The sequence below is a fragment of the Acomys russatus genome, chromosome 32, assembly GCF_903995435.1.
Source record: "Acomys russatus chromosome 32, mAcoRus1.1, whole genome shotgun sequence".
Lineage (NCBI taxonomy): Eukaryota > Metazoa > Chordata > Mammalia > Rodentia > Muridae > Acomys > Acomys russatus.
The window spans coordinates 45,379,298-45,447,458 of record NC_067168.1 but is presented as its reverse complement, the minus strand read 5'-3'; the positions used below and the strand labels follow the sequence as shown (position 1 = coordinate 45,447,458).

The 68,161-nt window shown below is 53.1% G+C and overlaps 4 protein-coding genes across 4 annotated transcripts in view; 2 read left to right on the top strand and 2 right to left on the bottom strand.

Annotated features, from left to right (window-relative positions):
- Positions 1-1,932: 1,932 nt before the first annotated feature.
- On the top strand, positions 1,933-15,156 carry Csrnp1 (cysteine and serine rich nuclear protein 1). The gene is made up of 5 exons (XM_051140284.1): positions 1,933-2,071; positions 9,367-9,602; positions 12,121-12,380; positions 12,847-13,161; positions 13,615-15,156. The coding sequence occupies exons 2-5, from the start codon at positions 9,407-9,409 to the stop codon at positions 14,605-14,607; spliced, it is 1,764 nt and encodes a 587-aa protein (XP_050996241.1). The 5' UTR covers positions 1,933-2,071; positions 9,367-9,406; the 3' UTR covers positions 14,608-15,156.
- Positions 15,157-20,307: 5,151 nt separating this feature from the next.
- Ttc21a (tetratricopeptide repeat domain 21A) lies at positions 20,308-53,148 on the bottom strand. The gene is made up of 29 exons (XM_051140599.1): positions 53,039-53,148; positions 51,746-51,875; positions 50,111-50,221; positions 49,363-49,529; positions 46,632-46,754; positions 45,412-45,569; positions 43,377-43,461; positions 41,965-42,063; positions 40,691-40,883; positions 36,021-36,118; positions 35,691-35,891; positions 34,831-34,960; positions 33,165-33,322; positions 32,743-32,958; positions 31,490-31,728; positions 30,560-30,632; positions 30,352-30,462; positions 29,917-30,055; positions 29,714-29,820; positions 27,066-27,254; positions 24,378-24,488; positions 23,785-23,866; positions 22,224-22,374; positions 21,880-22,041; positions 21,571-21,763; positions 21,257-21,481; positions 20,706-20,826; positions 20,518-20,585; positions 20,308-20,436 (listed from the first exon to the last, which is right to left on the bottom strand). Exons 1-29 carry the CDS (start codon positions 53,063-53,065, stop codon positions 20,359-20,361), a joined length of 3,945 nt encoding a protein of 1,314 aa, XP_050996556.1. The 5' UTR covers positions 53,066-53,148; the 3' UTR covers positions 20,308-20,358.
- A 77-nt stretch (positions 53,149-53,225) lies between these two features.
- Gorasp1 (golgi reassembly stacking protein 1) lies at positions 53,226-64,636 on the top strand. Its single transcript, XM_051140557.1, has 9 exons — positions 53,226-53,330; positions 58,618-58,698; positions 59,108-59,311; positions 62,129-62,215; positions 62,306-62,436; positions 62,647-62,860; positions 63,398-63,548; positions 63,861-64,013; positions 64,179-64,636. The coding sequence occupies exons 1-9, from the start codon at positions 53,271-53,273 to the stop codon at positions 64,403-64,405; spliced, it is 1,308 nt and encodes a 435-aa protein (XP_050996514.1). The 5' UTR covers positions 53,226-53,270; the 3' UTR covers positions 64,406-64,636.
- Positions 64,637-67,267: 2,631 nt separating this feature from the next.
- The window catches only part of Wdr48 (WD repeat domain 48), a 21,506-nt gene continuing 20,612 nt past the window's right edge, over positions 67,268-68,161 (bottom strand). Inside the window, exons 16-17 of the mRNA XM_051140165.1 lie at positions 67,974-68,161; positions 67,268-67,483 (exon numbers count right to left, since the gene is read on the bottom strand). The exon at positions 67,974-68,161 is cut by the window's right edge and continues 2 nt beyond it. Coding sequence (XP_050996122.1) covers positions 67,388-67,483; positions 67,974-68,161 — 284 coding nt within the window. The 3' untranslated portion in view covers positions 67,268-67,387. The remainder of the gene's footprint in view (positions 67,484-67,973) is intronic.

Below are 68,161 nucleotides of genomic sequence, written 5' to 3'. Positions count from 1 at the left end.
TCATCCTCAACTTCATAGTGAGCTTAAGGTCAGCCTGGGATACATGAGAGACCCAGTCTCCAAAACAAACAATAAACCCATCTGCTGCTGATCACAAGTAGGAAGACCGATAGTGCAAATGAGTGCTTGGGCCACTGCAAACCTGCAGGCACAGGGAGAGACCAGCTGAGTGTCTGATGGGAGGGGATGTGTGGGGCCTGGAGCAACAGTCCTGAAACCTAAATCACCTCTAGACTGATATGCAACTCTGTAGTGGAAGTCCTGGCTGGCCTCTAACACAGATCCCCCTCCCTCTGCCTCTTGAGTGCTGGAATTAAAGGTGTGCAATATCACGACAGGCCACTGTTTGGTTTGGAGACAAGAGTTTCTTAGTGTAGCCCTGGCTGTCCTGGAACTTGCTATGTAGACCAGGCTGGCCTCGAACTCACTGCAATTTGCCTGCCTCTGTCTCCCGAGTGTTGGGATTACAGTCGAGAGCCACCACGCCCGGCTCCATGTTTTGTTCTTAAAATGAGGGTTGAACATACGGCTTTCCACGTGCCAGGCAAGTGCCCTACCACTGAGCTACATCTTCCGCTAGCCTGGTAGACTATTTCCGGGGCAGCCTCAGCCACGCTCGCTGCTTCCATGTACCAAAGCTGTGTGTTGCGTTGGGGAGCTCATCTAGCCCCCAGACCCCAGATTACCACCAGATGAAGGGCAAGGTGACACCGCCCCCCTCCCCCCTTGTCCTCGGTACATGTACACCCCGGACTGAAGACTGAGGATGGAATCCTGCTACCCTCACCACCCTAGATGCCATTTAGGCGGGACAGAAGGTCACCTCCCCTCAGTACCGGGGGTGGGGTGGGGGCGGGAGGGGAGAATGGAATCCTGAGGGTTGGGCTAGCCACTGACAGCATTCATCTAGGACAGGCAGAAGAACCCAGAATGCAGCGGGAGCAGGGCTGAGAGGGGGAGGGTCGAGCGTCCACGAAGGCTTCCAGGAGGAGGCGGTACAGTGTGATTCCCTCCCTGGCGAAGTTGAGATTGCTTCAGGTGAGCAGAGGCACTCCGTGCGGTGCAGGCAAAATGGGGGTGCGTGGTGGGGGTGGGGTGAAAACGCTCTAGATACCGGGGCGGACTGGACCTGCCGTGGGCCGACAAGGGCTGGGGTGAGCTCCTGAGAGAGTTGCCTGCTAGAACATACTTTCTTCTGCCTAGTAGTACAGACAGTTGGCCACGAGCCTAGGGGAGGTCTTGGCGGGAGCAGAGAAGACTGCAGGCCGCTTTAAGTGGCCAGGGTCCGGCGTAGGAGAAACCCGATTCTCTTTTTTTGTTGTTTTATTTTAAAGGAGCGGGGAAGCCGGTTCCAGCAATCTCTACTTTAAATACTGTTTGGGAGTAGGGGCTTTGGCCTGAGGGCAGAGGTGAAGGCCAGGCCCTGGGATGACCTTTTCCGCCTTCCCTCCTCTTCCCTGGCTCATCTCCACTCTCGGTGAACTTTCTGCGAGACCTGGGATTGAGAGGTGGGCTGGGAACCCGGGAAGGGTCTTCAGATTGGATTGATAGTAAATTGCCCAGGGCGGGCGGAGACAGGCGGGGAGGAGCTCCCACCGCTCGCAGCCTCAGTCTACCTAGTCTGCTGCTCGGGACTGCTCGGCGTGGAGAGGCGGGCATCTCTCTAGGACCCGGCTCCGCACGAAGCAGAGGATCGCAGGAGCCGAGCGCGGAGCAGCGGCGCCGAGGCCGGGTCAGAGTCCGCGGGGAGGCTCGGGGCGGGGGAGGGGGCGGCGCCTCCGGGGCGGGGCCGCGGGCTGCGGGCTGCGGGGCGGCCTGGCGGGAGGCCCGGCGTGCGTCAGCGCCGTGAGCCCCGGAGTTTTCCACTGACGAGGAGGGCGGAGCTGCGGGCGGGGCCGGGGCTCAGCCAGTCTCTCCCGCCGCCACCGCCGCCGGACGCGCAGACCTGGGCTGGCTGCACCGACGGCCGCCCGGGCCGAGCGTACTGCGGGTCGCTCGCTGCGCGCGCGCTGCGACCCTGGGGCTGGGACAGGAGTGGCCGCGGCGTCCTTGGCGAGCCTTGCTAGCTTAGGTGAGTGCCCCAGACCCTGAACGCGGCCGGAAGGGAATTGGGGCAGGGGGCGTCTCGCGTGACTGGCGCTGTCACTACAGTCCCTTTGCTTCTCTCTCTCTTCTCTCTCTCTCTCTCCTCTCTCTCTCTCTCTCTCTCTCTCTCTCTCTCTCTCTCTCTCGGGTCCCCTGGAGGGGACTCTGGGATCCCGCCGCCCAGCCTGGCTGGAGATGGCGCGCCCGGGGTGGGAGCCCACGGCTGCGATGTGGGGGAGACCAGGCTTCCCCTCCCCCGCTTCGCTGTGGTTACCCCGAGATGCCCAGGTTTCCCCGAAGCCGGGCGCAGGTGGCAGAGTGACGGGGTGCGCGTGCCCGCGGGTGAGTTTCCTTTTGACCTAGTTGCCTGAGAACTTTTCAGAAGTTACTCGCGTGGCCGGGGCAGGTGACATTGGTCGTCTTCCTCCTCGGGCTCCCAGGGGGGAGGGTGCTGGAGCTGCGGCGTGTGCCGGGCGCCCCCGGCAGGCTGGGGTCAGGGAGGGTGTGGAGGGATGAGTGAGGAATGAGTGAGGCTTGGTGAGTCACGGACCCCGGGAGGAAGGGAGGGAGGAGGGGGAGGCGGAGGATTGTGTCGTAGTTCACCTGTCACCGTCACACGCAGAGGCCACTGCCGTGAGTCACGGGGCGCAGCTACACCGGCCACCCGCGGCCACACGTAGGCTCCCTCCCACGCACTTCTACTCCCACTTCTGCACGCCTTTCCTCTCCTTCCTCAGTTTCCCCTCCCCGGGGGCCCTTTCGCCTTCACGTACTGTAGAAATGCCCACACTACAGCAACAGCCACACACTTAGTCACTCGGATTGCCGGTACAGTCACTCCCGGACGTTGCCCACGTCCCTGACACCAGAGACTCCCTCTCTGCGCTGTAACTGCCCACCCAATACCTCTGGCCCAGTCTCAGCCCTCAACAGAGTAAGTCAACTCTCCCTGCCCCCAAAGCTTTAGCAGCCCCGCCCACATTTCTCCCGCTGTCATCAAATCCAACCCCCTTTCTCCTCTGCCCTTGTCCTGTCAGTTCACCTGGCCCTGCCCTGTGTGTCTTACGGGTCACACCCTCTCTGGTTGAGGCGCTGAGCCATCTTTTAACTATGCAAATTTAGAATTGTCCGTCCCTACTTACACCCTGAGTGGCTTCCTGTGCCCTCGGGCTAAGTAACATTGGCCCTCTAAGTGCATCTCCACCAGCAGGCGCACTGGCTGGCCTCGCTCCAGCTCCTGGACCGTGCTGTGTCCCCGGTCTGGAGCTTTGCCTCTTGGGAGGCACCTGCCTTGGCCCCCAATTGTAGCCTTCTTGAGCCGCTCCCCTCCCCCCGCCCCCAAGCTCTAACTTGAGAGATGTTGTTTTGTGGGTCCTTTCCCTGTATGCAGTGTCTGCCATAGTGCTTGGAGTCTTTTTGGAAGCTTAGCAAGAATTTGATTGATGAATGAATGAATGAAAGAAAGAAAGAAAGTCAAGAGCTAGCCTAAGGCCGAGGAAGGGGTTACACCTTCAGGTGCAGTTTTTCCAGGGTGGAAGACCCAAGTATTTCATATAGTCAGCAAACATTTGGCGTTAACCCGGTGCAGGGCCCCGGAGGCTGCATGGAAAGAACTGTCCCCTCCCCCCCTGATCACTTTCTGAGGCACGGGTGGGGGAGGGGTGTGTCAGTGTTTCCTGTCTGCTGTCTCTTGAGCTGCCCAGCACTTTGTTTCCGTGAGATCCAGAACTGCTTGGAGGTGATTTTCCCGTACCCCAGGAAGCCCCCGAGGAGGTTCTGGGGTCCTTTGACCCTAGGTGCTGGGGGTGGGGGCGTGACTGATCAAGACCTGGGGTTCTGAGGTCAAAGGACACATTCTTCAGATTCCTGGACAGGGGGGCTGGGGACTGGGGCCTGGGGCACACTGGTGCGCTGAGACGTCCCAATGGCTGCTGCCGTCTCTTGCTGCTTGGGTGGAACAGCCTTGCCTGGATTCAGAGTACTAGATAGCTGTGGTCACTAGACTGGGGTGACATTCCGTTCTCGGGGCTGTCAGCGCGCCCGTGTGTGTGGTGGCAGGAAGGGGGCGGGTCCAGATTCTCAAACTGCTACCATCCGGGAAGGAGCCTGGTTCTCTGATTCTGGGCCCTGCCTCTGGGGTTCCTCAAGGGGGTGTGGCATTTGTGTCCCAGCCAGCTCCTGGAACTGGCGTTTCCTTCCTCCAGGACCCTAGGCCTGGGACTGCTCACTCACCCAGGGAACGGGAGCTTGATTCCTGAGTAGCTACAGCAGCCCCTCCCCCACCCCTGACTCACTGTCTGGCACTTTTCTTGGACTCTTCCGCTATCTTTCATTCCCTTTTTTGACTTGGCCTGCTCTTGTCTTCCTGTCTCTGCCTTTCTTTCAGTCGCTGGGTCCCAGGTGGCACCCTTTCCTCCCTCCCTCTCCTCAGACCCAAGTCAGCCTTTCCGCAACTCTGGCGTGGCCTGCATCTTTGGATGTTCTTATCTTGGGTACACTTGACTGTGGGTCTCTGTCCGGTCCGCACTTGCCCCCCTGACATTTGTCTGTTTACTCTTGGGGACCCGGAGCCTCTGAGGTGCATCATCTTCAGTGTTCTTCCTGTCCTCAAAGCCACCTTTGGACAGACCCTGGTTGGGGGATGGGCGTGTGTGTCTCCTCCTTAAATTAGCTCTCAGGGGACAGGAAAAAGCCACACAAGACCCCTGGGCAAACGGACGGTCTGTGTGGCTGTCCTGCTCACTTGTCTGGGGCTTCTCTGCCAGGCTGTGGTCATGCAGAGGTGGCCTAGCCTTGTAGGAGGGAGACCGTTATGCTGTGGTTAGGTAAGAATGTGGTGAGGGCAATCCAGGGTCTGAGAGAGCCATGTTAGCCAGTCTGGGCCACTATAACAACACCATAGACTGGATAGCTTAAACAAAAGGCAGTTTTCTTGTTTCAGGTTGTTGGGCATCTGAAATCAAGTCCCCAGCCTCCTGAAGGCCTTCTTCCTGGCTTGTAGGTGGGCACTGTCTTGTTTCCTTATGACAGAGGGATAGATCCTCTCCTCCCTCCCTCCCCCCACCTACCCCGTCTCTCTTGAGACAGGGGTTCTCTGTGTAGCCCTGGCTGTCCTGAATTCACTTTGTAGACCAAGTTGGCCTCGAACTCACAGAGATCTGCCTGCTTCTGAGTCCTGGGATTAAGGGTGTGCACCACCAAGCCCGGCTTGAGACAGGATTTCTCTGTGTAACAGCTCTGGCTGTCCTGTTTTTGTTTTTTTGCTTTTTGTTTTTTTTTTGAGACAGGGTTTCCCCGTATAGCCTTGACTATCCTGGACTTGCTTTGTAGACCAGGCTGGCCTCGAACTCACAGCGATCCGCCTGCCTCTGCCTCCCAAGTGCTGGGATTAAAGGTGTGCGCCACCACGGCCTGGCAGCTTTGACTGTCCTGAACTCGCTTTGTAGACCAGGCTGGCCTCGAACTCACATCAGTCCGCCTCTGAGTGCTGGGTTTAAAGGTGTGAGCCACCACACACAGCTAAAAAATGTCTTATTTTTAATTTATGTGTATGAATGTTTTGCATGTAGGTCTGTGTGCTATGTATCTGCCTAGTGCCTTCGAAAGCCAGAAGAGAGTGTCAGACCCCCTGACACTGGAGTTACAGATGGTTACTGGGAATTGGACTCCTCGGGACTTCTGGAAGAGCAGCCAGCCACTCATTATCTGTTGCTTTAGGGATCGAGCCCAAAGCCAGGCGTAGTGGTGCGCACCTTTAATCCTAGCATAGGAAGGTGGATCTCTGAGGCCAGCCTGGTCTACAGAGAAGTTACAGGACAGCCAGGGCTGTTAAACAGACAACTGAGCTATGTCTCTTGCCTTCAGAGGCACAGGCATGGTGGTGTATGTCTGTCATCCCAGCACTTGGGAGGTAGACATAGGAGGAGCAGGAATTGAGGCAGTTTTGGGGGGGGGGGCAGGAGACCCTTTCTCAGCCATGATGCCATAATTTCCCAGAGCTCTTGCTCCCGAGGTTGTTGTGTTGGAGATGAAGCTTTGCTTCAGGAGTATTTTTGTCGGGAAGTGTTCTGTCCACAGCAGCGTCCCCGAAGGCAGAAGTGGGGAGCTGTCTGGGTCTTTTGGATATGCCTTTTCGGGGGAGGGGGTTGTACTCTGTAAATCAAGGTTGCTCTGAAACTCCAGGCAATCCTCCTGCCTCATCTAGGATTGTATAAATGTGAGCTGTGATACTACTCAGCTAAGGAATGCCTTCTGGAAGGATGTAAGGCTGGGCTGTTCCAATCTGTGCAGAAGCCAGAGAGGGTAGCAGGAACGTGGTCATGCAGGGAACTGCGGAGTGCTGCTGTGCATAAGGACTGCGAGGTGGTGTTTGCTTTTTGTCACTCTGGCTGTGGGGTGTAGAGTGGCCCTGAACAGACATGGGAGGTAGCAGGTCGGGGCAGAGGCATGGACCCAGCGGATAAATGAGCTCAGCACGTGTGCTGAGAAGTCACCTCAGGGCTTTGCACAAGCACTCCACCAGGGAGCTACACACCATCAGGTGACCTACATAGAACACATACAGTACAGGAATGTCACACGTGCAGCTAGAGGAATTTTTAAGCATTTTACACCCCCTGCAAACTACCCCCCAGACTAACCTTGAACCGCTGTCATATAGCTCCCCCAGGAAGCCCCGCACACCTGGCCCCAGTACACACCCGTCCTCTGGAAGACTGCTCTGCCCTCTCTAGCCCGGCTGTGGAAAGGACGGGACGGTTTTGTCCCCGCTGGTTGGTTCTGCCTTTTGTCAATCTTGGTCAGTATTTCCTGGTGCTTTCACTGGGCTGTGTCTCCTGAGTCCTAGAGCTTATTTTTTGTACATGCACAAATCACTGACGGAGAACTTGACATGTATTGACTCCTGTAAACCTCCCAGCCCTGTGAGGTTCTAATATATATTTTTTTATTTCCTTTATTTTGAGACACTGTCTTTTTTTTTTTTTTTTTTTTTTTTTGGGCTTTTCGAGACAGGGTCTCTCTGTGTTAGCCATGGCTGTTCCTGGACTCACTTTGTAGACCAGGCTGGCCTCGAACTCACAGCGATCCGCCTGCCTCTGCCTCCCGAGTGCTGGGATTAAAGGCGTGCGCCACCATGCCCGGCCTGATTTCGAACTCTTGATCCTCCTGCTTCCGCCTCCAAGCGTTAGGATATCAAGCTTGCGCCACCCTGCCTGGCCTTCTGAGGTGCTTCGGAACATTGGAGACCTTACCCAGGATCACCCAGCCAGTAGCCAAGCGGAGGTCCAAATACAGGCGGATACTGGTTAGCCGCCAAGATGCACCTCCCAAGCCTGTGCCTGGCCTGGAGGTGAACTTCTAGGACTGAGCACTGCCTGGATGTGGGTGCAGGAAGAGGAGAGGAGGGAGGAGTTGAAGGTGGCTGCAGGTTTCTGGCTTGAGCAGCTGGGTGGGTGGCAGTGCCTGTTACTAAAAGAACACAGGAAGAGGAACAGATGGCATGAAGAGGGGGGGGGGTGGGCAACAGAGACAGAGGTTCAATTCGGGGCCTGTGGAATTGTGTCTTTCCCGGGGAAGTGGGTCCTTGGTCCTGGGTTCTCAGAGTTGTGTCTTTTGTCTTATGGGCAGCAGTGGAATTAGAGAGAAAAGGGTGGTGGTGTTCCCTACCCCCACCCCCACCCATTCTCTCATGCATTAGGCTGTGGTGGTGACAAGATGTCAGCTTGTGTGTGTCTGTGGTCACCGGTGCATGTGCATGTGTGTGGTGCCTGGCTCACAAACAAGAGCCCTCATCTCCTGGGAGAGCCTACAGGTCACCTGGGCTGTCTGTGGTTTGACTCTGGAGGGAGGAGGGGGTTGGGTAACCAAGCCTGAGAAACTGCCCCGGAAACACCTGTGCCATCCTCCTTCCCCCAGGCCTGGGGTGGGGGGCTTGCTCGGCCTGCTCGCAAGATTTCTTGAGCCTTTCCCAAGCCTGCCTGGAGGAGATGGCCGTCACTTCCTAAGAGCTTTCACTGGGGGCATTCAGGGAGTTGGCTTGGGACAGGAGAAGGGACCTTGGGAGGGGACTTCAGTGGAGGGAGACCCACACAGGTTTCTGGTTGGTTTTCCTGTCCCTCTGACTTCCTGTGATGGTGATGGGGAAGGGGTCCCCAGCTGTGGGGTGTTCACCCTGAACGAGTGAGTACCACAGGACTCAAGCCAGCCACACAGCTGAGGGTCCCCAAGTCCTAAAGGGATTGTTATTTGTCCAAGCACTGGGGTTAGGGAAGGAGCTTTCACCCCTGTGGCCTCACTGGTGAGTGATGGCGCCCTATGGGGGTCCAGAGAAGCTACACATGAGCAAGGGAAACACAGGCAGCTGCCTTCTGGGTCAGTTTCACTATTGTGGAGGTTTTTGTTTTGCTTTAAGGAGAATTAACATGAGGGTTAAACAGGTGACTTTTAAGACCAAAGTCAAGTCTCCTGCCACAGTCCAGCACGGGGACTTTTCTGCTGTGGCTTTTCTGCTGTGGCGCGGGGGTTTCTGTGGGAAAGTCTAAGCTCCATCCCAGGGAGGGGCGGGCCTTGGGGAAGTCCTTTTGCTGGGAATGGAGCCAATGTCAATCAAAACCAGCGCCTTCCCCCCCCCCCCCCCCAGCAAGCGAGTGAGCACGGTCAGCCTGGCCCAGGGAGGACCCGAAGCTGTCAGTGGGTAGGATGGTGGACCTGTGTGCTCATGGGGGAGTGCTGCCCTTAGAGAGAGGCCCTGGAGTCTGCAGACGCCCGGCTCGCTCGCTTGGGCAAGCGCACAAAGACCCAAGTGCCTGTGAGTCATCTGCCAGGATTCCTGTGAGGATGAGCCAGGCTAGGCTGGGTTCTGTCAGTCCATCTGTTGGTCTGTCTGCCTTCTGGCCTGTTGGTGTGTAGGTATGGATTTGTGTAGAGTGTGGGTGGTGTGTGTGTGTGTGTGTGTGTGTGTCAGTGGGGATACATCTGTCTATTTTCCTTTGGCTTGTTATGGGGTTGGGGGCAGGTCTTGAGAGGTCAAAGGCTCCGTGATTTGGATTTGCATGTTAGACTCATTTGAGGCGGGGTGGTGCTGTGCTCTTTGGGACTAGGCACCCTCCTGGGGATGCTACCATGAACCTGCACTTCTGGCAGGGCTGCAGGGCTGGAGGGCCCAGGACAGCGCCTGGGAGATATGGGGGGGCGGGAAGGGAGGACGAGCTGGGGGTGGGGAAAGCGTGGCTAGTTTGGGAGCCTACCATTTAAGAGTTCTTTTCTTTTCTTTGGTTCCAGGCTGTCTGTCCTCAGCTTTTAGAGCTCCTACATACCCACCATGGCTGGACTGCTGAAGAGGAAATTTGACCAGCTGGAGGAGGACAATCTCAGCTCCTCGTCCTCCTGCAGTCTGTCTCTCTCTTCCTCCCCTGGTTCTTCTGTCTACCCTGCCTGGAACTCAGATGAGGAGGGACCCTGTGGTCTGGTGACCCAGCCTGATCAGGACTCCTGTGGCACCCGGAGTTTCACTTCTCGTGAGTCTTCTGTCCTTGGGACCCCCTCCCCCCAACCTCCACACACACCCCTTCTTCCTGCCCTAAAGGCGAAGTTGGCCTCTTCAGCCCCGGCGGCCCCCTTGGGCTATATTCTTCTAATGACCACTCCACGGCCCAGAGACACCTTGAGGGTCAAGCTGTCAGGGATGCTGTCGCTCTTCTAGGCTTGCCTGTTTCCTCAGTGCACCCTCTCCCTTCCAGGAACCCAGCTGGAGTTCATCCCACAGATCCCACAGCCCAGACACAGCACGGGGCCTGCTAAGCCACTTCCCTCTGTTTCGTTGCTTTTTAGCTCTTTTAGAATGTCCCCAGAAGGGTTTTTCCTGATTTGCTTTCTCCTCCTCTTCCTCTCATATGCCCCAGGTTGTCGTCCAACCACGTGGCATCTGCCTCCCGAGTTACAGGGATGACTTCCTGGTTATCTTTCTTTCTTCTTTTTTTTAAAGGTTTATTTCTTTATTAGTTGTACGGTATTCTGCCTGCATGTGTGTCTGCACGTCAGAAGAGGGCACCGGATCTTATTATGGATGGTTGTGAGCCACCAGGTGGTTGCTGGGAATTGAATTCAGGACCTTTGGAGGAACAGGCAGTGTTGTGGGTTTTTGTTGTTGTTGTTGTTGTTTGTTTTGTTTTTAAATGTATATATTGCTCTGCCTGCATGTACACCTGCAGGCCAGAAGAGGGCACCAGATCTCACTATAGATGGTTGTGAACCACTATGTGGTTGCTGCGATTTGAACTCGTGACCTTTGGAAGAGCAGTTAGTGCTCTTAACCGCTGAGCCATCTCTCCAGCCCTTCTGGTTATCTTTCAAGCTTCTATAATTTCGATACCAAACTGAAAGATGGTTGGTCCTATAAAAAGATTATTTCTTTTAATTTTTGAGATTATAATTATATCATTTCCCCTATTCTTTCTTCCTCCAAATCTTCCTGGACACTACTCCTTGCCCTCTTTCAAATTCGTGGGCTCTTCTTTATTAATTATTATTACATTACATTATCATTTCTACTCCAAGAACCTTTGTAGACAGTTTTCCTCAACAAAGGGACTTTACAAAAAAATACTTATTATTTATTTATTTATTTACTTTTATGTACGTGAGTGCTCTATCTGCATGTACACCAGAAGAGGGCAGTCCAGACGGTTGTGAGCCACAGTGTGATTGTTGGGAATTGAATTCAGGACCTCTGGAAGAGCGGTGCTCTTAACCTCCGAGCCATCTCTCCAGCCCCTCAAAGGGACTATTTTTAACACTGTATTATGCCTCCCTATGAAGTTTTAACACCATGGCTATTCTGTTTACCCTCCATGTCTCATAGACATGCCTGTGTGTTACACATTAAAGAAAGTATCCTTTTTAAAGCCTAGAATCTATTAGAACTTTTCTTCAGGTAGTTGAGTGCAGAACTAGTGTATTAACTTGAAGTCACCAGGCACAGTGGCAAACACCTGTAATCTCAGGATTGGGGGAGTAGGGCTGGGAGGGTTAGGGACTCGGGGTCTCCTGCTGTAGAACCAGTCTAGGCTAGCTTGTGGTACATGATGATGTTTCCTTTAATCCCAGTTCTTGAGAGACAGAGCCGGGTAGATCATCCCGTTCGAGGCCAGTCAGTGCTACATAGTGAAACCCTATCTCAGGAAAACATAAACAAGGGCTGGAAGGGTAACACAGTAGTTAGGAACACCTTGTTCTTGCAGAAGACCCAGGTTCAGTCCTTCGCGCCCACCAAAGGCAGCTTACAGTTGCCTGTAACTCCTAGTACAAGGCGTCTGAAACCTGAACTCTGGGCACCCACATCTCAGGTGGCATACACTCTACACACACACACACTTGTTACAAAGACAGTACCAGTGAGGTGGCTCAGCAGGTGTGCTAAGCCTGCTGACCTGAGTTCAGTCCCTGTGACCCATGAGGTGGGAGGACCAACCTCCCCCTACAACTCGTTCTCAATGTATAAGCAGTTATTTATAAAGAGAAAAACTGCCTGTTGAAGACCACTTAAACTATAAAGGAAAATGGCAATAACATGTATTTAAATGTATGCGTATGAGTGTTTTGCCTGTGTGTATGTCTACGAACCACATGCATATTATGCCTGACAAGGCCAGAAGAGGGCGTTGGAGACCCTGGAGCTGGAGATAGATTGGTTGTGGGCGCCAGTGTGGGTGCCAGTGCTCTTAATTGCTGAGCCATCTCCCCAGTTCTTTGATATATATTTAAACACAGGATGATACTGCTTTTTATTACATGGCAAGATCTCTTAGCAAATGAGTAAGAATTACAGAAAACTATACAAAGGATCTATAAATACATGGGAACGCTGGCAGGATGCTCTGATAGCTGACAACAAGCCAGTTCTGAGTTGGGTGTAGTCTTGGGTTTCTGCCTTTACATTCAAACCCAGGATGGGTGGATAGGGTGAGAGGGTACGAGTCTCCCTAGGGACTACACTGAATCACAGGACTCACTCTGCCCGTTTCTTGTCCCTTTCAGCCCCATCCATCCTGAAGCGGGCTCCTCGGGAGCGTCCGGGTCGCGTGGCCTTTGATGGCATCACTGTCTACTATTTTCCACGGTGCCAGGGATTCACCAGTGTGCCCAGCCGCGGTGGCTGTACCTTGGGCATGGCTTCTCGCCACAGCGCCTGCCGCCTTTTCTCCTTAGCCGAGTTCACACAGGAGCAGGTCCAGGCTCGGCGTGAGAAGCTCCGTCAACGCATGAAGGAGGAGAAACTAGAGGCGCTGAGATGGAAGGTATGGAGACCTGCGGTGCTGGTTTGCACACTCACAGGGAGACAGGCCTGTGTTGGTGTCAGGGGACGCATGATGCAGAGAGGCCTCCGTGGCTGGGGCTACAGCTTAGGCAGGTAGAGTGCTTGCTAGTGTGTAGGAGGTCTTTCACCGGCACCACAGAATCCGGCCACCTTAGTGCACGCCTGTCCCCGAGCTTAGGTGGGGAAAGCACAGGAAGTTTAAAATCCTCAGTTCCATATCGAGTCTGAAGCCAAGGCCCTTTCTCAAAAGAAAAGTAGGCAGCTTCAGATGAGGGTAAGGCCTGGGACATAGTGCTTGAATCTTTTAGCCATGGGAGTTGGTGGGTCTGACATAAGAGATGTTTGTAGGTGCTCTGGGTAGGGTTCCCCGCCTCCACATACGGTGTCCCACATTCTGGGGGAGCTAAAGATCTGTTCTCTCACACACTCCTCTCCTGTCCCTGTAGCTTTCGGTGGCTGGAGTTCCGGAGACGGCGGCAGGCCTGCCCCTCACCGCGGACGCCATCGACGATGCCTCTGTAGAGGAGGACTTGGCAGCGGCTGTGGCAGGTGGCCGCCTGGAGGAAGTGAATTTCCTACAGCCTCACCTGCCTCGGCAACGGCGGGCCCTGCTTCGGGCTTCTGGTGTACGAAGGATCGATCGAGAGGAAAAACGGGAGCTGCAGGCGCTGCGCCAGTCCCGGGAGGATTGCGGCTGTCGCTGTGATGGAGTCTGTGACCCTGAGACCTGCAGCTGCAGCCTAGCTGGCATCAAGTGCCAGGTGCGTGGCTGGGTTGGGTGGGATCAGGGAATATGTCTATTGAAGGCTCAGGGTCGCTGGGTTAAGTCACCAGCCTGGGTACTAAGACAAAACCGTGTAGTAGCACATGCTTTTAATCCCAGCACTCTGCGAGACAGAGGCAGGCCTGTCTCTAAGACCAGCCAAGGGTACATATGTCTCTAGAAAACAAAACAAACTAGGTGGCAGCTGCGACGGTGGCACACACCTTTATATCAGAAGGCACAGGCTGGTGGGTCTCTGAGTTCCAAGCCAGCCTGGGTCTACAGAGTGAGTTCCAGGACAGCCAGGGTACACAGAGGAACCCTTTCTCAAAAAAACCAATACCAAAATAAAAAGCAAAGCCTGCCGGATTTGGTGGGGTGTGGAGCTGAGCCTGCCCGCTCCTTGCACTCACAAAGCCCTCACTCACTTGTGCATTGTCTTTCTCGGCAGATGGATCACACATCGTTCCCCTGTGGCTGCTGTAGCGAGGGCTGTGAGAACCCCAATGGCCGAGTGGAGTTCAATCAGGCAAGAGTTCAGACACACTTCATCCATACGCTCACCCGCCTGCAGATGGAACAGGGTGCCGAGAGCTTGGGGAACCTGGAGTCCCCTGTCCAGGACAGTCCTGTTGAACAAACGTTGCCTTCCCCTTTTCCACTGGCTAAGTCCCCTGTGAGCAGTGAGCTAGGAGAAAACAGCTGTAGCAGCGACATGACAGACTCTTCCTCATCCTCATCCTCGTCTTCGTCCTCCTCCGCTGCCAGTAGTGAGTCTCCAGACCACCTCGCCCACCCTAGCCTGCCAGGTCCCAGCGTCCAGTCTGGTGTGGATGAAGACAGCCTTGTACAGATCCTGAATTTCAGTGACTCGGACCTCGGTGTCGAGGAGGAAGAGGAGGAGCCGGGAAGGGGTGTGGGCAACTTGGATAACCTCAGCTGCTTCCATCTGTCTGACATCTTCGGTACCGGTGACCCCAGTAGCCTGGCCAGCTGGACTCACAGCCAGTCTGGCTCAAGCCTTGCACCTGGCATCCTGGATGAGAATGCCAACCTGGACGCCAGCTGCTTCCTAAACAGCGGACTTGGAGGATTGAGAGAAGGCAGCCTCCCTGGCAGTTCCGGGTCCCCTGAGGTGGAGGCCGTCCAGAGTGGCTCCTTGGACCTCAGTTCATCCTCCTGTGACTCCTTTGAGCTGCTCCAGGCTCTGCCAGATTACAGTCTGGGACCTCACTATACATCCCGAAGGGTATCCGGCAGCCTGGACAGCCTTGAGGCCTTCCACCCTTTGCCCAGCTTCTCTCCACCAAGGGATGCCAGCACTTGCTTCTTGGAGTCCCTCGTGGGCCTGTCGGAGCCCGTTACTGATGTCCTGGCTCCCCTCCTGGAGAGCCAATTTGAGGACACTGCCCTGGCATCTTTGATGGAGCCTGTCCCAGTGTAAGGACTGGGGTAACTTTTTCCTGCCTCCCTCAGACCCTGTAGCTCCTTTTGGTGTGATTCTGGGGGTCCCCAAGGTCTATTATGTAACAGTCTCCCATGGCCTAGTCTTGGCTGCGGGTGCTCTATTTTTACATTAACACTCTGAATTTATTTATTTAAAAAAAAATTTCCCCCCTGTACTGAAGAAAGGGTGGGAAAGGGTATTGCTCTCTTAAGATCTGGTCTCTTTATATCCAGAGGTCTTCCACCTCTCACTGTGTGCCCAGGGGAGGAAGGGAGGGGCTGTCCTGGAGCCCCTCATACACTTTCTGTACTGTAGAATGCTCCTTGGTCCAGAGACAGCGGCAGAGCTGAGCAGGGCCTTATGGCCTCCTGCGAACCATGGGAGCTAGATCTTCTGGACTGTGAAGATGTAATTTATTTCAGTAATTTATTTGGGGACTGAGACAGCAGTGGTTGAGCCGCTCTGACAGGTGGGCAGTGTTGGGGCCAAGTCCCTTCTGTGTACGCTGCCATTCTGGGCTTTGCAGGGGAGTGGGTTTGAACCTGTGATCTCTGTCAGCGGCCCAGCTCCCGAGCTGAGCAGGCAGAGGGTGTGCTTGCCCAGCCGTGACCAAAACCCTCTCTGCCCAGCCGCCGCCCTACGTGCCCTCTGTCGGGTTCCCTTTCCTCAAGGCCATGGGTTATAAAGCCCCTCCTGTAGGGTGGGGAGCCAGAGGCCCCAAGAGGAGCAGCAGGTTTGCCTCAGGACATGAAGTGCACCCCAGGTCACTTGTCTCAGGGCCTTCTGGGCACTGGATCCATCCTGGCCTACCACATGCCCCCCAGGCTGGTTGGCAAGGGGCTGGCTCTTGGGGGCTTTTATGCCTTCCATTAGCTGGTGTTGGATTTTTGTATGCATTTTTATATTGTCTCTAAGTGTCAGAACTATAATTTATTCATTTCTGTGTGTGTGTGTGTGTGTGTGTGTGTGTGTGTGTGTGTGTGCGCGCGCACGCGCGCGCGTGTGCGTGCCAAGAATCGCAGGCTCTGGGGCCTGCCTCCTTGCCCAGGAGGCCTTGCCAGCTGTGTGCTTGTGGGAACACATTGTACCTGAACTGACAGGTACCAATAAAGACACTCTGTTTTTAAGTGTGGTCTCCTTGGTGGGGTGTGGAGCATTGGTACACCCCGAGGAAGCGGCGGGGTGGGACACTGCAGTGTAGCGTGGACAGAAGCTGTGATGAGGCAGGAGGGACAGCACATTGGGCTTCCTTCCAGGCAGGCCAGTCAGCCTGTAGGCAGAGAGCCAGCTGAGAGCTTGGCTGGGCAAACGGAACAGTTTTCCCTCTGGATTAACCCTTTCCTCATCCACGTTACCACCTGGGAGGCTGGAGCTGCCTGCTTGGGCTGGGGGAGCGCCACCCTCCTTTGCATACAGACTGGGTCCAGGAAGGGCAGGGCCCTAAGATGTGGCTAGTGGAGGCCTGGCCTGGTGACAGGGCTGCTCAGCAGCTGTAGTCCCTGGGGACTTGAGCTCCCTCAGGAAGTGGTGTCTCTACCAGCCAGACCTGTCAGACCTGTCCCAAGGCAGCCAGAGTGGGCCTTGGGTCAGAGATGCTGCAGCAGCGCTGTCTCTTGCTCTCTGCCCACCCTCCACCCCCACCCCCGTTCTGGTGAGCCCCAGTCCAGAGCCTAAATGACTGGTTTGCACAAGCCCTCCAGGGAACGGCTGCAGGAGAGACCCTGTGCTCTACCCAGAGGGGTGAAGTCAATCCCAGCTCCCACTACCTAGTGAGGCCATGTGCAGGTCACCCATCTAGAGCCTGGCTTTCTCCAATCCTGTGCAGACGATTGCTGCTCCTCTCAAACCTGCTTGGTTCATAGGTGTGCAGCACCTTGAATCCTGGGTCATGTGTGTCTAAGCCAGTGTACATACTTTGACATCCATTCTGCTTTCACATTTGTCCGTGTCCTTTGCTTTTGACAGTCCTGGACGTGACCTCAAGGCAACATCAGTGACCTGAGGGGCTGAGGGCTCAGAGCACTGCCTGCAGTAGCACCACATACACCTGTGACTGCCTTAGTTTATTGTGATTTTTCAGGGTTGAATGCCCAGATTGCTCCAGCTTGCAACATCTGTGTGTCTTTCAAAGGGTTCTGAGAGTCTTCTCTAGTAATCCAGGGCACCTGGTGGCAGCCTCAGCACCACTACAGGCTCCCTCACAGACCCAGTCCCTGATCAGATGGAGGCTTTGTTAACTCCCATTTGGGCCATAGAGTCAGTCCTGGCCAGCTTTGCTGAAATAAGTGAAGACAGACAAAACATGAACAACACACAGTCTCTTTACAGCAAAGCTCTCCCAAAACACGGACCTACCTCCTACACCTGTCCCAGCAAAAGTAAGATGTAATAGGAAAAGGAACTTGATGTCCCCATAGGAAAGAGTAGGAGCCTGGGGGAAGCATTCTAGACCTGTGCATTTGAGATGAGATCAGTAGTGTGTTATAGAAGGGACTGGCTGGGGCTGGAGCTACGTAGGAGTACCAGCTGGACATCTGTAAGGCCCTGGGTTCTAGCCTCAGCCCTGGAAGGTAGGAAGCAAGACTTTTGGTTTGGTTTGGTTTTTTGAGACAGGATTTCTCTGTGTAGCCTAGCCTTGGTTGGTCTGGATTCTTTGTAGACCAGGCTGGCCTTGGCCTCGAACTCACAGAGATCCGTCTACCTCTGCCTTCCAAGTGCTGGGATTAAAAGTGTGCGCCACCATGCCTGGTACAGCTCAAGTTCTTTCAACAACTTTCTTGTTGGGTAGCTGAGCGTGACCTCCTGCCTCTACCTTCCAAGTGTTGGGATTATAGGAAGTTACAGACATACACACACACAGGCCCCCTTTGGGGGATTATTATGTATATAGTATTCTGTCTGCATGGGTGCCAGCACATCAGAATAGGGCATCAGATCTCGTAGATGGTTGTGAGCTACTGTGTGGTTGCTAGGAATTGAACTCGGGACCTCTGGAAGAACAGCCAGTGCTCTTAAACTCTGAGCCATCTCTCCAGCCCACACACACCCATCTGGAGACAAAGTCTCATGCAGCCCAAGCTGTACTTGCTTTGTTGTGGAGGATGACCTAACACTCCCAATCCTCCTGCCTCCACTTCCCAAGGGATAGTAAGCAATTGCCACTATGGTGGCTTCTTGAAAACTACATCTATAGTCTACTCATACTAGGTTGCTCATTTTGCTGGGCGGTGGTGGCGCACGCCTTTAATCCCAGCACTTGGGAGGCAGAGGCAGGCAGATTGCTGTGAGAGCCTGGTCTACAAAGTTGAGTCCAGGACATCCAGGGCTACACAGAGAAACCCTGTCTTGATAAACCAAACCAAACTGAACCAACAACAACAAAAAACACAAAAGAAAAAAAAAAAAAGAAAAGGAAAGTTGCTTATTTTGAGACTGCTTTCTTTATTCATTAATTTAGCCATTATTACATTTTTATTCTGTGTATACACATGAGTTTACACATGCCACCGTTCATGTGTGGCAGCCAGAGGAGTTGATTCTTCCACCAATGTGGGACCCGGGGATCCAGCTCAGGCCACCAAGAGTTGGGAGAGGAACCTTCGCCTGCTGCGCTGTTTCGTTTTGAGACCACGTCTGGCTGTGTGGCCCTGGCTGGCCTGCAATTCACTAGGTAAGCCAGGCTTTGCAACCGCCTTTCCTCTGCCCCGCATGCACTCAAACTGTAGGTGTGTAGGATTATATCACGCCTGCCTGTAGTTTTCTTTAAATAGAATATGTCAATGCGCTTAAAGGTGAGACCCATCCTTTTCAACAGCGCCCAGGAATTCCTAAATGGGTCGTGCTATCATATGAACGTGAATAAGGGGGGAAAGGTGTGCTTCAGGGGTACAGTATGTACCCCTCATTTCAATCCTAGAGCCATAAATAAAATATTTTCTAGATACTAGTGTCAAAGCAGGACAATGATTTGGGAAATGAAGTCCTTTTCCCTTTTGAGACATGGTCTCATGTAGCCCAAGACAGCCTGAGTGAGACACTGTTAAAATGACCTTGACCTGATGATCTTACTGCCTACCCTCCAAAGTGCTGGGATTCCAGGTGTGCACCACCAAAGCTGGTTTATGCGGTGCCAGGCGTCAAGCCCAGGGCTTCATGCATGGTAGGCAGGTCGGTGCTCCACCAACTGAGTCAACACCCTTTTCCCAGCCTAGTCTAGTGTCTTGCTGAAGTGCGGGGCACTGAGACATAGAAAGGGCAAGCGCTTTGGGAAGGGCGCATGGTAAGAACTTAGGCCTCCAGATACCCAGTGCAGAGTCCATCCCTTGAGGCTGGACTGACCCACAGTTCCATCCTGAGAAACAGAAAGAGTTGGGTTGGGAATTCAGCAAAGGTGAGCTCTCCTTATCAGTTTAAAATGATCACTAGCCACCTGAATAGGGAGGGACCACTCTGTCTGCCCCTTAGGCATCAGATGAGACCCTGGGAGGTGAGCTGGTTAGCCAATGTATTTTATGAATGCCAAAGTGTGGTGCTTGCAGGGCATCAGGCTCAGTGCTAATCTGGCTTGTCCCAAGTGGGTGAGGTCCTTAGTCGGGCGGTGGTGGCACACGCCTTTAATCTCAGCACTCGGGAGGCAGAGGCAGGTGGATCACTGTGAGTTCGAGGCCAGCCTGGTCTACAGAGTGAGTCCAGGACAGTCAAGGCTACACAGAGAAACCCTGTCTCAAAAAACAAAAAACAAAACAAAACAAAACAAAAAACCCAAAAAAGTAAACCAAGTGGGTGAGGGCCAGCTTGGGGGAGGTGCATAGGGACAGAATGTGTGAACAGAGAAGGACACTGGGCCTTAGAAATCTGTTGTGTGGGCTGGAGAGATGGTTCAGAGGTTAAGAGCACTGACTGCTCTTCGAAAGGTCCTGAGTTCAATTCCCAGCAACCACATGGTGGCTCACAGCCATCTGTAATGTGATCTGATGCCCTCTCCTGATCTGCAGGTGTACATGTGAGCAGAGCACTATATACATAATAAATAAATAAATTTTTAAAAAGCAATCTGTTGTGTTCTTGCATAGCGCCTTAGCTTGCGCCCTTCTGCAGCTGGTCCTCCTGAGCTCACTGCCAGGGCAGACTCAGCAGGGCATCGTGGCAGGGAGGGGCAGTTGCTTTTCTACTTCCAAGATGCAGTGGACAAGATTAGGGTAGGGGAGATTTTGAAATAGCTATAGGTGCTTTCCCAGACCTTACTGTACTAAGAAATCTCAGCAGGGCATGGTGGCACACGCCCTTAATCCCAGCACTGGGGAGGCAGAGGTGGGCGGATTACCAGCCTGGTCTACAAAGCGAGTCTGAGACAGCCAAGGCTACACAGAGAAACCTTGTCTCGGGAAAAAACAAACAAACAAACAAAAAGAAACAAACAAAATAAAACAAAAAAACAAAACCCAAACCACCTCTTTGGTTTCTTCAAGAGTCTAGAACAAATGTGGGGTTCAGGAGAAAGGGCCCAGGAAGCCCCGGCACCAACTAAGCCAGCTGTCTTCCTTCCCTAGGCAAAACTACTTCTTAGGTCTTAAGAACACAAAGCTTCCAGGCACCCTCAGGCCTGAATCCAAATAACAACAGACAATACAGAAATGGAGAGAAATCGTCATTTTCCCAATTCTTTCTCCACTGAATACCGTTCTGCTCTCCCCATGAAGTGTCTCTAGATTGATGGCTTCTACCGGACTGAGCCCTCTCCAGCCATAGCTAGGGCCTCAAGGACCCTTGGGCTTTCTCCAAAATCTCCTCTCTGATCTTGGGGTAGTTGGGGTGCTCCGCCAGGACCTGGTACAGAGGTAGATGAGATGCGTGAAACCAGCCAGGATGCCCGGCCACTGTGCCTCCCAACCCGTGTTGGTGACTTACCCTGTGACAGACTTCAATGGCGTCTACAAATTTCTTGTCTTTCAGGTAGTTGAAAGCCAGTTTGAAACCTGTCGAGGGGTAAGGAGGACACTTTGGTGACTGGGGAGCCCTCCGACTCCCTCAGGATGCAGGAGCTGGCTTCTAGGATCGGGGACAGGAACCCCTGTGTACACCGGCCTGTTCCTTACCGATGGCAGGGTTGGCCTGGTGACTGTACTTCCAGGCCAGCTCATAGTTGGTCGCTGCATCCTTGTAGGACTGCTCCCTCTCCATGACGAAGCCCATGTACTCATAGGCCCTGCAGCACGACTGCAGAGAAAGCCAGGCAAGGCCTGTGCTCAGCAACAGCCACCACGGCCCTCAGGGTGGGGCCGGGAGGGTTGACAGGGTGGCAGTGAGCGGCATTAGGCCCAAGCACATAGGGACCGCCAAGAGTACCCTCAACTTCTTGAGGGTTTACTGTGTAGCCAACTCCTTACTCAAGAGCTGGCATAACCCTTCATATAAAGCTCCTCTACCAACACTCTGCATGTTCCCTGAGCCCATCCGCCCCTCTCACTTCTCTCATGCGTTCTGTGCCCGTCGCGCCCTGGCTAAGCCTGACCCCACAAGCTTGCTTCTTCCTTGGCCTGTGGCTCCTGGTTCCAGTCCTGCTTTGTCACCTACTTGTCCCTCTGGGGTACACCTCTTCCTACCCTGGTTGCATGTCCCGTATTCTTCCCAGGCCAGCAACCCTTGCCTTGTTGTACTGCAGACAGCGGCGCAGCAGCTCCAAGGCCAAGTCAAATTTGCCGCCTTGGCAGTAGATGTCGGCCAGGAGAAGCCAGCTCTTTTCCAGGTCTTCGGCCTCATCCAGCACCCACGGGACTTTGGCCAGGCGCTTCAGCTGTGTGCGGGCCTTGGGGACTTGTTTCAGCAGCATGTATGCTTGCGCCATGGCCAGAAGTGCAGGAGTGCTCTCCTTCTGCACGGTGGGATGCAGACATTGGGGCACTGTGGCAGGCACCCTCGTCTTGACCCTTGCCCACCAGGACCCATCCCTAGCCCTTGCACCTCAGCCTGGGCCATTTCAATGAAGGCGCCCAGAGCCACCTCGACGTTCGCCTTCTCCCTGGTGGCCAGCAGGCAGAGGTTCTGCAGCAGCCGCAGCTGGGTCTGCGCCGACTCCGAGTGCGGGTGAAATTCCCGTAGCAGCTTCTCCGCAGTGCGTACCCCGTGCTGCTGGGATTCTTTCCGGCTGGCAGAGCTGTGGATATAGGACTTGTGCTGACAGCCCGCTAGAGTGGCACTCATCTGGCCTCTGCCCCCAAGCTGAAGCCTCCCCCCCGCAACTCCCCCACCCCTGCCCCTTAGCCCTCTTACTTGCTGTCACCCGCCAGGCTCTCAAAAGCTTCTCCACCTACAATCTCGTTGTCAGGGTTCAGACATATCTGTACCATGAGGAAGGTGGCATTCTGGCCCCAAGTGCTGTCCTTTCGGGCTTTGTTCAGCAACCTCAAGGCTTCATTGGGTTGTCCAATGTGCCTGCAATAAGTGAAAGGAACACCAGGAGCCGGCGAGAGGAACTGTCAGGCCATGGAACACTGTTGGCTCAAGGCTGCCCTGCTGGATATCTGGTTTGAGGGCTCCTGGTCCTGGAGGCTGCTCTCCATCTCCCTTCTCCTGAGCAAGAGCCTAGCTATCTGGTAGGGAGGCCTCTTACTCACCAGCAATAAACGCCTTGGCAGTAGTTAAACCCTGGCTCCAAAGGCACCCGGCTAGACACCTTCTTGGCCAGCTCCAGGAAAGCAGGAGCCTCTTCAAGCTTGCCGCTTCGGCGTAGCAGGTCAATCAATTTATTCAAGACCAGAAAATTGTCTAAAATAAGAGTAGAAGTCTCCAGCACACAGTGGCCAATAATTGCATAAGGCTGGTATGATAGGGTCTGATAGGGGAGGAGGAAGCACTGGAGCTTGAGGAGGCCCCACGAGACACTAGCTGTTTAGGCTGAGCAGAGACATTCTATATGCAAGAGAGAGTAAATTAGCCGGGCGTGGTGGCACACGCCTTTAATCCCAGCACTCGGGAGGCAGAGGCAGGCGGATCGCTGTGAGTTCGAGGCCAGCCTGGTCTACAAAGTGAGTCCAGGATGGCCAAGGCTAAACAGAGAAACCCTGTCTCAAAAAACCAAAAAAAAAAAAAAAAAAAAAAAAAAAAAAAAAAAAAGAGAGAGAGAGAGAGAGAGAGAGAGAGAGAGAGAGAGAGAGTAAATTATACAGTGCTTAAAATAGTGACAGCAGGGGCTGGGGACATGATCCGGTCAGTAAGGTACTTGCTGTACAAACAGAAGACTTGAACGCAAACCCTCCAGCACCCCTCTAAAAAGCAAGGTGTGGCTGTGAGCGTGGCCACACGTCTCTGAACTCCAGACTTCAGAGGGTACAGAGGGTACAGATAAGGGAAGATTCTGGGGCTTGCTGGCTGTCCACCAAATTCAAGTTCAGGATGTCTCGGGGGAACAGGATGGAGGAGGTAGAACAGGATGTCCAATGTCGTCTGTTCCCTGACCTCGAGGCACACTCTCTGTCTATGTCTCTCTCTGTGTGTGTCTCTGTGTCTCTCCCACACACACAGAGAGACAGGAGCAGCTAGCTAACTGTGTAGCACTCACCCGGAAGCTGGCTGTGCGTTCTGCCTGTGATTTAGCTACAGGTGAACACTCCTTCTGTCCCCATTCGACAGCTGAGGACGCTGAGCATGAAGGAGTGAAATGGTTTAAAAGGTTGCACAGCAACTAAGTATACCAGGATTCAGACCCCAGCAGCCTGACTCTAAGACTATGCTCCTAACTGGGCATGGCTGGGCCCTGAGGTGACCGCTGTGGCCGTGCTGGACCTCTGGCTCAGGCTTTGGGTTTGACCCTTGAAGCAGCTGTTTCATTCAGTAGCTTAGGAGGGGATGCAGCTACAAATGAAGAGAGAGCACTTAGCGTCTTCCAAGCGAGTGTAACCGTAGAAGAGACTGCTGAGTCCCAGTGGCTGTGAAATGGGGACAGACAGGCTGTCCTGGCTCCAGTGCCAAGTGCCTGGGTCCAGGAACCGGCCCCTTGGACTCAGGAAGGGCTGCCACATTCTGGGTCTTTATCGGTTTCCTGCCTCTCTGGGAACAATTGGGAAGAAAGGGGCTTCCTCAATGCAGCCAGGAAGGAGTGGGGGGGGGGGAAGGCCCACCCTTCTCTGGGGTAACTGCTGGCTGGGTGGGGAAAGCAGACTTCTGGTCCCCGCTTACCTGGAGCTCCCTGCAGCACCTGGTAGTAGAGACTGATGGCCGCTTCATAGTTTTGTTTTCTGAACATCAGGTCAGCCAGCACCTAAGAGAAGACATGAGAGCTGTGTATTCCTGACAGCAGTGGGCACGGGGCTGGCAGAGAACAATGGCAGAAAAAAAAAACAAAACTCCCCGGGGAGCCTCCCTGGTCCTGAGAGGCTGTGGGACCCTGGCCACCCTACCCTAGTGGTGAAGACCTTACTTTCTAACTCTGCAAGGCATGGGGACTTGGGGGTGGCCCTGAAAAAAGTGGGAGTAACAGACAAGCTAGAAGGCCTGACCAGGGAGGGTTATTTCACAGGCTTCCCACTGCCACCTTCACCTAAGAGCGGGTGTGGCTTCCCCTGAAGTTGGTTCAACCCAACCCTCATCCCCCACCCCCCCAGCTTGGCCTAAAGGTTGCTCCTGCCCCCTGCTGGCCTGCCCATCTCTCTCCAAGAAGGGCCCTGTGTGGCCTCAAACCCTCCTAAGCCTCTTAGGGTTAGGGTTAGGGAGACATCTGAGGTTAAGCAATTAGGAAGCAGCCCAGAGTTGATCAGTGTGGCCTTTCCTACCACAGCAGCTCTCGCCTGGGTCTGCTCCATCTGTAAGAGAGGGCCGCAGTGCTGTTCACACAAGTCCAGCTGGCCTTGAAGGAGGTAGAGCTGCGCCAGCTCCAGTGCCACCTATGACAAGACAAGACCAGACAGAGCCAACAAGCCAGTGCTGTCACCTTTGCCTCCGACTCCCCTCCCAGCTCAGGCTATCAGCGGCTTTTAAAGCAGGCCTCTGTGCCCGAAGGCAGATAATAGCTTTTGCCCTTCCCGCCCACCCATTTTCCCTGCCACTCCAGAATGAACTGAGGCCTGGCTAACTCACTATTCTCATCCTTTGGCCTCTGCTCTTTCCTCTGGGGACTCTTTTGTGCCCTGGACAGACGGCAATGTGTTAGAATCTCCTGCAGGCTTCTCACTTCCTGCTTGCCTGAGGGCAATCTGTAGTCAAGGCTCTTGGCCTACCCTGCTGCCTCCAAGGCCTAGAACGGTACCTGGTACTAAGGAATCTGTCACAGGGTGAACAGTTACCATGCTGGTTTTTTTTTTTTTTTTTTTTTCTCCATAAATTTTCCTTCATACGAGCTGGGCGTGATGGCAAAGCCTGTAATCCCAGCACTCAGGGAGGCAGAGGCAGGCGGATCGTTGTGAGTTTGAAGACAGCCTGGTCTACAAGGAAGATACAAGTGAGGGGAAAACAATTGAGATGTAATCTGAAAAAATTAAATAATAAAATTTTTTTTTTTAAAAAAAGATGCACTTTTCCCCCAAAAGTGAGGGAGGGATTAAGGTGTGCCTTATGGTCAATTGCTGTCCATTGGGCATCAATGAAGAGGTCACTTTCACTTACTTTCAGTGTGCCAGCCAAGGAACGCACACAGGGTTCAGTGTATCCTCAGGAACAGGAAGAGGTATGGGATGTATTGCTGAATGCCAACCCCCCCCCCCCCCCCAATCGCCATGTTCTGAGCCTACAGGTGCAGGTGTGTGTCAGCTTGTTGCAGGGAGGGGGGTAGGGGCAGTGTAGTCAAATGTATAGCAGTAAGGAAGCTACCATTTGTCCCTCCTTGACTCCAATGGGGCCACATTGCTATGCAGAAATTGTTACTGGGCATATGGGAAAAGACAGAATTTTCATTCTGCATATGTGAGAAGACAGATAGATTGAAAAAGTGTGGTCCATGCTGGGCAGTGGTGGCGCACGCCTTTAATCCCAGCACTCAGGAGGCAGAGGCAGGCGGATCACTGTGAGTTCGAGGCCAGCCTGGTCTACAAAGCAAGTCTAGGACAGCCAAGGCTACACAGAGAAACTCTGTCTCAAAAAACGAAAAAAAGAAAAGAAAAAGAAAGAAAGAAAGAAAAAGTGTGGTCCAAATGTCCTGGAGGGCTTCTGGGAAAAAAAAAAACCCGCTTTATTAGTGCTTGACCAGTTCAGAGCACATATCAGAGAAACAACAAAAAACAGATTTAAAGATTACATCAAGCTGTAATTCCTGGGGTCTTACCAGCCAGTTGCAAGCTCTTGATGTTTCAATCAACAAACCATTTAAAGTCTTTATGAGAGCAGAGTAGAACAAATGGGTGGCTGCTGGGAACCATGATCTGACTCCAACGGGACCAATGAAGAGGCCCACTGTCACTCAAGTGTGTGACTGGGTTAAAACATCACGGCAGTCAGTGAAGGAGGAAATCGTACGATCATTCAAAAGATGTGGCATTAGCAATGCCTTAGATGGAATTGAAGATGATATCAGATATGAAGACAGCGAAGAAAGTGAGACAAGCGATTGCCAGCAACTAAGCTTCCTAAATTCTGATACTAGCCGTGATGAGTTTTTGGGGTTTCCAGAGAACTAGAAAAGTACTTGAGTCTCTAAGTCTTTCCTTCCATACCACTGTTTAATATTACCGTATTTTGTTATATTTTAATAAATATTTTATTATACTAGTAAAAAAAATGGCCAAAACAGGTTTTCTTTTTTTCATACAATATACTTAGGTATAATTTTGACGTGGGGTCTTATGGCCTCTAACTCATTGTGTAGTCAAGGATGACCTCGTGCTTCCACCTCCCAAGTGCGGAGATGACAGGTGTTATGTAGTGCTGGGGACTAAAGCAGGCCTTTGTGCATGATAAGCAATCCTTCTTCCAAATGCTGGGCTCTTTATTTAGTGTGAATGGCCCCTCATCTGGAGCCACACCCCTCTGGCAACTCTTGCCAGGCTTGGACACTCAGCCTGGACTCTATGTCCATGCAGCCACAACTCCTACCATCACCCCTTACCCCCAGTGGCAGGACCCTGCAAAGGCCAGGCGAACGTGACTGTGGGAGGTGTCTAGCCTCTATGAATGGTCCAGAGGCAGTCTTTCAGGCCTTGCTCTAAGAACTGTAGTAGGTGAGGGCCGGGGTCAGCCAGAGCCACTTCTCACCCCAGAGGCCTCTGTGGGTGGGGCTTCCCAGCTTCCCTCCCCATTCAAACCCTCCAGCTCCTTAGAGAAGAAAGGCCTCTCACTCAGCAACGAGACCTCCAAACTCCTGATCCTGCCTCCACCTCCCTGAGGACTGAGGTAACAGAGGTGCACCACCACCTGACATGGTTTGTGAGCTACTGGGGACTGGACCCAGGGCTCTTCGAATGCTAGGCAAATTCTTTATCATCTGAGTTACCTTCCAGCCCCCAGGATGTTACCCCATGGGCCACACTTACCTTGTTGTCTGTGGGCGAGTAGGAGAGGGCATCCTTGTAGGACTTCACAGCATTGTTGTAATCTTTCTCTGTTAGATAATGCTCCCCAATCTGGACGCAGATGGAGGCTGCCAGCTGCTTCTGGAAGGGGATCATTTCTGGTTGCTCCAGAGGAACCCGCTTCAGTATCCGAGCCTGGAGGTCCAAGGCCTTGAGGGAATCAAGGAACCTGGGGTCAGAAACCCGTGGCTCATGGGCCATACCACCGGAGTTCCCAGTGTTGTGTGGCTGGCAATGTCAGAGGGAGTGCCTTGAGGAGATCTGGGTCACTTCCTCAGTACACGAGAGGGAGGCTGAAACTGCCCCTGCAGGAGGAGCAGAAGTGAAGGGCGCAAAGCATTGCACTCACTTGCGTGCCTCTGTCACACCTTGGGGTTCTGTGTCTAATGTGCTTTGTTTTTGTTTTTCTTTTCTTTATTTTTTTTCGAGACAGAGTTTCTCTGTGTAGCCTTGGCTATCCTAGACTCGCTGTTGTAGAATAGGCTGGCCTCGAACTCACAGCGATCCGCCTGCCTCTGCCTCCCGAGTGCTGGGATTAAAGGCATGCGCCACCACGCCCGGCTCTAATGTGCTTTGACTATCTAGAGCACGGCACAACAGGCACGCAAAGCAGGCTGGGGTTTTTGTTACTGGTAGTGTTTTATCTTTGAGATAGGGTCTTATTGTGTAGTTCTGGCTGATATGGAACTTGTTAGGTAGACCAGGCTGGCCGCAAACTCACAGAGATCTGCCTGCTTCTGCCTCCAGAGTGCTAGGATTAAAGGCATGTACCACCACCTTGGTGGTGTTTGTTTGAGACAGGCTGGCCTGGAACTCATTATATAACCAAGGATGACTTTGATCCTGTTCCTAGTTTATGTTGTACTGAAGACACAACCAAGGGCTTGGTGTACAATGGCAACTAAACTATATCCCTGGGTTGGGTTTTGCTGGGTACATTTGCCCTGCATCTCTCTCCCGTCTAGAACTGGAGGCAGTTCTCACACACCCACACGTGTGAAGGAATGAGGTGTGGAACAGGAAAGACAGCCGAGTTGCAGAAAGTGGGTTCAAACTAGCACCGGGCTCCTCAAGGACAAAGAGATGAGTAGGGATTGGGTGGTAAGGAAGAGGAGGTCGCCTCAAGTGGAGTGGTGGCACGCAGAGGGCAGGAGGGGGCTCTCCCTCTAGAACCCCACAATGCATCCTGGGAACAAGCGGAAGCCTGCACTTGCGGGTGGAAACCCAGGAAGGCACGACAAGAATGGCCAAGGCCTTCCGGAATGGGGGCAGCCCAGCACGGAGAGAAGATGGTTGGCAGCCCGGAGCAGTGGTGCACACGCCTGTAATCCCAGCACTCCGGAGGCAGAGGCAGGCGGATCTCTGTGAGTTCGAGGCCAGCCTGGTCTACAGAGCAAGTCCAGGACAGTCAAGGCTCCACAAGAGAAATCCTGTCTCAAAAAACAAACAAACAAACAACAAAAACCAAGTAAAGGCGCCCTGGTCCAAGTGTGCTGGTGCATTCCTTTAACCCGAGCACTCGTGAGGCAGGGACAGGAGGATCTCTGTCTGTTTCCGTGGTTCTCAGCCTCCCTAACGCTGCAACCCTTTACTACAGCTCCTCATGTTGTGGTGACCCCCAAGCATAAAATTATTTTTGTTGCTACTTCGTAACTGTAACTTTGCTATTGTTATGAGTCATAGTGTAAATATCTGTGTTTTCTGACGCTCTCAGGTGGCCCCTGTTAAAGGATCACTCAACTTCCCAAAGGTTGCGAACTGCTGGTCTGGGCCAGCCAGGGCTGCATAGTGAGATCCTGTCTCAAAAAAAAAAAAAAAAAAAAAAACCCAAAAACCACCCTCAACCCCTCCCCCCACAAAAACCCAACCACCCACCCAAACAAACAAACAAACAAACAAACAAGAAACTCTTGGGCTGGAGAGATGGATCAGCAGTTTGGAGCATGCACTGCTCTCGTAGGGCATGAGTTCAGTCCCCAGCATCCACACAGGGCAGCTCACAGCCACCTAGAACTCCAGCCCCAAGGGATCTAATGCCCTGTACTGGTCTCCATAGACATGAGCCACACATGTGGTGCACACACATATGTGCAGGGAAACACTCATACAGATAGAATAAAAACAATTTTTTTTTTCTTTTTTTGACACAGGGTTTCTCTGTGTAGCCTTGGCTGTCCTGGATTCACTTTGTAGACCAGGCTGGACTTGAACTCAGTGATCCGCCTGCCTCTGCCTCCTGAGTGCTGGGATTAAAGGTGAGTGCCACCACCACCCCCCCCCCCCGCCATAAAAATAAATCTTAAAAAAAAAAAAAAAAGCATCGACTGTCCGTAACTCCCTGAGCATCACAACACAGCAGCAAGTGCAGGGAGCAGCCAATTGGAAGCGGTTTGCTCACTGCTGCACTGTATGTAGCACTATAGATCTCCAGCTTAGAAGCAAAAACCCAGAGCTCAAGGTGCAGCTCCTATTGAATGCACACTGTTTCCACACTATTCTAGGACTCTGAGCTGGGCCACCCTAAGTCGTAGACATCTTACTTAACCTTGAGCTGCATTCATTAGTGGCCTTGGCACTATTACCTGGTGACAAAGGCCTTGGCCAATTACCTGGTTCAGTGTTTCCATCACATCTTCTTTCTTATGGCTCTTGTAAACCTTTGCCAGCAAAAGCAAACACTTAACCTCATTCATCATGGATGTGATGTCCTTGACCCCTAGCAGGAAATGCCAGTCAGTGTGGTTCTGGTCCTGAGCTAATGTAGGAGGGCCATGGGGGACAGGGGTAGGGATGAGTTCGAATGCCACCTTACCGGAGTCTCGTTCCAAGGCCTGCTTCAGCACCTTCTCTGCTTTGTGGTATTTCTTCAGCTTTAGGAGTAGCTCGGCCAGCTCGCAGCACAGGAAGTCCTGCCCACTGATCTTCTGGGCAGCCTCGTAGTAATTAATGGCCTTAGTGCAAACAGGAAAACATAGGCCTCAGTTTTGCTCTGCAAGGGGGTGGCTAATGCCACTTCCCTTCACCGCACAGACAGGTGCCCAAGATGAACGCCCCACTCCCACCCGCCACCGGGCTCAGGCCTCAGGTGGAGCAGGCAGAGCTGCAGTGCAGATTGGCCGAGCTCACCGCTGGTCACGCGCTCAGCTGGAAGCTGGTGTGGAAATACTGTCTCTTCCATCCACAGCCCTAACTCATGGGCTTTCTAGCTCCTGCCCTGTGTGGCTGGCCCTCCCCAGGACGGCCTCACCTTGGCGTACTGGTGGGTCTTCACATAGGCTTGTCCTATCCGGCTCACCAAGGAAGCATCGTGAGGGTTCTTTCTATAGGCCTCATCGTACACCTCCAGGGCCTTCCCAGGCTGGCGGGGGAAGGACGGAAGGGGTTGTTTCTTTTCCCTCCCACTGGAGAAGTGCTCCTGGGAGCTAGCTAGCAAGGCTGCAGGCTCCTTCACTTACCTCCTGAATGCTCATGAAAGCGTCACCCAGTAGCAGGCTGCTGTGGGGCCCGGGCAGATGTTCACAAAGCTCCCTACAAGAGAAATCAGCTGCCCCTCTCAGGCCTGGGCCATTCATTGTTGTCCCTGAGTCATGGCGATCCTGCTCTCGGGAGGGGCCACTCCAGCTCCCCAGCCCGAAGTCCTGAGCAGTCACACTGTTCCGCAGGTTTCTTTGTCTGGGTTTGGTTGTTTTTTTAACACAGGGGTCAAGTACCGGGATCACAGTCACGAGCTGCCCTCCCTGGTTTGTGTCACACTGTGTGTGGTAAGCAAGTGCTCCGTAACCGTGCTACATCCCTAACCATTTATCCTTTTCCTGAGACGCTGGGATGGAGCCCAGCACATGCGTGGCAAGCGCGTGTGTGGCCACTGAGCCCCACTCAGCCCCACACTGCTCCCTCTTGGAAGTCTGATCTGGACATGCCATCCTGCTGACCACTCCCAGTGCCCCAGGAGGTCCCAACACCACATCCTAGGAGACAGGGATGGTCTTCCGTCCTCCACTCTACTCTTTTTCCTCACCCACTGGACACTGGTCATTGCCAAGGCCCTGCACCACGGTTCTTCAAGGAAAGGCAGAGTGAGGGACCAGAGTGCGAATGTGTTCCCATGATTCCTTTGGCATCAGTACTGGGATCCAGGCCTATGTCCTCCCACCAGAACATAAGCCATGCAGTGCAGAGATGCAGGGGTGGGGGGTGGGGGGCGGGCAGGCAGCAGGGCTGAGGGTCCTCATAGCTCGCCCACGGGCAGGGAGACCTATGAGGCTCCTAACTTGGTCTGATGCACTGGGGATACACTCTGGAGACCCAGCTGAAAGCGGACACCGCGAGGAAACCCTCCCCAGCAGCCAGAGGGAAAGGTGGCCCCTGTGGTAGGCCACGCTTACAGGTAGCAGCTGATGTAGAGACGCGCATCCTTGCGGGTGTGCAGGTAGATGCTGGCCATCTTTTCCTTGGCCTCTGTGTAGCAGGGTTGCTTGGGCGTGATGCCTCTTAGCATGCTCAGCGCCAAGTCCACGTTGCCTTTGCTCAGGGCCAAGTCCACGTTGGCGATTGTGATCCGCATCTCCTCCGACGTGCCGCTGAATTCGTTGATGGCATCCTGCATGATCTTGGTGGCCTCGTGCTATAATGTGGGGACCAAACAGGCCCTCTCTTGGGTGACCCAAGGACCACCTTCCCCGCCCCTGAGTTGAGCCCAGGGGTGGCCCTGCTGCTCCTGAGCCAGTATGGCTGTCAGTTACCTGCAGAGCAGCTGTGGAGGTAAGGCCTAGTCACTGTAACCCATAGACACTGCTCTGGCCATTGTGCCTTCTCCAACCGGGCAGCTCATCTAGCCCCCCCCCCCCCAGCAGCTTAGCGGGGAGCCCAGTCATGATGACGCACATATGCGATCCTAACACCTGCGAGGCTGAGGCAGGAGGATAACGAGTTCATGCCTATCTGGACTACGTTGACAGCTTTTATTTTATTTTATTCTTTTTGGCTTTTTGAGACAGGGTTTCTCTGTGTAGCCTTGGCTGTCCCAGACTCACTTTGTAGACCAGGCTGGCCTCGAACTCACAGCGATGCACCTGCCTCTGCCTCCCGAGTGCTGGGATTAAAGGCGTGTGCTACCGCCGCCCAACTATAAATCTCTATTTTTGCTGGGTGCCAGCCTGGTCTACAGAGTGAGTTCCAGGCCAGGCAATCATACACAGTGAGACCCTGTCTCAGCCAAACCAAACCAACAAATAAAAAGGGCTCAGATCACAGCCTAAGCAAACACCAGACACAGAGCCCGGCTCCCTGGCTGATCTCCTGCAGCCTCCAATGTGCCCAGGGATGGGGGGGGGGGGAGCAAAGCATCTCTCTCCTCCCTCCCTTCCTCCCTTTGTGTGTGTCCCTGTGTGTGTTCCCACTGCGGGTGGAGGCATGAGTGTGCAGGTGCTCCTTCATGTGTTTGCACGAGGAGGGAAGAGGTTGACACCATGTGTCTTCCTTAACTGTTCTCCACTTTATTTACTGAGCTGGGTCACTGACCCTAAAACTCTCAGATGAACTGTAGGCTCTAGCGATTTGAACTCTGCTCCTCAGACCTTCACAGCAAGCTCTTTCTCCACTGAGCCCAATCCCCAGCCGCCAGCATGGCATTGCTCACCAGTTCGCCATTCAGTCGGAGGGCCTCCACAAGCTCTAGCAGGATGGATGCCCGCTCGCTGGGCCGGACGGAGGGGCTTCGGCACTTCCTGCTGTCTTCTGCCTTCGAGGTGGGCAACTTCATGATCATTTTTAAGGTCTTTATGGCCTCGGCATAGTCGCCAGTCTTATTGAGGGCTCTAGCTTTGATGAAGTGGTAGAGGGGGTGGTCTCGGACCTAGGAGTGACAGCAGAGCAGAGCCTGGTTTAGCTCACCTCCGCTTCTCACAGAGCCGCCCGGGGAACTTCTCCAGGGGAGCCAGTGAGCCAGCCCTGCCTGGGGGATGCTCATGCCTTTATGTGGCTCCCCCTGACCCCCCGCCCCCCAATGGTCCAGAAAGGAGTACAACAGTTGGGTGGGTCTCAGAGTACAGAGAGTCCCACCTGGAAGTTGTGGCTGACACCCAGCTCCAAGCAGTGGGAACACATGGCAAAGTTGCCCTGGGCCAGGTAGATCTGGGACATGAGGAGGTGGGCATCCACATAAGTGGGATCCAGCTCCAGGCAGCGCTGCAGGGTGCTTTGGGCATTTTCCAGTTCTCCTAGGAACACAAAACCAAATGCATCCAAGGATCTTTTGAGACCCCCCCCCATCCCCCACCCCAACAAGTAGAAGGAGACTGGATTTCACAGGTGCAGCCGTTCAGAAACCTCAGCCTGGGTTTAACAACCAGTGTCACTCCTCAGGAGCTACTCATCTGGTGTTGAGGCACGGTCTCCCTCTGCCCTGGAGCTCACCTAGTAGGCTAGGCTGCCCAGCAGCAAGCCCTAGGGTTCTACCTGCCTGTCTCCACCTCTCTGGGATCAAACTCGGGTCCTTGTGCTCCCAAGAAAAGCAGTTTAATGACTGAGCTTTCCTCTGTCCTGCAAGGCCAGTTAGAATGTCTAACTTAAGCCCGGCATGGTGGTGTGTGCCTTTAACCCTGTCCCCCAACCTTGCACTCAGGAGGCAGAGGCGGACACATCTCTGTGTGTATTCGAGGCCAGCCTGGACTATAGAGTAAGTTCCACGACGGCCAAGGCTACCCAGAGAAACCCTGTCTTGAAAAAGAAAAAAAAAAAAAAACCAAAAAACCAAAACCAACCAACCAACCAAAAACCACCCAAACGCCGGACTTGGCTTAGTATCTCCATGACCCTGTAAGGTTGGTATTCTGATCCTTGTATTTTACCTTTATTTTTGGTAGTGCTGGGAATCGAACCCAGGACCTCAAGCATGCTAAACGGGCACTATATATCTGACTGGGCCTTGACATAACTGTCTTTTGGATGTGGGACTTGGAATGGGACAAAGTCTTCATTTAAACCCAAGCCCATGGAGATGTGAACTCCTGACACTGGGAGATTCAGGGGTCTGTCACCTGGAGGTTGAGCTACACTTCTTTTGGGTCTCAAATTCCCTCATCTTTTCTTGTGTGCTGTGGAAATAGGAGGAAGTCACCATGGCAACCTAAGCACTTGGAGACCTAGCTTCGGTCCCAAACCTGTTGGTAGCTGCCAGCACCTCTGGGGCAGTCCTTCCCTGGCCGTGGGCCCAGGAGATTGTAAATCTATGAGGAACCCTGGCACAGAGAGCCTTGAGGACGAAGACTTAGGAGCCCTTGGATGAGTGAAACCGCTCAATGTCTTGCCAACCGGAGACCTGGGAATAGTCTGTTTTGTAGGCGAGGAGATGGGTTTAGGATAAGTGAAGTGCTTCAGACGGGGGCTGTGTGTCAGGGAGAACACTGGGCACCTTTGGGAGATTTCCTTTTCTCTCTCTGGTGCCCGAGCTGTGACACAGGCGAGGCTGGCAGATGCGGCTGTGTTCTCAGTGACCCTCTGAAAGCCTCACACTCCAGGGCCTCGCTGAGATACCCTTCTTACCCCATGCGTCCTTCCCTGTCTCCTCCAGAGCAGTGTTGTGACGTATGTATGTACGTATGTGCATATGTGTGCAAGCATGTGTACCCATCACATATGCAGGGGGGGAAGCATCCCAGGCTAGAGGCATGTGGGTGTAACCATAGGGCAGAATCCCCATAGGTGTCTGCTAGGACCCACTGCTCACCTGAGAGAAACTTGACCTGAGCTGTCACGAACAGTGGGTCCATCATGGCTGGGGCTACCTTCACCACAGGACTCAAGATCATAGCGACTTGTTTAAGAAGCGGAGACACCAGCTGGCCAGGTGACCGAGGCTGTGGGAACCAACCCCAAAGGAAAGATATGTGGTTTGCCGTTCTTGGCTCCTACCTCCTCCTTCTCAGGGTCTCGTGTGACCCACAATGGCCTCGAATTCTCTGTGCAGCCGAGGACAATCTCGAACTTCTGATCCTCCTTCCTCCTCCTCAGTGTTGGGATTATAGATCATATGAAGATAGAGACAGGTGTGTGGCCAGAGTGCTGCCCCACCCAAGTATGGTCCCTGTACCACACCTTCAGAGAAAGGCCTGGAGCGTCTGAGAGAGGAGGCTTTGACCTCACTTCCATCTCTGGACTGGAACAGCCTCTGAGGCAATCTGCCTTCACTGGGTTGCAGTTTTAAAAGCCCTGGGGCTGGCTGGGGCTGTCGCTCAGCGGGTGCAGCACCTTGCTTATTAGTTGGAGCACCGAGTTCCATCCCCAGCACCCCACAGACTGGCTGTGCTGGCACACACCTGTAATCCCAGCTTCGGGATGTGCAGGCAGGAAGATCAGGAGTTCAAGGTCATCCCTGGGTCTGCAGCGAGTTAGAGACCAACCGGGGCCACAGGAAACCCTGTCTCAAAAAACGGGACAACAAACAAACCCCAGAAGTCTCCTGGGCTCCTGACTGCTTGGCCACAGCTCAGTCTGGCTGGTGGCAGGCTGGGTAAAGGCCCTGCCCTCTGTCCTTCATGTGGGTACCACCCACACCTCTACTTTAGACCCCTGCCAAGGTACTCTTACCTGCTTGGGGCAGAAATGCAGATACTCCTTGGCAATGCAGACCAGAAAGAAGGGGTCCAGCTTTTCAAAGTACTCGGGGCTCAGGGCCAGGCCCTGCATGCCGGAGAAATGCAGCTCCACTGCCTCCTTCAGGAGGGCTGTGGCCTCTTGCTCCAGCTTTTGCTTTTTAGCTGCCACAAGGGCTTGGAGGAAGACCAGCACCTGGGCAAGACAGGCTCGGGGTGAGGCTGGGCTGGGAGCAGAGGCTGCCCAGCTGTAAGGTGGGCCCTGGCGTTTGCCCTCCCCTGGGGATTCCACCTGGAGCCATCCCTGCCCGGCAGCGGCCCTGACCTCAGACTTCCCCAAGGACTGCTGCACCTCCTTGAGGAACTCCAGCTGCTGCGCGGCCTCCTCCAGCTGGCCCTGTAAGATCTGGCACCAGATGCTCCCTGTAGATGAGAACAAAGCTGAGCCTGAGCGGACAGCAGAGCCAGCATCCCCACCCCCCTGCAGATCCGGGGGCGGGGCCTGAGGCAGGGAAAGGAGGGATCCCAGGCTGCCATTGGTCTCACTCTGTCACAGAATGAAGGACCCAGGTGTGTGTGGCAGAGAACTGAAGCCAAAGAAAGACAGGGGTCTCTCCTCCATGTATTGGCTTTAACAATGGCTCCAGTGAGTCGGGCCGGTGGCACACTCCTTTAGTCCCAGCACTTGGGAGGCAGAGGCAGGCAGATCTCTGCGAGTTCAAGGCCAGCCTGGTCTACAAAGAGTCCAGACCAACCAAGGCTACACAGAGAAACCCTGTCTTGAAAAACCAAACAACAACAAAAGCAAACAAAGAAAAATCCCACAATGGCTCCAGTGATAACCACCATTAACAACTCGGGGGTTAACCCTCCAAACATTTTCTGAGTATTTGTTATTAATGTACACATAGCAATATGCAACTCCAAGATCTGCATTGAGAGGTTCAGGGTATAGCATGCATGAAGCCCTTGGTCCAACTCCTAGCATGGTGACAAACAAAACTGTGTATATGTGTGCGTGCGCACGTCTGCCATGTTGCACATGTGGGGGTCAGAAGGCAACCAGGAGATGTCAGTTTTCTCCTATGTGGGTCCTGGAGATCAAACTCAGACCGCCAGGCTCACAGGAGGCCACTTTACCAACTCAGCCACTTGCCGTCCCTGCTAAGAAGTTAAACATATCCTTCCTTACACTCTCAGACACATTTCAGTATCTACTAATCTAAAATGTAAAAGGAGGAGCTGCAGAGGTGCTGGTAAGAGCATTTGGCTGTTCCCGCAGAGGACCTGAGCCTGGTTCCCAGCAACAGCAACAGAGGGCTCAAGGCTGCCTGCCTGCAACTCCAGCTCCAGGGGATCTAACCTGTGGGCACCCACACTCTCTCCCCTCTCCTCTCCTCTTCTTCTTCTTTCTCTCTCTCTCTCTCACACACACACACACACACATACCCATTAACTCAAACACCGTCAAAAGTACACACAATGTCAAAAGAAAGAAAGAAATGAGTTCTAATCTACAGTTTTGTTTTGCTTTTTGTTTTTATTTTTTTCGAGACAGGGTTTCTTTGTGTTATCTTGGCTGTCCTGGACTCACTTTGTAGACCAGGCTGGCCTCGAACTCACAGTGATCCACCTGCCTCTGCTTCCCAAGTGCTGGGATTAAAGGCGTGCGCCACCATGCCTGGCCCAGTTTCTTGATTAGTAGGGGGAATGAACATATTTTAATATTTGAAGTTAGTGACTTTTGAATTATATTGTGAATTTCCTATTTGTAGTCCTCCCCCCACTTTTCTTTTGGGGTGACTTTTTTTTCTCTTTTATGGAAGTAGTGGCACTAGGGATTGAATGTCTAGGATATGTCTGCCTGTTTCTTTTTATATATTTGGGCGACTAACTTGTTTATTTGTTTATAGGTTTTTCAAGATAGGGTTCCTCTGTGTAGCCTTGGCTGTCCTGGACTCACTCTGTAGACCAGGCTGGTCTCGAACTCACAAACCGCCTGCCTCTGCCTCCCTGAGTGCTGGGATTAAAGGCGTGCGCCACTGTGTCAAGCTTGAGGTGATCTTGAACTCCTGATCCTCCTGCTTCCACTCCTGCATGCTGGGGGGTGAGAGGCACGCACCAATAAACCCAGCTGTGTCCTTTCCTTATGGGCCATCATAAGAAGCCCCAGGCTCTCTGGGGCTTAACATTGCTCCTCAGAGGCCCCTTGATTTGCACAACCCATTGGACAACCCCCACCTTGCACACTGCTTGCAGACCTAACCTAGAAGCACAAAGACTGAGCCTGTGACAGCTGGTGGACAGGCTAAGCTAAGCCAGCACTTCCCCCTGACTTGCAGACATGGGGACTCTCGCATGTAAGTCCCTAAGATTTGTACGGGAGGGACAGACTTGCTGTAACCAGTTTGTGTCCCTCTGGCTGCCTGCGGGGGCTTTCCCTGTAATGAGGAAGCACGGAAGGAAGGATTCAGCATGGTGGGATTTGCCTGTGTCGAGAGCAGTGCGGTGACTTTCCGTCCTCCACAGCTACGGTGGTGCTGGGGCCCTCTGGGGACAACACTCTCCTCCTCGGTTTTCTGTAAGGGTCACCTTGATTGCGGCTCTGACAAGTAATGTTCTAGCAATCCCCTTCTGGATGACTGCCTGACTGCGAGCTTTCACTCTCTCAGCCTCTGATGGCCTTGGGCTTGTGTTTCTAGTTTCCCCAGAGCTCTATCTACTCATTTTGTTGTCTTCTGAGTCAGGGTCTGTGTGGGGCTGATAACCCTGAACTGAGAATCCTCCTGCCTCAGTCTTCAGAGTGCTGGGATGACAGGCATGGCCCAGCACGTCTAGCTCTGGGCTTAGTTGGTTCATCTCTACCCATGTTGGCTCACAGGGTTCTAGGCATGCTTGCAATTTCCATGATTTCCATGCATGGATACTGTTTGCCTTTGAGTGTCTCATGGTTGCTCAGGGAGTCATCTTTTACATTTGTTTGTTTGTTTGTTGTTATAGCACTAGCTGTTCTGGAGTTCTCTCTGTAGACCAAGCTGGCCTCAAAACTCACAGAGATCTGCCTGTCTCTGCCTCCTGAGGGCTGGGATTAAGGTTGTGCACTGCCACATCTAGCTTGGCGTCATCTTAAGAATGCCTTTAGGGCTAGCAGAAGAACTCAGCAGGAAAAGGCGCTTGTGGTGGGCGCCTGGTGACGAGTTTGATTCCATGGGGCCCGCATAAAGATGGAAGAAGAGAATTAAAGCTGTCCACATGTGTGCCATGGCTTACACACACACACACACACACACACACACACACGTAAAACAACAGACATCATGGTATATGCCTATAACGCTAACACTCAGAGGCAGGGTAGTCTGTTCGAGGCCGTTTTCAGGCATATCAAATTGAGGTCAGCCGGTGCTTCATACGATTTCTCTATATGAAAACAAACAAACAAACAAACAAACAAACTAACTAACTAACTAACTAACTAACTAACTAACTCTCCCTGGGTTAGGGATGGAGGAGAGGTGGTGGTGTGAGGTCAGCCTAACGTACACAGAGCGTTCCAACTACTTTAGTAACTGCACGGTACCTCAGAGAGCTGCAGCTTAGGACAAGCGGCGTCAGCACCCAGCTCCTCAGGGCCAGCAAGGGACAGCACCAGAGCACTGCACCAGCTTCCTCAACCCCAAGCAGACTATGGGCCTCGGAACATATGCAAATTAGGGGTGGGCTGTTTAAAAAAATGCATAAAAAGGGCAAGGATGCCAGCTGAGAATAAAGCAAAAAGGGGGCTGGTAATGCCAATTAATTTGTAGAGTGTTCGTTCACTATGTACACGGTCCTGGATTCAAAATCTAGCACCAGCCAGGGGTGGTGGCCAAGGCCTTTCAGACCACTGACTGAGTTCAAGGCCAGCTGGTGTACAGAGTGAGTTCCAGGAAGGCTAGCGCTACACAGGAAACCATGTCTCAAAAACCAAACCAACCAAATAAACAAAACCCTACAACAACCACTCAGGACCATGTGAACAGGGCTTGGTGACACATCTGTGATCCCAGCACCATGCGAACAGGGCGTGGTGGTCTCAAAAACCAAAACGAACAAACACAGGGCCCCTGGTGCGTGGCAGGTGCGGGTGATCCCAGCGTTTAGAGGCCGAAGCAGGACAGCTAGTTCAAGGCCATCCCGAGCGACACAAGGAGACCCTGTCTCAAGAACCAAAACAACCAAAAAACTATCAACTGAAAACTGGAGCCTCTGCTGTGAAGGGACCACGGGTCAGACTCACTGTTAGGAACAGTTAATACGCGCTGACTTACCAGAGAAAGCAGGGCTTCTGGGGGGCCCTTTTGACACTTGCAAAAGGAAGGAGTTCAGCGGGGAAGACAGGAAAGAAACACTGCCGAGAGCTCTCCCAGGTCTGCAGAGGGAGGTCAGGGTATGCATATGGAAAGTGTGTGTGTGTGTGTAAAAGTTGGTGGGTGAGGACATCTCCACTTCTGGCCTGTGGGGACTGAGATGGGGCAGGGCCACCAGAATGAGCAGCAGGCCACTTGTCTTCTGGTGGTGTAGGATGCGCGTGTTACAGCTATGACCGGAGTCAGTGTGAGTTGGATGGTGGTCCCAGTTAGTGCTGGGCCTTCCATTTGTGTTGGTGGGTTCACTGGAAGACCCCATGGTACAGAACCCCCTAAACTCACACACAATCTGGAGAGAATGTTTGCAGGTGCATGTCTTTAAGCCTGGGGGGGACACACCTGCTTGCTTATCACCTGCCCCCCCCCCCCCCCGTCAGAGACCTGCCAGGGCAGCCAGCCTGTTCTCCTCCAGTCCCCCCCTGGCCCCCCTGCCGCCGTCAGAGACCTGCCAGGGCAGCCAGCCTGTTTTCCTCCAGTACCCCCCCCCCCCCCCCCCGCCGTCAGAGACCTGCCAGGGCAGCCAGCCTGTTCTCCTCCAGTCCCCCCCCTGCCGCCCCCCCCCCCCCCCCCCCCCGCCGTCAGAGACCTGCCAGGGCAGCCAGCCTGTTCTCCTCCAGCTTTATGGCCTCCTTGTACCACAGAGTTGCTTCCTTCACTTGTTGCTGCAGGATGAAGAGGTAACCCAGCTCTGTGGCCACAAGTGCACATGAGGGGGTGGCCATGAAGATGCGCTCCATGAAGCCGCTCACAAGCCGCTGGACCACCTGGTGCCTTCCACACTGCCAAGAGTGGACATAGGGAAACAGGGTCTAGTCGGTCCAACCTGCTGGGGTGAAGGCACACCAGAAGTGGGGCAGGGGGAGGCATTTCAATAAAGCTGGGGAGGCCCCAAAGAGCCCAAGAGGTACCTGGAATCTCTATCTAGGAAGCTGGGTGTGTGCATGTTAGCTATCCTTCTCCTGAGGAACCTGTCATCGCCCCCGAGGGCCCTCTGGACATACCCTTGGCTGGCCACAGTACTTGATCTTAGTAGCTACTGACAGGTTGTTTTGCTTTTGTGACAGGGTCGCCTGTAACCCAGGTTGGCCCTGAACTTGCTATGTAGCCAAGGCTAGCCTTGAGCTCTCTACCTTCTCACCTCTACATCCAGAGTACTGGGATTGTGAGTGTGTATTGCCCCTCTCAACTTCCTACCAGGAGGTGTTTTGTTTTTGTTTCCTTTTATCTAAAGGAAGCTAGTTGAAAAGCCAGTCGAGTTTGTTAATGAGAAGTGGCTGTGGTGAGCCATGTCCCAGGCCCATGTGAGGGCACACACATGGAGAGGGCAGACAGCCAGTGGCACCTAATAATCCTGTCCTGGTCCCTGCAGCCCAGAGTTGGCCTCATTCTGTTTTTCCTGTGACCCTTGCTTGGGAGCAGAGGTTCTTACAAAAGACAAATTCCTTGGCACCCTGCTCTGTCTGGCCTTTCGATGTCAGAGGCCCATGGGTTGTCTGTCAGGTCACTCCCTCAAGAAGATGCCGGGTCAGGTCAGGGCTGCTGTGATTCTGCATAGCAGATGCAGATTCTCCCCTTAGTAGGGCCACCACTCTAAAAGCCTTTCCGACCCCACCTCCCTGGTCACTGTAGCACTTCCTAGGGGCACCTTGGTGGAGGACATTGTGGCCACACCATGTCACCGTTATCAGCCAGAGCCCGGCAGAGGCCACAGGGATGTGCTACCCAGGCAGACAGCCCAGGCTTGAGCTGAAGAGGGAAGGGAAGGGGTTGGGTGCTCACAACACAAAGGGAAGCCAAGTCTTCTCATGGGGGTGGAGAGTCAGGTGGGGTAAGGTCAGAAATGGGGTAACACCTACTTACCAGCCTGCTGACTACAAGGATCTTCTTGAGGTGGAGGCTTGGATTCTGGGGTTCTCGAGTCTCTAGTGCCCTGATTAGGTTTCTAACTTGATCAGTAGCCTGCAGGGACAACAAGCAATGTGGGGGGCTCGGGACACAGCTTCGTTGGTCGAACACTTGCCTTACCATGCCTGAGCTCAGCCGGGCGTGGTGGTGCACGCTTTTAATCCCAGCACTCGGGAGGCAGAGGCAGGCAGACCACTGTGAGTTCGAGGCCAGCCTGGAATACAAAGGGAGTCCAGGACAGCCAAGGCTACACAGAGAAACCCTGTCTCTAAACAAACAAACAAACAAACAAACAAACAAACAACAACAAAAACTAGATGCTTTGCATTTGGGCTGGAGAGATGGCTCAGAGGCTAAGAGCACTGGCTGCTCTTCCAGAGGTCCTGAGTTCAATTCCCAGCAACCACATGACGGCTCACAACCATCTATAATGAGATCTGGTGCCCTCTTCTGGAGTGCAGGTGTAAATACAGGCAAAACACTGTATACATAATCAATAAATAAATCTTTAAAAGGCATGTGGTGGTGGCACACGTCTTTAATCCCAGCACTTGGGAGGCAGAGGCAGGCAGATCTTCATGAGTTTTAGGCCAGCCTGGTCTACAGAGTGAGTCCAGGACAGCTAGAGCAGTTACACAGAGAAACCCTGTCTCAAAAAACAAAAACAAAACAAAACAAACAAAAAAACCCCCAAATAACAAAAAACAACAAACCAAACCAAAAACCAAAAAGCATGTCTGAGCTCCACAACATAAAACCAGGCATGAAGGTGCATGCCTGTAACCCTAGCACTCAGGAAGTAGAGGCAGGAAATTCCACACCTGCTTCTAAATGGAACAAAGCAAAAACTGAACCCCCAAACACAAACCAGTGTTAGGTGGGGCCTTTCAATCCCGGCTGCACATTAGTGAGGAGAAGCCTAAGGGGACATTATTCACTGCAGAGATGACCCTGGCCTTGTCAGGAGCCAAACTCAAAGCCACTATCTCAGAGGCCTGCAGATGGAAGGAACCAGAATGTCCTTCCTCCTGCTGTGAGCCCTTAGGTTCTGCTCTGTTGATCTCATCAAAGGATGGTGCATTTCCCGTTACTCAAAAGGCAAAGCTGCAGCTGGGGTTTGGGGCACAATAGAGCCCTCTTTGTATCATCTCTGTTCAATGCTCAACGTCTGAGGCAGCCTCCTTCTGTCTCTGTCTCTCTCCCTCTGTCTCTTTCTGTCTATCTTTCTTTGTCCCTTGGGTCTTGACCTGGACTCATATCTGGTCATCCTGCCTCAGCCTCCTGGGATTACAGGTGTGTCCCTGGATGAGCCTCCTAGGGTTACAGGTGTGTCCCTGGGTGAGCTTCTGAGTCTTGAGGCAACTTACTCTGTCTGTGTTTCCTTCTCTCACGAGCTCATGCACAGCTAGAATTTGCCAGGCATCAATGTTGCTTTCATCTTTTTCAAGGATTCTGAAATAGGAAGAGAAGACAGTGTTCACAGCTCAGCTCTGTTTACCTTTTTACATCCATTCCTAGTTTTTATTTTTAGACTTATTTACTTTAAATACTTTATTATTATTATTTTTTAATGTGCATTGGTGTTTTGCCTGCTTGTACATCTGTGTGAGTGTGTCAGCTCCCCTGGAACAGGAGTTACAGACAGGTATGAACTGCTATGTGGGTTCTGGGTATTGAACCTGGTTCCTCTGGAAAAGCAGCCAGTGCCCTTAACCGCTGAGCCCTCTCTCCAGGCCCTTTAGGTTTATTTTGATTATTTTGTAATTATGTGCATCTGTGTATGCCTATGTGGGTGTTGGAGCCCCTGAAACTTAGGTCCTCTGGAAGAACAGCAAGAGTCCTTAACTGCTGAGCCAGCTTCTTTCGTCCTCTCCCCTCGTGTGTGTGTGTGTGTGTGTGTGTGTGTGTGTGTGTGTGTGTGTGTGTGAGAGAGAGAGAGAGAGAGAGAGAGAGAGAGAGAGAGAGAGAGAGAGAGAGAGAGAGAGAGAGACCCTTATAGTTTTGAAGGTCAGGGGAGATGGCTCAGTGATGGCTCAGTAGTTAAAGGCACTGACCACTCTTGCGGAGGACCTAGGTGTGATTCCCAGCACCCACAGAGTGGACTCATAACCATCTCTATATAACTCCAGATTCATGGGATCCTATGCACTCTTTTGACCTCAGGCACCAGGTGTGCATGTAGTACACAGACCCATATACATGCAGTGAAAACACTTGTACACACAAAAGAAGATAAATACCAGCCCTGGTGGCGCCACCCTGCCACTCCTCGCAGTAGCTGCTCCCCCATGCTGTTGCTTTGCCTCATTTTGGTGGCTTTCTCAGCACAAGGCCTGCAGCTTTACCCCTTCTCTTCCTCCCTCCACTCATGACCCAGGAGGACACAATGAGTGAATGTCCAGTGTGCTACCCTCACTTCTCCGTCTCCCAAGCCAAGCTTATCACCGCTCACAGCTCCATCACCTCTTTTCTGCCTCCCACAGTGAAATGGGAGCCACCTGGGAGGCAGAGGCAGGAGATACTGAGTTCAAATACAATCTGGGCTTCAAAGTGATACCTTGTCTCAAAAAACTAGAACCCGACTCGGTGGCGCATGCCTTTAATCCCGGCACTCAAGAGACAGAGGCAGGCGGACCTCTGCCAGCTTGTTCTACAAAGCAAGTCCAGCACAGCCAGGGTTATTACACAGAGGAAATCCTGTCTCGAAAAGCCAGAAAAAAGATTTAAAACCACCACCACCACCACCACCACCCGAAGAACCTGAGTCTAGTGAGAGGGCTTAGCAGGTGACAGATTGGAGCAAGCCTGAAGCCTGGAATCACATTCCTCCTGGGACCATATAGTGGAAGGGGAGAACTGACTCCAGAAACTTGTTCTCTGACCTCTGCACACACATTTAATGATGACAGTCATAATAAACAAAGAAGCCAAAACCAAAACAAACCAAAACAAAAAGGCAAGCAAGGTCTGAAGACTCACCTGTGTAATTCTGGCACTTAGTAGGCTGAGGCAGGAGGATGACAACGGGCCGAGGCTACAACGAGTTCGAGGCCAGCCTGGCTAACTTAGAACACGACTCAAAATGTTGAGAGGGCTGAGGCTTCCTGGGCATGGTGGCGCAAGCCCTGTAATCCCAGCACTTGGGAGGCAGAGGCAGGCGGGTCGCTGAGAGTTCGAGGCCAGCCTGGTCTACAGAGTCCAGGACAGCCAAGGCTACACAGAGAAACCTTGTTTCAAAAATCAAAAACACTGCCACCACCACCACCAACAACAACAAAAAGGGCTGAGGTGCTCGTTCTGTGGTAGAGTGTTTGTGCACTTACAGAAGGCCCTGGGGTCCATCCCCAGCATCCCCCAGAATACTTAAAAGGGAGGAGCCCTGGCAGGTGGCGTGTCCCTCACCTCTGTCCAGTTTCTATCGTTTGTTCCCAATCTTGTCGAGCCAAGAAGAGCCTCATCTTCAGGACTAAGGCCGGCAGGAAATTCCCCCAGGCCACGGTGATGTGGTTCACCACCTCCAGGGCTCCGGAGAAGTTCTGCTGTGTCATGAAGTATGTGGCCTGTGGGGAGCCAGGAGAAGAGCTCCCATGAGTGATGCAGGGTCAGGGTCAGGATGGGCAGTGAAGGTCCTTTTGGCTGGGCCTGCAGCGCAAAGGCCCAGGGTTTAACTGTGGGGCCGTGCCTGCCAGGTAGGCCAGGAAGCCGTGTATGCTTTGGGACTGAGGATCATGGCCTCTGCAGCCTTGTGTCTGTCGCTCTTCCCCTGGGACACCCTGCCAGGAGCTCTGAGGGCACCCCCAGCAGGACTTCCAAAAAGGCTTAAGGGCTGCAGATGGAGCTCATGGAGCTTGGTTGGTGGGGTACTTGCAAGTGGTGTCCTTGCTGCCCCCTCTCTCTCTCCTGTGATTTAATGAAGGATCAGACAGACACACAGAAGACAGGAAGAGACCTGTTTTCTTCTCTCAAAGACTGAGTCACTGAGAGTCATGCAAGAAAAATAAAAAAGAATTTCATTCAAATTAAGATCAGAAAATTCAAAACACGCAAAGCCTTCCTTTACTTGTGGCCACTAACTTTAACAGGTAGGGAATGGGGTGTGTGTGTAAAAATCTGAGGTGCAGTAAAGGGTCCGACAGTGACATCAAGAAAGAGGCAGAGGGAAGAGGGTTGGAGGCAACCCTGACACACACCCTCTGGCAGAACGAAGAAGGCACTGCCTGGTCACTCCTACTCTTGTCTCACCAGCATTTGGCAGTTGAAGGCAGAAGGATCAGGAGGGCAGTCTAGCCTTAGCTACATAGTGCGTACAAAAGACCAGTCTTGGTTACAGGAGTGCCTGTTCTCAAAACACCAAATGGACCAGGGCTAATGCTCAGTGGCAGAGTGCTTGTCTGGCGTGTGCCAAGTCCTGGGCCCAATTCCCTAGCAGTCAAAACAACACAAAACAGAAGGAGAAGGGGGCCACACAAAGCCGGAGGGAGTGGGCTCTGGACTGCTGTGTGTGACCCTGGGATGCTTGCTGGTCCATTCTGAGCCTGGATCTCAGATTTGGCCTGAGCTCGCCTGGCAGATCTCTAGTTCCAGTGACCGGGCCAGAGGCTCCCCCACTTCCTTCTGCCCACCTTGCCCATGAGCCCCAGCACGTCTTTGGTGTCCTGAGTTCCTTGTTCCAGGTACTTGATGGATTTCTTTACAACGTGGGGCTTACTGGAAGTGAGGTCCACCCAGCCTTTGAGCACGTAGCCCTGGCACGAGAACAAGAGGAAAGGTGAGGTCCTGCCCTGCCCCCACCCGGGCTAGCTCATGTCCCGCGCTTCACCATCTCCACACCACCCAGTAGGCAGCATCTTGAGCAGATCCCAGTGGTGTCCCCTGCCTGCGCTGCTTGTGACACCCTGCCAACCCTCACCTTCTAAATCAGGCCTCGTCCATCTGGTAAAGGACTTGGTTACAGCTTGGCATGGGACGTCACCCCCCCCCACCCCTGTTGTCCCCCCACCCCTGTTGTCCCCCCCACCCCCACCCCACACCCTCCCTTTCTTGCATCTCTACCCCTCTCCACAGCGCCGCAGCTCTCCATCACTCCTTACTGAGGCCCTCTCCCCGTCTCCCCACGGACTGGCCGTTGCGGTCAAGTTAACAATACTGGGGGGCTTGGGCAAGCTGCTCTTGGCCTCTGCTCTCCTCCAACCTACACATGGCCTCTTCCAGTTACAGGAAGGGCCAAGCCTGGGGAGAGCAGGGCATCCCATGGGTTCCAGAGATCGAAGCCGGGTCCTCAGGTTTGTCGGCAAACACCTTTAGCTATTGCTCCATCTTGCCAGTCAAATCGTCTGATTTCCTATATGTCAGCGATGATTCAAGATGTTTAAAGAATAATGTGGAGGAGGGTGCTCGAGAGATGGCCCCGGGGTGAAGAGCAGTGGCCTGCTCTTCTAAGAGGATCCTGGTTCGATTCCCAGCACCCACACGGTAGCTTACAACCATCTGTAACTCTTGCTACAGGCAACTGGCACGCATGTGGTACACAGACATCTATGCAGGCAAAATACCCATACACGTAAAAGACTAAGTTCAAAACAAAAATTAAAACAATGTTGTACAGGGGCTGGAGAGATGGCTCAGAGGTTAAAGGCACTGGTTGCTCCTCCAGAGGTCCTGAGTTCAATTCCCAGCAACCACATGGTGGCTCACAACCACCTATAATGAGATGTGATGCCCTCTGCTGGTCTGCGGGTGTACATGCACGCAGAGCACTGTATATGTAATAAATCTCTTTAAACAAACAAACAATGTTGTACTGGGGTGAGTACAAATGGTAAGCAAATAGCGTATATGACGATATAGCAATCCCCAGCGTATATAGCAATCCCCAGCGTATATAGCGATCCCCAGCATGGACTCCGACCAGGCATGGCGCCTGCCTCTAATCAGCACCCTGGAGTGGGGAGGCAGAGGAGCAGAGTTCAAGGCCACCTTTGGGTACAGTGTGAACTCTGTGCGACCTTGACATGGGACCTTGTTGCAGATCCCAGGCCTTGAGTACAACAGCTGTTACCACTGTCATCAAAAGCAGCTGTGACCACTCGCAAGCTCTTCTCACAAGCAGGGCTGCTGCCGCTTGCTCCAAGGAGGAGGGGCTGGAGGAGTTGCGAGGGTCATTCACTCAGATCTGCCGGCACCTCACTGCCAGGTGTGTGTGTTCTTGTAGTTTTTTGTTTTGTTTTGGTTTTTGTTTTTGTTTTTCGAGACAGGGTTTCTCTGTGTAGCCTTGGCTGTCCTGGACTCGCTTTTGTAGACTAGGCTGGCCTCGAACTCACAGTGATCCAATTGCCTCTGCCTCCCGAGTGCTGGGATTAAAGGCGTGAGCCACTACTGCTCAGCTTTGTTTTGTTTTTGAGACAGGGTTTCACTGTGTAGCCCTGGCTGTCCTAGAACTTTCTCTGTAGACCAGGCTGGCCTCGAACTCAGAGATCTGCCTGCCTCTGCCTCCTGAATGTTGGGATTACTACCTCTTGGCTATAATTTTGCCTTAATTACATTTGTTCTCATGGTCATGGGAGGTACTAAGATACACACAGGGTGGGTGGGGACTCCTTTCTGGAGTGACTCCATCTACGCAGTTATGGGCAAAAGGTCATTCAGGCTGAAGTGAGGTGGTTTTGGTTTGTGTGGCTGCTTTGGGGTCAAGCTCAACAGATTCGTTGTTCTACCAAACTGGACCTTAGAGGAATGATCCTTTGGTCCGTCTTTGATGCCCTCTTTGGAGTGACTGTTTGTCTTTGTCCCTCAGAAAAAGTTTATGCAGGGCTGGAGAGATGGCTCAGAGGTTAAGAGTACTGACTGCTCCTCCAGAGGTCCTGAGTTCAATTCCCAGCAACTACATGGTGGCCCACGACCATCTATAATGTGATCTGGCATGCAGATAGAGAACTGTATACATATTAATAATAAAGAAATATTTTTTTAAAGCAAAAGTTTATGCAATAGACCCTGTCCAAAAAAAAAAAAAAAAAAAAAAAAAAGTGGGCCATGGAATAGCAGTCTGGAGACAGGACGCTGTGCACAAACGGCATGTGGTTTTAGACAGAGAATGGCTTCAAGACCCAGGCTCTTTTTTTCTTTTCTTTTTTTAGTTTTTCGAGACAGGGTTTCTCTGTGTAGTCCTAGACTCACTTTGTAGACCAGGCTGGTCTTGAACTCACAGCGACCCGCCTGCCTCTGCCTCCCGAGTGCTGGGATTATAGGCGTGTGCCACCACTCCTGGTGAGACCCAGGCTCTTATGCTTGGCTTTGGCCCCTGCTGTGACGATGCTATGATTGGCCATGGCTCATAATGCTCTGCTCCTGTACCTCTTTGGAGCCACTGCAGACCTTCAGCATGTGGTCCACGTACTCTCTGGCCCTGTCGTGGTGGCCGGTGAGCCAGAGGAAGAGGCTGGCATAGTACAGGGCAGTGTCACTGGCCGTCTTGCGGATTTTTTTCAAGTTACTCTCCAACTCATGAACTGCTTCTTCGTCTAGACCCAGCAGAGGAGGAAGGGGCTGAGTGAGGCCAGAGGTTGTTGTCTGAGGCAGTGTGCCCTTCCCTCCCAGCAATGCCCGCACCCATGGGAGCTGTGTACACCTGGGCTCGGCATACTCTCTGGGAGACCCACGCCCATGCCCATCAGTGTTCTGAGGAGACGGACTAAACCTGAATCCCTGATGGAGGCCCATGGTTCATCCTGAGTGAGAGGCGGGAGTCTGCACCGGCACCTCTCTCTGGCTCTCCAGAGACCTTGGATTAGGAGCAAATGATTTAGAAAAGGCTGGAGATATGTATGTATGTATGTATGTATCTTGTTGAGGAATGAAGATGTTTCAAAACTGCTGGCCTGGAGGGATGACCCCTTTTGTCCTGCTTTCGGCCTGCTCCCTCTCAGTTGCTTTCTGACAGTAGGACTTCTCTGAGGTCTGAAGGGTGAGGGCGAGGGACAGCCAACGGCAGATCCAAGCTGCCTGTGCACGGCCCCTTCTTCAGAAGCCCTTGAAAGGCTATGTCTCTGCAGTGGCCTTTTCTCCCCAAGGGACCCAGTCTACCAAGTGTAGTTGCACTCACCAGTGGTGTCACAGCACTTGTGAGCATAGAGCAGAGCGATGACAGAGCACAGGGACATGTCTGGGTGGGTTTGGATGCTCTCCAGCTCACTGATGGCATCGTGGATGCGATCTGAGGAAAGAGCACACAGTCCTGCTGTGGGAGCCCAGACGGGCGGCTAGTCACTGCCTGCTCTCACTCTCAGAACAGAGAGACACCTGACTTGAAAGGCCCTCCAGAGCCTGCGCGTCTTGGAGGGTGAAGTTCTCGGAAGGCTGTTTGGCACTGTGGTCCAGGCTGGCAAGGGGAGGTCTGTGTGTGGAGGTCAGAGGGCAAACTTAGCTGCTTTTCTTTAGGCACCTTCCACCTTGTTTGCTGAATATTTTTATTATTTTATGTGCGGCCAGAAGAGGGCGCAAGATGCACAGGGGCTGGAGTTACAGAGGATTGCGAGCTGCCACGTGGATTCTGGGGGCTGACACTGAGTCCTCTCTGTGAGAACAGCTTTCAGCTGTTGATCCATCTCTCCAGCCCCAACATTTGCATTTGGTTTTTGTTTCTGAGAAAGGCTCTCATGCACGTTACGTGGCTTGAATCTGAGATAACGTTGAGCTTCTGAGTCCTGTTGTTTCTGCCTCCCGACAGCACCTCTACAGCTGGCTGATGGGTTAAGTAAGACTCTTGGAACCTCCAACTGCAAATCTGTTTAGGAATGGAGGCCAGAGGCTCTTTGTTTGTTTTAAGGTTCATTTATTTATCGTGTACAAGGTGTTCATGCAGGCCAGAGGAAGGCACCAGATCTCATTATTACAGATGGCTGTGAGCCACCATGTGGTTGCTGGGAATTGAACTCCGGACCTCTGGAAGAGCAGACATTGCTTTTAACCTCTGAGCCATGCTGGGCAGTGGTGGCGCAGGCCTTTAATCCCAGCAGAGGCAGGTGGATCTCTGTGAATTCAAGACAAGCCTGGTCTACAAAGTGAGTCCAGGATAGCCAAGGCTACACAGAGAAACTCTGTCTCAAAAAACCAAAATAAATAAATAAATAAAAGCCTGCCTGTGCCTGAGAATGAGCCTGGAGACCCCAGAGAGGTTGGAATCAGTAGTTCTGAGGAGGGAAAGGGCATCCCAGCCAGCTGGCTACAGGCTGCTCGAGGGACAGTTCTCTGCACCTGGATCTGTGTAAGTCACCCTCTTGCACCTACACTCTACTTTCCTGTGCTCACACCTCTCAGTTTGCTTTTCTCTTAGACCCAACTCTCGGCTTCCAAGCCCTAGAGGAGTTCAACAGCTGTGTAGCCCTCCCTCTACCCACTCATTTTATAGACAGGTAAACTGAGGCTCATGGCAGGAACAGGGGCCAAGATCTCACAGGCCAACCTGATATGGACTCCACAGGTTTCTGTTTATCAATGGGTCTCTATGGTCAGTGTGAAGGTTTCCATGGGACCAAAGCTGGAAGTAGGCATCTGGATGCTGCCAGGGGATGCAAGGCTAGGATGGTACCCGGGGTCAGAGGATGTGGGCTAGGATGGCAGTTGGGGTCAGAGATACAGGCTAGGGTGGCAGCCAGGGTCAGTGGATGCAGGCTAGGATGGGAGCTGGGGTCAGAGGATGTGGGCTAGCATGGCAGCCGGGGTCAGAACAGTGCCTTACCTTCCCCGAGGACTCCATACGCTCTGAAGAACTGCAGCACAGGGTCACTGCTGAACCTCTCTAGGCCCATGTTCGCAGCCTGCTGTACATGGTGGAAGTACTTTTCCTGGCTGTAGTAAATGATCGTAGCCTGTATGAAAAAGACATTGGTGGTAACAGCCCCAGGCCCTCACGTCTTCGCTGTGACCAGATGGCGGTGTAACGCCTGCTCCTGCTGAGGTGCCCTGCTCCTTCTCAGGTCTACGGACAGGAAGGGAAAGGCAACATGGAGGCCTTCTTCACTTCAGCGCCCCAGCAGTAGCTCCAGGCAGTTTTGCTGGGGCAGGGTTTTTAGGTGACTGGGGATGGCCAAAAGACTCTAATCGTGATGCAAACTTCAACTCAGGCTTGTCTTGGGGGTGGGGGGAGGGAGGAAGAGAAGGGCTAAGGAGCAGGAACTGGAACAGTGAGAGCAGAAGCTACAGTGAGAAGCTGCGGACCAGTTCCAGGGGCTGTGTGCCCACCACTGTCAAAGCACATCTTTGTATCGCCTGCAGTTAGAGAGGCTGGAGCCCAGGGAGACACAGCCCCCACAGAGATCGCAGAAACTGGGGCTGGGATTTCAAAGTGAAGGCTCACTTCCTCTAAGGGTTGAGGGTGATGAGCCGGGGACAGATGTCGTTGGGTCGTAAAAGCCTTGTGGGCCATTTGAAGGAGCCTAGGCATCCTCTCAGGGTAGCCAACAGGACGCAGTTGGAATGGTTGTAAGGAGGGGAGTTGAGGTTTTCAGGTTTTAAAAACTTTTAACAGAGTCTCATGTATCCCAGACTGGCCTCAAACTCAGCTACCTGGGACCTCTGACCCTCCTCCCTCCTCCTCTCAAGGTCTGGGATTAAAGGCTCACACACTTACACTTGCTTTACACGGTGAACCTTGCAGACATTCGGACTAGGGGTGGGAGGTGGGCACTGAAGAGTTAACAACTCACAGCATCTATTGAGATAGGGACCACAGAGGCTAAGAGGAAGATGATGACAAAATGGTGGGCATCGGTTTAGTTTGGGGGATAGGGTGAGGTCAGGCTGCTAATTGGAAGCTGGGGGTGCATAGGACGCAGGAAGCAATGCATTGGTTAGGGAGCTGGGGAAGCTGGAAGGACTTCTGGAGTAGTGGTGGTTGGGGGTGGAGGGCAGGCAGCAGCATGGGCAGACGGCCAGAGACAGAGGAGAGGTAGCCCCACAGAGGAAATGGCCAGAGACGACAGAGGTAGCCCAGGGCAGAGCTGTCCTGACAGTAGAAGCAGCCCAGACGCACCATGAGGGAGGAATCATCGCTGTTCATCGCTGCAGCCCGCCTCAGGTGACGCACGGCCGAGCGGGATTCCCAGCTTTGGCCGCCCAACTCGCAGCTCAGCTCACGGCCGGAAGTCCCAGGCGCGCGCGTCCTTGGCAACCGGCAGCCGGCCTGTTGCTAAGAACTGTGACATCCGGGAGGGCGTGGCCTGGCCCCACGTGACCAGGCCACGCAGCCGAGGGACAGGGCGGCCATGGGGCTAGGGGCAAGCACCGAGCAGCCGGCGGGCGGCGAGGGTTTCCACCTGCATGGGGTGAGCCGGGGCGGTGGGCGGGCACCAGGGAGGGTTGCACAGCCCCGGGGCCCTGGCAGTGACCTCCCTGCCAGGCTAAGGAGGCCCAGAGCGCCCAAGACCGGACGCCCCTTCTGTGAGGCGCGGTGCAAGGGGCTGTTGGGAAGCTCGTGGGCTTTGAGAAGGCTGCAGGGGTGTGAGATGGCCAGAATGGTTGGAGCTGGGGTGGACATTGGGACCCCAGAGTGAAACACTCCAAGGCTTGTGAGGCCTTACGTGTCACTTGCAGGCCGGTACAAGCGAACAGGCTTCTGGGAAGTATAGTCTGGTTGATAAGGAGATGGGGGATTTGGCTCTGGGGCTAGGAAGGTCTTTGAACCCAGCTCCCCCCCCCCCCCCCCCTTTGCCTCTTTGAAAGTGGGTAGATGTAGAGTTGTGTGGAGGTGGGCAGGTTTGTCAGGTTGCCTGGCTGTTGGGTCAGCCTGCCTACCTTCAGACAGGATCTTAGTATATAGCTCAAGCTGGTCTCAAAGGCTCAACCGCCCTTTCTTTCCTTTCTTTCTTTCTTTCTTTCTTTCTTTCTTTCTTTCTTTCTTTCTTTCTTTCTTTCTTTCTTCTTTCTGTATTTCGAGACATGGTTTCTCTGTGTAGTCTTGGCTGTCCTGGACTCACTTTGTAGACCAGGCTGGCCTTGAACTCACAGCGATCCCTCTGCCTCTGCCTCCCAAGTGCTGGGATTAAAGGGCGTGTGCCACCACCGCCTGCCTTCAGCTGTCCTTTCTCAGCCTCTTTAAAAAAAAAAAATTTTTTTTTTTTTTTTGAGGCGATCTCACTATGTAGCCCTGGAACTTGCTATGTAGACCAGGCTGGCATGGACCCTTCAAAGATCCATCTGTCCCTTGCTTCCTGAGGTACAATGCTTCTTTAGTCTGCGTCAGGGCTAAGAAGTGGTTCCTAGCAGGAAAGCCACGTTGACTTCACACACCAGAAGTGCAAAATTGGCAGACATTGGAATGCACCCAGCCAGGGGTGTTTTAAAGCTGTTTTTTTTTAAGACAGAAGAATTCAGGATGTTTGCACAGGGGGGTGTGGGAGGTGAGGTGCTGGCTGGGAGAGAAGGCAGGGGGCGCTTGGTGAAGGGAAACAGGTTGATCAGGTCCAAACCGAGAAACTGAGAACCCTTTACAGAGATGCACTTTTTAAGCTTGTGTTTGTTTGTGCACATGAGTGCACAAGCCAGAGGTTTCAGGTCCCTTTGAGTTGGAGTTAGGGGCATTTGGGAGCAGCTGCAAATGCATGCTGGGAACTGAACCCAGGTCCTCTGACAGAGCGGTGTGCTCTTTTAAGCGCTGACTTGCGTCTCTCTGGTTGTTTTGTTTTTTGGATATGGGATCTCATGTAGCCCAGGATGGCCTTGAACTCCTGGTCCTTCTGTCTCTCCCTCCCGAGCACCAGGGTTAGAGGTGGGCCCCAGCAGACCTATAGACATGTTTTTGAACACGTCAGAGCTTCAGGCCCCAGGAATAGCACGGTAGACAAAGTACTTACGCTTGGAAGCCACAGTGGAGAGAAAGGCGGCCGTAAGGAACTGCGCGGACTGAGATGTGCTGCTCACAGCTAGAATACAGGAGTCGGAGGGGAAGGTAGAAGACTCCAAGCCAGTCTGTGTCCTACATCAAGACTTATCTGAAAGACATACACAGTGGGCTGAAGAGATGGCTCAGCAGTTAGGAGCTCTGGCTTCTAGACAACCCAGATCCAAGTCCCAACATTAGTATGTGTGTGTGTGCCCAAACACAAAAGTAACTACATTGGCTTGTTCGTATCTACCTGGGACTCCAGCTCCAGGGGATCCCAAGTCCTCTCCAGGCTTCCGTAGGCAGCCCCACACACCTAGCATCTGCTTACACTGGTGTATACAAGCCCTCCTCCTCTTCATCCTCCTCATCCTCCCCCTTCTCCTCCTCCTATTTGTCTTCCTCCTCCTCATCTTCTTCTTAAATATTTATTTTATGTATATGAGAGCTCTATCTGCATGTACCCCTGCCCGCCAGAAGAGGGCACCAGATCTCATTATAGGTGGTTGTGAGCCACCATGTGGTTGCTGGGACTTGAACTCAGGACCTCTGGAAGAGCAGTCAGTGCTCTTAACCTCTGAGCCATCTCTCCAGCCCCTTCTTATTATTCTTCCTCCTCCTCCTCTTCCTTCTTCTTTGTTTCTTTCTTTCTTTTTTTTTTTTTTTTGAGACAGGGTTTCTCTGTGTAGCCTTGGCTGTCCTGGACTCACTTAGTAGACCAGGCTGGCCTCAAACTCACAGCGATCCGCCTGCCTCTGCCTCCCGAGTGCTGGGATTAAAGGCGTGCGCCACCACGCCTGGCTCCTTCTTCGTTTCTTTAAGAGCTTTGGCTGTTTTGGAACTAGCACTGAGACCCACCTTCCTCTGCCTCCCCAGTGCTGGCATTAACTGCTAGCAAGAATAACATAGGTTGAGGGGATAAGGAGTCATGCTCAGATGGGCCTGGTCAGGAAAGATGTCGCAAAGCAGAGTGGAGGGAAGGGCAGTGGCAGGGGTGGTGGAGAGACAGTGTGCGGGGAGATGTGGTCAGTGTCAGCGTGGGGGAGAATGGGCATCCTGAAGACCTGGAGAACTTCTGTTTTGCAGTGCTGGGCCTTGAACCTGGGCCTCCTGAATGTGGGAGATGTCACTGGGCTGCTCCCTCAGGTTCTCAGGCTTGGTGTTTCATTTGGAGATAGGGAACCGTCTGGAGGATTTTTGTTGTTGTTTTAGATGTATTTGTTTTCATTTTATGTGTAAGAATTTTTTGCCCACATGTTTGTATGTGTACTGTATATGTGCCTGGTGCCTACAAAAGAGTCATGGATGGCTGTGAGCCACCTAGTGGGTGCTGGGAACTGAACTGAGGTGTTCTCTCTCTCTCTTTTGTTTTTTTGAGACAGGGTTTCTCTGTGTGGCCTTGGCTGTCCTGGACTCACTTTGTAGACCACGCTGGCCTCGAACTCACAGCGATCCACCTGCCTCTGCCTCCAAAGTGCTGGGATTAAAGGTGTGCGCCACCATGCCGGCTCTTCCACTGATATTTTTAAGAGCCAATGAACAAGGGCGCTAAATCCTCTGAATTTTGCCATTCCCAGTCTTCCCAGGCACGTTAGTGCTGCCCTTGCTTCCTCCTTCAGTGAGTGTGCAGTAGTGGAAGATTCACACACAGAAACTGTGTTTGTAACCGGGGTGCATTTTCTAGGCTCCAATGACTAAGTTACAGGGTTCCTCTTCTCATCTGTAAAGGGAGACGGAACAGCTACCGACGGCTTTAAGCATGTGAGGCTAACATGCCCTGATCCTTGGCAACCAGCACCTGTCTAGGGTCTGTCCCAGCATTCCATGGGCTCCTTGGTCAGGAGGTGAGGTGTGGGGTTGGGAAAAGCTGAGCATGTTGTAGGCTGCAGGGTTAGGTGCACTGAGAGTTGTCAGGGCGAGCAAAATGGAAAGGCAGTGGGTTTTTTGTTTGTTTTTGTTTTTTGAGACAGGGTTTCTCTGTGTAGCCTTTACTGTCCTGGACTCACTTTGTAGACCAGGCTGGCTTTGAACTCACAGCGATCCGCCTGCCTCTGCCTCCCGAGTGCTGGGATTAAAGGCGTGCGCCCCCACTGCTGGGCAAGGCAGCAGGTTTTACAGGAGTGAGGCACGATGGACAACAGCCTACATCTTCCCAGCAGTCGGAGCTCTAATAGGCAGGCTGGACAGTGTCGAGGACACAGCGTGAGTGGGTGGAGAGCACAGATGGGCAGCAGACTGTGGCCTCCGGACCTCATTAGCGACGGCGGGTTGCTGACACCATGGGAAGGAGGGTGACCTCACCCAAGGGAATTGGGGTGGTTTGGAAGTGGCCTTGCTTTGGGAGGACACACACCCCTCCCCCAAGATAATCTAGTCCTTTGGTTTTCAAAAGCCTCTAGAACGGTGGTTCTCAACCTGTGGCTTGAGACCCCTTTAGAGGGTGAACAGTCACTTCACAGGGTCGACTAAGACGATGAGAAAATGCAGATATTTATGTTATGATTCATAACAGCAGAGAAATCAGAGTTATGAAGTAGCAATGAAAATAACTGTATGGTTGGGGTCACCACAACATGAAGAACTGTATTACTGGGTCACAGCATTAGGAAGGCTGAGAGCCACTGCCCTAGAGGGACAGAGGGCAAGTCTCAGAGGCCCAGAAGCAGGGCCCCCAGAGGGGCAGAGCAGGACTGGGAGTCCACAAACAGGCCAGGAGCAGCTCGCCCTTGGGGCTATGCTAGCTAGCAACCAACACGGCCTGCTCCCGTTGGTGGCTGTGGCCACTGCAGGAGGGAATATTCAGGGACTCGGGGCAGTTAGGGAGTTTTCGTGCCAAGGGCAAAGTGGCCTTGAACTAGAGACACCTCTAGCCCATCGTTCCCGCCGCGCTCCCGGGGGGTTCTCCTTCAGCTTGGGGAATGCAGTGTCGGTACCAAGGGTATGAGGTCACATGAGTCCTGTGCCCTGTCACCTGGACTGTTTTCGTTGGGGCCGGTTGATGTTTGGCCCAAGAACTCCTCAAATGTTCATAGCAAAAGGCCTAGGCGCATCTTTAGGGCTCAGGACCTGGGTACTGCGGCTTCCTTGTTTGGGCAGGGCACCTGATGGGGCTACAGCTTGTGATGGGGGAGCTGAGCTACTGTCCTCTGCCATCAGGCTGTCCTCTGCCATCAGGCTATCCTCCGCCATCAGGCTGTCCTCCACCATCAGGCTGTCGTCACTGCCTGCTTGACGGGGGCAGCCGCTCAGAGTCTGGGTTCTTTAGGGTCTGGCCACAGGCTGGTTTGCCCAGCCCCTCCTTAGAGCAAGGCCTGGGTTTTCCTGGCCAATCCCTCTGGCTCAGTTTTAGAATGTGTGTGGGTGATATTCCCCAGGTGTCCCTTACTTGCAGGGCTATGTGAGTCCTTTCTGGAAGCATCTGCAATAAGCAAGTAGCAATAAGGAAAAGTCGCTTCCCAGGAGGAAACTTGTATCAGGGAAGGTAGTGTGTGGGGAGATGGGTGAGCCTCGATAGTGGCCAGAGCAGTTCATGCAGGCGAGAGTCCTTTCCACAGGTCCACAGCCGGAGGGATGGAGGGATGGAGGGCCGGAGGACTGGAGGGTTGGGGGACTGGGGGGATGGAGGCTGGAGGGGTGGAGGACTGGGGGGATGGAGGGATGGAGGGATGGAGGCCTGGGCTTCTCAGCCTGTGAGTCATGTCTGGGCTGTGACGCGCTTTGCCTTGTGACAGGTACAGGAGAACTCGCCAGCCCAGCAGGCGGGCCTGGAACCCTACTTTGACTTCATTATCACTATCGGGCACTCAAGGCTGGTGAGGCTCCCCACTTCCCCTGTCCCCACAGGATTCCACAGTTTGCTTCTGCCTCCCCTTTCTTCCTGGGTGTACCAGGGCCACAGAGGAGCTTTTGGGGGATGGCCACAGGCCTAAGAAGGCTGTCTATCTTTCAAGGCATACAAGGCACGGCTCTGAGAGGCTGTTTTACTTGTTATGCTTCGTTTTCTGTCAGGCTTGGGGACCAAGGCTTGCTAGGGCTTGGGGTGCCTGAACTGGGTGGTGAGGGGGATGGCAGTTGTGGCTGCAGTGGCTGCAGGCCCAGATCTAGCCTGTGAAGCTGGGCCTCACATCAGGCCCTGATGCCTCTCAGGCCCTGGCCTGCCCAAGGGTTCTGGCCCAGGGATGGGACGCCTCAGACTGAGCCGGCTCCTCCTGGGCCCTGCAGAGCAAGGAGAACGACACGCTGAAGGCGCTGCTGAAGGCAAACGTGGAGAAGCCGGTGAAGCTGGAGGTGTTCAGCATGAAGACCATGAAAGTGCGAGAGGTGCAGGTGGTGCCCAGCAACATGTGGGGTGGCCAGGGCCTGCTGGGCGCCAGCGTGCGCTTCTGCAGCTTCCGCAGGGCCAGTGAGCACGTGTGGCATGTGCTGGTGAGTACTGGCAGGGCGTGTTGGCTGGGCAGGTCTGGGGCATGCAGGAGCAGGATGGCCAAGCTGATGGGTGGGGCGGGGATCAGAGGGCAGCTGATTGCTGCTTTCCATAGCTGTGTGACCTTGGGTATTCTTGTTTCATTTGTTGTCTCAGGACAGGTCTCCCTGTGTAGCCCTGACTGGCCCAGAATTTACAGTGTGTAGACCAGCTTGGCTACTTACCTGCAGAGATCCTTCGGCCTCTGTCTCCTGAGTGCTGGGATTAGAAGCGTGTGCCACCACACCTGACAACCTTAGGTGTTCTTAACTTCATACTGTAGCTTCTTTCTTTTAAATTTTATTGTTTTGTATATATGGGCATTTTATGTGCATGCGTGTCTTTGTACCACGTGCTTACCTGTGAGCTGTCTATGTAGCCTATGCCTTGGTTTCTTATTTTGAAGGGTGGGCCAGCACGAACGAACCACCAGAAGCCTGCTAGAGTGTTTGGTGTTGTTCCAGGCAGGATAGGTACAGATTACATGATAGTTTTGGTGGCCTGTTGCTATGTAACAGGTACACGAATAAATCTGTAACTGAGCTGCTCCGGATGTTAGCCTTAGGCCACAGACATATATGCACACCTGACACCTGTGTGCATTGCTGGTATCTGGATTCTCCGATGCTCCGTCTCCTGGGTCGGCAGAGGGAGGGTGCCCTGCTGGAGGGTTTGCTAGTTGGAGTTCTAGCTGCCTCTCACCAATTTCTCTGGGGAATGTTTGCAGCCTGCCTGCAAAGGTGTGCCCATGAGTGAAATGGGCTGACAAAGCAGACTCCGGAGCACTCCTCAGGAGCAGTGGGGTCGAAGCAGGGCTGTCCACCTTCTGGCTTGGGATGGCTACTGTTTCGTGTCACATGTTCTAGGGGTGCCCAGCGCTCAACCTGTGGGTTTGGGGAGGGTTTATCTGTTTATGTTGTGTGGTGTAGGGAACATGATGTCATCTACAAAGCTCACAGCTTAGTCACAAAACACATCTCGTAATTAATGCTTTGTGTTTATTTACAAATAAACACATTTACTTTGTGTGGGTGCTTGTGTGCCCTGGCACATGTGTGGCAGTGAGAGGACAGCACTCCTTCCACCTGGTGGATTCCTGGGGGCTGAACTCAGATCCGCTTGACACTGTTCATGCACTAAGCTACGTCACTAGACATTCCTTTAAAACAACAACAACAACAACAACAAACCATGGCCGGGCAGTGGTGGCGCACGCCTTAATCCCAGCACTTGGGAGGCAGAGGCAGGTAGATCTCTGTGAGTTTGAGGCCAGCCTGGTCTACAGAGTGAGTTCCAGGATACCCAGAGCTGTTGTTACACAGAGAAACCCTGTCTCAAAAAACAAACAAAAAAAACTCAAAAAACAAACAAACAAACAAACAAAACTATGTGTATGTGGACACGTGCTTGTTTGTGTGTGCATGTGGAAGCCAAAAGACAGCCTTAGGTGTCATCATTGGGAATCTTGTTCACCTTCTTTGAGGCAGTGTCTTTCACCGGCCTGAGCTCAACAGTTAGCGTACACTCCTGGCAGTGAGTCCCTGGGACCTGTCTGTCTCCCCCTCCCTAGCCAGTGGCCAGTTCTGGGGCTTGAACTCAGGTCAGCGCAAGCACTTGACTGATGGATCCACCCCACATGCCCTCATAGTGGCTTCAGTAGGTTATGATTTTGGGTTGTCATGTGCCACATGTGGCTGTAGGCTGACCATGGGTTGGACACCCCAGTACTTAGAAACAAGGTCTCACTATGTAGCTTTGGCTAGCCTGGAACTCTCAATGTAGGTCAGGCTAGCCTTGGACTTGGAGAGATCCACTTGCCTCTGCTTCAGTAGTGTTTTCCCAGCACAGGCCTGTGGCTGGTGGGGCAGCAGACTGCGTGTAGGTGCTGCCCTCTGCTGGCTAGGCTGTAACCTGGGCGGAAAAAAGGAAGTCTTGCTTGAGGCCCTGCTTGGCAACAGAGGACAAGTGTAACTTGAGGAAACTTCCTGCCTCTTCTCTCTGCTCAGCAGTGAGTCTTTATTCCTTTCTACCCTCACCCCCCACCCCCGCTCCCCACCCCACAGGGTTTCTCTGTGTAGCCTTGACTGTCCTGGAATTCACTTTGTACAGCAGTCTTGTTTTGAACTCAGAGATCTACCTGCCACTGCCTCCTAAGTGCTGGCATTAAAGGCATGTGCCACTACCACCAGGCTTTTTTTTTTTTTTTTTTTTAATATTTATTTATAATGTACACAGTGTTCTGCTTGTATGTACACCTGCAGGCCAGGCCAGGGCACCAGATCTCATTGTAGGTGGTTGTGAGCCACCATATGGTTGCTGGGGATTGAACTCATGACCTCTGGAAGAGCAGTCAGTGCTCTTAACTGCTGAGCTTTCTCTTCAACCCCAGGCTTTTTTTTTATAATTAAAAAAAAAAAAGATTTATTTATTTTTGGCTTTTTGAGACAGGGTCTTTCTGTGTAGCCTTGGCTATCCTGGACTCGTAGACCAGGCTGGCCTCAAACTAACAGAGATCTGCCTGTCTCTGCCTCCAGAGTGCTGGGATTAAAGGTGTGCGCCACCACGCCCGGCTCGCTATATATTTATTTTATGTGAGTGCTCTATCTGCATGTACACCTGCATGCCAGAAGGGGGCATCAAATCACATTATAGATGGTTGTGAGGAATTGGTTGTTGGGAATGTGGTTGCTGGGAATTGAACTCAGGACCTCTGGAAGAACAGTCAGTGCTCGCAACCTCTAAGCCATCTCTCCAGCGCTCTCTTTATCATTCTTACTCAGGACGTGGAACCCTCTTCACCTGCTGCCTTGGCTGGCCTGTGCCCTTACACAGACTACGTAGTTGGCTCTGATCAGGTTCTTCAGGAGGTAAAGAACCCATGGTGTGCCTGTTCCCAGGCCACCGAAGGGCTGTGGGCCAGTGCTGGGAGCAGCGCTCAGACCCTGTGTTTCTCCTAGTCGGAAGACTTCTTCACACTCATAGAGTCCCATGAGGGGAAGCCCCTGAAGCTAATGGTGTATAACTCCGAGTCCGACTCCTGCCGGGAGGTGACTGTGACGCCCAATGCAGCTTGGGGTGGAGAGGGCAGGTACTTCCTGGGGCAGAGGTGGGTGGGCTGCCCCAGTGGGCATGGGCTTCTGGCATCCCTTGGAGAAGACGGAGCTGGAGCTCAGCCCTGAGGCTCATCCCTGCCCAGCATCCTTGCTCAGCCACTGTTGCTGGTTGTGGGTGGGGGTAGTATAGGTAGGGAGAGCTGTGGTGTGGGCCATCCTGACTGAGCATTTCTGGCCTTCCACAGTCTAGGGTGTGGTATTGGCTACGGGTATCTGCACCGGATTCCAACGCAGCCCTCCAGCCAGTACAAGAAGCCTTCTGGTGCCTCACCGCCCGGCACTCCATCAGTTAATACCCCACAACTTAATGCCTCGCCTCTTGGTGCCCCGCCACCTTGGCCTGTCCCTCATGACTCTTCAGGCCACGAGTTGGGTTCCAGGCAGAGTGACTACATGGAGGTATGTGGGGAGCGCCAGTCCGGCCATGAAAGTCAGCAGAGTCTGGGGCAGGGTGTCTACCAGCTGGAGGCTCTCTAGGGACCCTGTGAGGTTCTTGTGCCTTTAGGAACCCATCTGCTTCTGGCATGTGGTAGAAGCAGAGAAGCTCTGCTTGGCTATAGTAAACACGCTTTTGGCTCTAATGCCCTTGGGGAGTGGAGGTGAGCACTGGTGGGCATTTTCTGAGAGGGAAACTGGCCCAGAAATGGGCAAAACCGTGTGCTGCAGTGAGGTAGGGGAGGCTAGGCTAGTGCTGGATATTAGGATGCATAGACACCTGGATTTAAGGGAGCCTCGGGGTGTCAGGGTAGTATTTGTGGGTACCTGGGAATCCCCTCAGGGAGTGGGATTCCTCAGTGTGTCTGTTGCAAGAAGGAAGGGTGGTACTTAGAGTGCAAGGGTGGGCTACTGTTACGTTGGACTCAACACCTGTTTCTACACTGGCTTTTTCTAGGCGCTGTCCTAACCCCCAGTTTCTTCTTTTCCTGGCACCTCTAGGCCCTGCCACAAGTCCCTGGTAGCTTTGTGGAGGCGCAGCTCCTTGGGCCTGGGAGCCCTAGCCATGGCTCTGCTGACTGTGGGGGATGCCCACATTCCATGGAGATACCTCTTCAGCCGCCACCTCCAGTGCAGCGGGTCATGGACCCAGGTATGGGACAGGTCCTGAAGGAAACGGGCACTTGGAGCCCTGGTGCTGAAGTGGGCTGCAGGCTCAGAGCGGGATGTGTATAGCAGTGCCCCAGCTTTCCTCAGGACTGCTAACCTGTCAGTCCAGAGGATAGAGGAGGCTCTAAGCTCTTGTCCCTCAGGGGTTAGGCAGTGGCAGCCTCCTGGATGCGGTTAGGTGGAGGGCATCTGTGGGGCCAAGGGGCAAGTTAGGGGCTCCAGCAATGTGGCTGGGGGAGACAGGCTCCCAGCTTTGCAGTAGTTGGGCTCTTATGTGTTTGCTCTCCCTCTCCAGGCTTCCTGGATGTGTCAGGCATGTCTATCCTGGACAGCAGCAATTCCAGTGTGTGCCCCAGCCTGTCCCCTTCCACAGTGCCGACCTCCACAGCTGTCTCAGCCTCAGGCCCAGAGGACATTGGTTCCAGCAGCAGTTCTCATGAACGGGGTGGTGAGTGACCTTTAGTGACACCTCCTGAGAAACCCTGGGTTTGAGGGCTGTGGACTTCCTCAGGTGGGCTGTATCAAGAGACTCATGTACCTGACCTCTGACCTTCCAGAGGTCAAAGCCTGGGCTGCAGGGGGTAAGCCTCCTCAACCTCACCATGTATTTCAGGTGAAGCCACGTGGTCAGGGTCAGAGTTTGAGATCTCCTTCCCAGACAGTCCAGGCACCCAGGTGGACCTCCTGCCCCGGCTGACTCTCCCTGACGGCCTCACCTCTGCAGCCTCACCCGAAGAAGGGCTGTCTGCAGAACTGCTGGAAGCACAGACTGAGGAGCCAGCAGACACAGACAGCTTGGATTGCAGGGCAGAGCCTGAGGGGCCAGCTAGCCAAGCCTAGGTCGTCCCAGGTGCACAGCCTGGGCTGTGAGAAGGCTCCTGGGACATCTGGTGTTGGTAGGTGTAGCTCTCTAGGCTGCAGCTTCTGGTGAGGCCCAGGCTTTGCTGGATTCTGCTCCTAGGGTCCCATCTTGCCCATGAACATAGTCCTGGACTGAAGGGGCAGAAACGCTGGAGCAGCACTCAGCTTCTGTTGAGGCAGATGGAGTCTAGCCTTCGTCAGTGAGGGACTGAAGGCTTGTGGGCAGGGAGAGGTGGCAAGGCCCAATCACAAATGTGAAGATGGGGTGAGGGGCAAGAGAAGGCTATGGCTACCAGTAGCCCCACCTGTACAGAGGAGGACCCCAAGTCCCAATGTCCTTCCTCATCTAATACTTATGCTGGAGGAGAGAGGTAGTATACTTGGCCACTTTATTTTCAGGGTTGAAAATTCTAGGCCCTTCACAGGGATCTCTCCCCACCCCCAGTTGTATCCTGTAGCCCCTCCTGTCTGTGAGGGGCTCCCACATGCACACAGCAGGCTGAGTACACAGGGTAGTCAGCCAGCTGTGACGGTGGACAGGTGCACACTGCTCACCATTGCGATCCCTCTCCCCAGGAGACTGGGGAAGGGCCTCTCCAGTTGGTCTTGAGTATGAGGGAAACTGTTCCTTTAAGCTACTTCAGGTGCCTAAGGCTCGGAGGGGTCATCTGCATTGCTGGCTGTCTACAGATGGCAGCAGGCATGTGCTCTACAACTCTAGGCTCCAATGTCTTGCTAACTACTGTAAACTGCCTTTGGTCTTGTTCTTAGCCTCGACTTGTCCCATGGCCCACAGACCATGTAACTCTATGTTCAGAGCACTTAGGCTGTTAAGCCAAGGACTGTTGTAGGAAGCATAGGCCAAACAGTATGGCAGACCAGGTCCCAATGGGTGAACACAACCCCAAGCACTAGGAATACATTTATGGCTAGGCCTGAGAGGCATCCTAGGGCCATTGGTGGATGCCATGAATGTGGGTGGTACAACAGGCTGCTCTGGAGCCACCTCACCTTAGCTTTGTGGAAAGGTCTGTTCTCAGAGACCCCATAAGTGGGGTTAAGATGGATGCTGATGCTGTTTCAAATATGAACCCCCAGATGTTTCTTTCTCTGTAATCAGCCGTAAAGTGACAAAGAAAATAAATGTGTAAGACACACTGAGATATTTTAACTAAAGCTTTATTCTATACAACTTGAAATACAGACTTTGACCCTTTTGGCATTGCAGACTGTCCAATTTTCTGGAAACATATTACTGGTTTTTGACTAGAGGGAAAAAAGTACAACCATGCTGGGGGGTAAAATCCATCACAGGGGCACAACTGCCTGAGGCTCAGCACTGGGCCAACGAACTATCAAACTCACACTTAGTGCAGAGGCCCCCCGTGCAAACACTAGTGGGGGCTGGGCCCCACCCCCGCACCCCATCCCTTGCTTTCGGCTTACAACTATCACTAAAAATATGCACCAAAAGTGCACGGTTGTGTCCAACACATGGATAAAAAGGACTTCTGTAAAAAAAGAAGCCGGCTGATCTGAGGAAGAGAGACGTATTTGCTCACTTGAGGGTGTGGAAGCCATGGCACGTCTGCGTTCCACAATTAGCAGTGAGGGGACCCTGTTCTGCAGCTGTGTGGATCAATGCCTCAATTTAAGGGATGGACCTGGGCCCATCAGGGACCCCTAGCAGAACCTGTGAAGATGTAGAAAAGAAAAAAGCTTTCTTTCCCCAGCCCTGTCCCTGCCTTGCTCCTGTGGGTACGGACCACACACAAGGCAGGGCAGCTGGACAGGAGTAAAGCTGCCCTCTCAAGGCACTTGTGCTTCCGGCTGTGCTCAAGGCGTGTCTTTTGCAGTGTCATGGGGTGGACCATTCATCTGTCTGAGTGTAAGTGACCTTGGGAAGAATCCAAAGTATTTTCTGCCAAAAGTTGACGTGTTTATCCCCAATAAGTTAATATTCTGTACAAGATCCAGTGAGTCTATGAGAGCTTTCGATTGTTAGACAGCGGAAAGATAGAATGCAGGTGTTAACAAGAGCCCACGTGTAAAACAGGAAAACCAAACATGACCACAACATAAACACCAAACCAACGCACCGTGCGACCCTTTTACTCTAACAACATGAACTTTAGGTAGCATTTGAGTGAACTCAAACTTCAGCATGGCCTTAAGTTTTGACAGGGTCATGCTGCTCACCCAGGGCAGGGAGCTGTGGGTCCCGCTGGCTCTGCCTGAAAGGAAGACTGGGCGCCGGAGGAAGCAGAGAGTGGCCACAGCTGCTTGGGCCGTTGTGTAGCCAGGGTCCTATGGGGCCCTTCCGGCTCAGCACACGCTGCTGCCTGCGAGCCAAGTGCTGCGCTGGCCCCCAGTCACAGGTCTTCCTGCAGGAGCGGAGCTGAGAGGCGGATTTCAAAAGTAGCCCAACACAGTCATTTCTTATTAAATGGGCTGGCTCTAGAACTGTGCAACAGTGATTCCCATTAAAAATAACTCTTTATGTTGTGAAAACAACTTGATTTTTTTTTTTTTTTTTTGTAATGACAAATTCGGAAAAAGCCGTCATAGGTGCTGCACGAGTGGAATGTACTTAGAAAAGCTGTAGAGCTTGGGAGTTTGAAACTAAAGACGGTGACAGATGTGGCCCCGCTATGTTGTCTATCAAGTGCTAGGAGACAGGTGGGTCCTTCACAAGGAGCCAGCCAAGTCTGCACTGGCCTGCTGTAGGTTCTCCACACTCCCAAGATAGTGCCGGGGCTCTTCTGTCCTCAGACCCGGAGTCCCTGGGGACACCTTAGTCGATCTGTGCACGGAGCCTGGTGTGTATATTACATCTCAGTCACTTTACCAATCGGCCGATGGAGGGCTTGCTCCCACAGGGCTTGGCGGGCTTCCTAGGACTACTCTTGGGGCCACAGAGGAAGGTGACTGGTGAACAACCCGGGAACATGGGCTCACCATTCACGTGGACTTCTGACGGTAATGGAGGGTGAGGTCTCCACCGCTCTTCCATATGAAGTGCTTTACTGTCCGAAGGTCCATATTTGGGTCCAAAACCTGAATAGTCAAAGTGCATGGAAAACATCAAGGTCACTAGCAGCTAAAGGCATCCTTAACTAGGGACTCTGCCAGGTGGCCCAGCTTGCTCCTCACTGTGCCCAGGAAGCTGTATTGCTTCCACACATGGAATCTGGACTGTGCGCTCTGCTGCTCCACCGTCAGCGCTAGCTCAGCCCCGCCCAGATGCTGCTGGTTATCTCGGCTGTAATTCATCTCCTCTCCACCCACCCCCACTCCAAGCTCTTCCCCATGACAGATCCCACCCCCCAGGCACAGCCCTACTGTGGGCGTCTGTAAGTCTGTAAGTCTCAGGTGAAGAGCAGCTTTGAGTGTGCTGAAGAACCTTCCCAAAAAGACACTGGGCTCTTTAGGGCCTCTGAGAGCAGATAGCCCAGAGGCCAGCAGCTTGAGAAGGCTAAGCACACCTTTCATGACACTCTGGGCACCTCTGCAGGGGCATGGAGCTCTGCTCTTCAGGCCCACTCACCTGGTCCTGGCACAGAAGCTCAATTTTCTCCTCTGCCAACACAGCAATGTCCTCCTCTTTCTCCTGCTCTGGCTTCTCATTATTAGAAGAGCTGGTGGTTTGAGACTCATTATCCAGGTTGATAATTTTCTCATAGACGTGTTCCATCACCTTCCGGACCTGCAACATGTCACTGGCAGAGAGTCTGT

Excerpts from the sequence above, each read along its gene's own strand:
- Csrnp1 (XM_051140284.1), top strand. The coding sequence starts at position 9,407 with ATGGCTGGACTGCTGAAGAGGAAATTTGACCAGCTGGAGGAGGACAAT. Across the intron at positions 12,381-12,846 it reads TAGAGGCGCTGAGATGGAAG|CTTTCGGTGGCTGGAGTTCC; the intron begins GTATGGAGACCT and ends CTGTCCCTGTAG. Across the intron at positions 13,162-13,614 it reads TAGCTGGCATCAAGTGCCAG|ATGGATCACACATCGTTCCC; the intron begins GTGCGTGGCTGG and ends CTTTCTCGGCAG.
- Ttc21a (XM_051140599.1), bottom strand. The coding sequence starts at position 53,065 with ATGAACAGCGATGATTCCTCCCTCATG. Across the intron at positions 51,876-53,038 it reads GCGATGATTCCTCCCTCATG|GCTACGATCATTTACTACAG; the intron begins GTGCGTCTGGGC and ends TTTTTCATACAG. Across the intron at positions 34,961-35,690 it reads TGCATTTCTGCCCCAAGCAG|CCTCGGTCACCTGGCCAGCT; the intron begins GTAAGAGTACCT and ends TGGTTCCCACAG.
- Gorasp1 (XM_051140557.1), top strand. The coding sequence starts at position 53,271 with ATGGGGCTAGGGGCAAGCACCGAGCAGCCGGCGGGCGGCGAGGGTTTC. Across the intron at positions 58,699-59,107 it reads CTATCGGGCACTCAAGGCTG|AGCAAGGAGAACGACACGCT; the intron begins GTGAGGCTCCCC and ends TGGGCCCTGCAG. Across the intron at positions 62,216-62,305 it reads CTGATCAGGTTCTTCAGGAG|TCGGAAGACTTCTTCACACT; the intron begins GTAAAGAACCCA and ends TGTTTCTCCTAG.